Source organism: Ochlerotatus camptorhynchus, unplaced genomic scaffold, assembly GCF_037179485.1.
Source record: "Ochlerotatus camptorhynchus isolate MF236.1 unplaced genomic scaffold, CSIRO-AGI_Acam_v1.1 ptg000064l, whole genome shotgun sequence".
Taxonomy (NCBI): domain Eukaryota; kingdom Metazoa; phylum Arthropoda; class Insecta; order Diptera; family Culicidae; genus Ochlerotatus; species Ochlerotatus camptorhynchus.
The window spans coordinates 124,012-194,841 of NW_027040554.1; the positions used below are offsets into that span (position 1 = coordinate 124,012).

The 70,830-nt window shown below is 40.3% G+C and overlaps 6 protein-coding genes across 7 annotated transcripts in view; 3 read left to right on the forward strand and 3 right to left on the reverse strand.

Annotated features, from left to right (window-relative positions):
- The first annotated feature begins 12,796 nt into the window (after window positions 1-12,796).
- LOC135697007 (uncharacterized) lies at window positions 12,797-17,663 on the forward strand. Its single transcript, XM_065216551.1, has 7 exons — window positions 12,797-12,914; window positions 12,980-13,147; window positions 13,211-13,899; window positions 13,959-14,105; window positions 14,167-17,057; window positions 17,120-17,309; window positions 17,367-17,663. Exons 1-7 carry the CDS (start codon window positions 12,896-12,898, stop codon window positions 17,658-17,660), a joined length of 4,398 nt encoding a protein of 1,465 aa, XP_065072623.1. The 5' UTR covers window positions 12,797-12,895; the 3' UTR covers window positions 17,661-17,663.
- A 64-nt stretch (window positions 17,664-17,727) lies between these two features.
- Window positions 17,728-19,260, reverse strand: LOC135697009 (zinc carboxypeptidase-like). The gene is made up of 5 exons (XM_065216553.1): window positions 19,080-19,260; window positions 18,884-19,020; window positions 18,360-18,829; window positions 18,005-18,295; window positions 17,728-17,945 (listed from the first exon to the last, which is right to left on the reverse strand). The coding sequence occupies exons 1-5, from the start codon at window positions 19,227-19,229 to the stop codon at window positions 17,746-17,748; spliced, it is 1,248 nt and encodes a 415-aa protein (XP_065072625.1). The 5' UTR covers window positions 19,230-19,260; the 3' UTR covers window positions 17,728-17,745.
- A 17,612-nt stretch (window positions 19,261-36,872) lies between these two features.
- LOC135697004 (zinc carboxypeptidase-like) lies at window positions 36,873-38,512 on the reverse strand. Its single transcript, XM_065216546.1, has 6 exons — window positions 38,298-38,512; window positions 38,108-38,244; window positions 37,668-38,049; window positions 37,522-37,609; window positions 37,172-37,462; window positions 36,873-37,109 (listed from the first exon to the last, which is right to left on the reverse strand). The coding sequence occupies exons 1-6, from the start codon at window positions 38,454-38,456 to the stop codon at window positions 36,916-36,918; spliced, it is 1,251 nt and encodes a 416-aa protein (XP_065072618.1). The 5' UTR covers window positions 38,457-38,512; the 3' UTR covers window positions 36,873-36,915.
- A 188-nt stretch (window positions 38,513-38,700) lies between these two features.
- On the forward strand, window positions 38,701-40,743 carry LOC135697003 (zinc carboxypeptidase-like). Its single transcript, XM_065216545.1, has 5 exons — window positions 38,701-38,909; window positions 38,966-39,102; window positions 39,161-39,630; window positions 39,694-39,984; window positions 40,426-40,743. Exons 1-5 carry the CDS (start codon window positions 38,751-38,753, stop codon window positions 40,629-40,631), a joined length of 1,263 nt encoding a protein of 420 aa, XP_065072617.1. The 5' UTR covers window positions 38,701-38,750; the 3' UTR covers window positions 40,632-40,743.
- Window positions 40,744-53,434: 12,691 nt separating this feature from the next.
- LOC135697008 (zinc carboxypeptidase-like) lies at window positions 53,435-54,990 on the forward strand. Its single transcript, XM_065216552.1, has 5 exons — window positions 53,435-53,745; window positions 53,804-54,185; window positions 54,244-54,331; window positions 54,387-54,677; window positions 54,746-54,990. The coding sequence occupies exons 1-5, from the start codon at window positions 53,453-53,455 to the stop codon at window positions 54,937-54,939; spliced, it is 1,248 nt and encodes a 415-aa protein (XP_065072624.1). The 5' UTR covers window positions 53,435-53,452; the 3' UTR covers window positions 54,940-54,990.
- LOC135697005 (unconventional myosin-VIIa-like) overlaps window positions 54,931-70,830 on the reverse strand; it is a 47,903-nt gene continuing 32,003 nt past the window's right edge. The window contains exons 8-13 of one of the 2 annotated variants that reach the window (XM_065216547.1): window positions 61,082-61,285; window positions 59,211-60,998; window positions 59,038-59,153; window positions 56,413-56,575; window positions 55,252-56,349; window positions 54,931-55,186 (exon numbers count right to left, since the gene is read on the reverse strand). In XM_065216547.1, coding sequence (XP_065072619.1) covers window positions 54,998-55,186; window positions 55,252-56,349; window positions 56,413-56,575; window positions 59,038-59,153; window positions 59,211-60,998; window positions 61,082-61,285 — 3,558 coding nt within the window. In that variant the 3' untranslated portion in view covers window positions 54,931-54,997. The remainder of the gene's footprint in view (window positions 55,187-55,251; window positions 56,350-56,412; window positions 56,576-59,037; window positions 59,154-59,210; window positions 60,999-61,081; window positions 61,286-70,830) is intronic. The other variant, XM_065216549.1, reaches the window with a different exon arrangement.

Genomic DNA, 70,830 nt, shown 5'->3' on the forward strand with positions numbered 1-70,830 from the left:
TATTTTTAGTTTTTTTTTTTGTAAAAAACCGAAAAAAAAATTCCGTGTATATTTTTTTTATAAAGCCTTATTAGTTTCCTACAACTCCTTCTTAGTATTTTTTTTCTACAACCAACTGTTTTCGAACTACATTTTTTTTTTAAGTATGTTTGCAAAAACTCATAGGCCCTTTTCAAAAATTACCCTTGAGTCAAAAAGGTCTCCTCTTCTGCGGAAAATACTTGGTCTATCATACTGAAAATATGGGCAAAGTATCATCCAAATCGAAGATGGTCGAGCACGATTTCAGGTTTTTTCAGCTCATTCTGAATGGAATCCCTCAGCTTGAAATTTTGTTTAATACAACAATAATTTACTATGATGTTGGTTTAAACAGAAAAAATAGTTCACCATGATAACATTCTCCTAGTTCTTCAATTCCATTTTTTGTTGATTCAATATTTATACCGATTGTAAAACAACACCATTTAAACTATGGGGATATCAAAACTATAGTTTCAAAACATTCGATGAACTTTATGAAGCTTGCTTTGCATAATGCTCGCAGCCTCTGTAGTAATGTTGACAATTATCGACTCCTGTTCGAACAGTCAGCATTGAATGTTTTGGGTTTAGTTGAAACATGGCTCAAACCTTCTGTCACCTACAAATCCGTTGAATTGCAGGGTTATAGAATTTCCGACCGGAAATGTACAAAACGGAATCGTGGAGGAGCCGTTGCTTTCTACTTGAAGAAAAATATCCGGTTTTCAGTTCTTGCCAAGTCTGAAGCTAATAGTGAAATCGAATACTTATTTGTTAAGTTAACAAAGGCTAACTTAGTGTGTGGAATTGTTTAAAAACCATCCGATGTAAACATGAGCAAAATGAAAACGGTTTTTGAATTCAGCGCAGAAACACTGGCTACTGAGTCCAATGTTGTGTTAATGGGTGATTTTAACTTAAATATTTTAGATGTAAATTCTTCCAAATGTCGTGAAAATAGTGAATCCGTCAGCACACGCCATCTACCCGGAAGCATCCTGTCTCTTATTGATTTTATTGCAGGAAATTGTACATCCAATGTGCATAATACCTACCAGTCTTCTGTTGGCAGTATTAGCGACCACGATTTAATATGTATTGACTATAAATTCAAAAACACTCTATCTCTCTCTCTCTCTCTCTCTCTCTATCTCTCTCTCTCTTTATCTCTCACACACACAAACGCAAGCGATGATGATGAATTTTGATATAATTAAAGCGATTGAATTCCAAGATACAATACAACACCAGTAATACGTCTCACTCAAAATTTATTCTTGGTTTGCTTTCGACGTCCACATGAAGTGAAACAAAAACATGTTTTCTGATGTGAAAAAAGTTGTGCCACCAACGATGGCTGACCCCATTGTTTACGTACGGTGGAGACATCTACAATTTGCAAGTGGGTACGTGAAACTAAGGTTTTCTGTCTAGATGCTCGGGGGGTGAAAAACTCAGAAACTACACCCGAAACTTATTTCCATTGCGATTACAATAACATTAACTAAATACGATTCCTTTATACGGGATTTAAAAGAATTAAATATGGCTGCTATCTATTCTTATTGTGATGTAAATGACTAATTCAATTACCTGAATAGTGCACTATTGTCACACATAAACCGTTATGCGCCTTTAACCAGAAAACTGGTAAGAGACCCTTCAACTCCATGGCTTAACGAACATGTCCACAGGATCGTTCAGAAGCATATGTTGTTGGAAACGCGATAAAAATAATGCTAAAAAATGGCACAATTTTGTTAAGTTACGCAACATAACTAACCGTACGGTTAAAAACACTAAACGTGAATACTTTGCTTCCCAATTTATTGCATTTCTTCCTGCTAAAAAACTTTGGAATAATATTAAGCGACTCGGGTTAAAAGGTTCAAATATGAATGTTGGTGGTGGTGAGGTCACTGCTGATTCATGGAATTATTATTTTGTTTCACGTTTTGACCCATCATCGTTTATTGAAACTGAGCAAGTTGATGAACTTTCTGCTAATTTTTTATTCAGAGTTATTACTAGTAACGATATTTTGGAAGAGTTTGCGTCTGCTTCATGAGATTCTGTGGGTACTGATCTCATTCCTCTAAATATTTTGAAAGTGTTTTTACGTGTCACTCTACCTTACATCTCAGACTTATTTATTTTTTTCAGAATTTCCATGTTCATGGAAAGTGGCTAAGATTGTTCCTATTGGTAAGATTGACAATCCAGCTACAGAAAAGGATTAGCGACCTATTAGCATACTTTGTGCTCTTTTATAAATTTTTTGAATCAATTCTATCCAAACAACTAAACGAATATCTTAGTAATCATAATGTGCTATGTTCTTTACCATCTGGTTATCGTAAGAACTGCAGTACGTTTACAGCTCTTATAAAAATTGAAGACGACTTAAGAAATGCTCTTGAAAAAAAATGTTAACCGTGATGGCACTCTTAAATTTCAGCAAAGCTTTTGATTAAATTGTCACTCAGTGAATTTAATCGAATCATATTTGGCTGGCCGATCACAGTATGTTGAATTTAGTAACATGCAATCCAATTACGTGCATGTTCTGAGTGGAGTTCCTCAGGGATCCATCCTGGGACTTCTACTTTTTTCTATCTTCATCAATGATATGCCCAACGTTTTATTAAATTGTAAATTTTACTTATATGCAGATGACTGTCAGCCATACATCTCTGGCAAATTGAATAATATTTCTGAAACTATATCATTATTTAAAAGTGATCTAGAAAATAACTTAAAATGGTGTGAAGCTAATGGTCTTATTTTGAACAGGGCAAAAACACAAACTAGTTCTTACTTTCAGTATTTATTTCAGTATTTAATTTCAGTATTTACTTTCAGCGTTTGCTTTCAGTATTTTCTTTCAGTATTTACTTTGTGTATTAACTTTCAGTATTTTTTTCAGTATTTTCTCTCAGTATTTACTTTTAGTATTTACTTTCAGTTTTTACTTTCAGTATTTACTTTTAGTATTTGCTTTCAGCATTTACTTTCAGTATTTATTTTCAGTATTTACTTACAGTATTTACTGTCAGTATTTACTTTCAGTATTTTTTTTCAGTGTTTGCTTTCAGTATTTACTTTCAGTATTTACTTTCTGTATTTTTTTTCAGTATTTACTCTCAGTAATTACTTTCAGTATTTACTTTTAGTATTTGCTTTCAGTATTTACTTTCAGTATTTATTTTCAGTATTTACTTACAGTATTTATTGTAAGTATTTACTTTCAGTATTTACTTTCAGTATTTACTTTCAGTATTTACTTTCAGTTTTTATTTTCAGTATTTACTTTCAGTATTTACTTTCAGTATTTACTTTCAGTATTTACTTTCAGCATTTAATTCAAGTATTTACTTTATGTATTTACTTTCAGAATTTACTTTCAGTATTTATTTTCAATAATCAATTTTAGAATTTAATTTCAGTATTTGCTTTTAGTATTTCAGTATTCCCTTTCAGTATTGCAGTATATTATTAATTTTCAGTATTTGCTTTCATTATTTACTTTCAGTATTTACTTTCAGTATTTACTTTCAGTATTTAATTTCAGTATTTACTTTCAGTATTTACTTTCAGTATTTACTTTCAGTATTTACTTTCAGTATTTACTTTCAGTATTTACTTTCAGTATTTACTTTCAGTATTTACTTTCAGTATTTACTTTCAGTATTTACTTTCAGTATTTACTTTCAGTATTTACTTTCAGTATTTACTTTCAGTATTTACTTTCAGTATTTACTTTCAGTATTTACTTTCAGTATTTACTTTCAGTATTTACTTTCAGTAGTTACTTTCAGTATTTACTTTCAGTATTTACTTTCAGTATTTACTTTCAGTATTTACTTTCAGTATTTACTTTCAGTATTTACTTTCAGTATTCACTTTCAGTATTTACTTTCAGTATTTACTTTCAGTATTTACTTTCAGTATTTACTTTCAGTATTTACTTTCAGTATTTACTTTCAGTATTTACTTTCAGTATTTACTTTCAGTATTTACTTTCGGTATTTACTTTCAGTATTTACTTTCAACATTTACTTTCAACATTTAATTCCAGTATTTACTTTCAGTATTTACTTTCAGTATTTGCCTTCAGTATTTACTTTCAGCATATACTATCAGTATTTACCTTCAGTATTTACTTCCAGTATTTACTTTCAGTATTTACTTTAAGTATTAACCTTCAGTATTTATTTTCAGCATTTACTTTCAGTATTTGCTTTCAGTATTAATAGGGTGTCCCAGAATGTTTAAGCATGACTTTGAAACACCCCTGCTTGTTTCAGATGACGCTTAAACAGTTGATTATCACTCTGAATGATTGTTTACATTTCGATCAACAGTTTCGTGTATCGCAAGTGTCGGTTCTTTGTATTTGCATGACAATGCGAAGCATTTCTCTGGAAAAACGGAAACAGATCGTGCACAAATGGTGTACTATCCACAACATTTTTCTGAGTCAATTAGCGAAATTGGCAGGTGTAAGCATCGGAGCCGTTCGAAACGCTCATGCAACTTTCCAGGACGAACAAAAATCTGGACGTAAACCGAACCCTGTTGACCGGAATCTGGACCGGAAAATCGTGCAAGCTTTCACTTGCAAGAAAAGTGCTTCGGTTCGAGACGTGGCTAAAAAAGTGGAATCCTCGAAAAGTAACGTCCAGCGGGCCAAGGCAATAATGGGTCTAAAGACGTATAATAAGCCAAAGCGGAGTGAAAAACAAGCCGCATCCGTCTCCTCATCAAAAAACTCCCAGAGAGTACCTTGTCTTTCCTGGTAAAATTATTTAACAGATGTTTCCATTTGGCATACTTTCCTGATAAATGGAAAAATGCAAAAGTTGTTCCAATTTTGAAGCCGGATAAAAATCCAGCTGAAGCTTCTAGCTACCGTCCAATAAGTTTGCTTTCTTCAATAAGTAAACTTTTTGAAAAAATAATTTTGAATAGAATGATGCTTCACATCAATACGAACTCAATTTTTGCAGATGAGCAGTTTGGATTTCGCCATGGGCATTCAACTACTCATCAACTCTTGAGAGTTACCAATTTAATTCGTTCAAACAAATCTGAAGGCCACTCAACTGGAGTTGCTCTTCTAGACATAGAAAAAGCATTCGACAGTGTTTGGCATGAAGGTTTGATTGCTAAATTGAAAAAGTTTAATTTTCCACTTTACATTATGAAATTAGTTCAAAATTATTTAACTGACAGAACTCTGCAGGTAAATTATCAAAATTCCAAATCTAATCGACTACCTGTTAGAGCAGGAGTTCCTCAGGGTAGCATTCTTGGGCCTATATTGTATAACATTTTCACTTCGGACCTCCCTGATTTGCCTCAGGGTTGCCACAAATCTTTGTTCGCTGATGACACAGGCATTTCCGCTAAAGGAAGAAGTCTTCGTGTTATTTGCAGCAGACTTCAGAAAAGTTTAGATATTTTCTCTTCTTATTTACAAAAATGGAAGATTTCTCCCAACGCTTCCAAAACTCAACTTATAATATTTCCACATAAGCCCAGGGCTTCCTTTTTGAAACCTAGTAGTAGTCACATAGTCACTATGAACGGAGTTCCAATTTCCTGGTCAACCCAAGTGAAATATCTTGGATTAATACTTGACCATAAATTAACTTTTAAAGATCACATTGAGGGCATTCAAGCCAAATGTAACAAATATATAAAATGTTTGTATCCTCTTATAAACAGGAAATCCAAACTTTGCCTGACGAATAAACTTCTAATATTTAAACAAGTTTTTAGACCGGCCATGCTTTACGCTGTGCCAATATGGTCTAGTTGTTGCACTACCAGGAAAAAAGCACTTCAAAGGATTCAGAACAAAATTCTGAAGATGATTTTGAAGTTGCCTCCCTGGTACAGTACTACCGAAGTACATAGAATTTCGAATGTTGAGACTTTAGCACAAATGTCCAACAAAATAATTAATAATTTCCGGCAAAAATCGTTACAATCCTCAATTGCAACGATTCATTCCCTTTATACTTAGATAAGATTTAGTTTTAGTTATTTAGTTTTAAGCTATCAATTGTTATACTGACATGCAGGTTTAAAAAACCTGTTTAAAATACTGAATTGCCAAGACAGGAACAATGTAAAAACACTTAGATATATATCATAACAATTAAGGCTGGTAAGTTACTGTAGTAACTGGAGCACCTAGGTTAAAAATGAAATGTAATTTATTTTGAATTTGGAACAAATAAAGAGTTAAAAAAAAAAAAAAAAAAAAAAAAAAAAAAAAAAAAAAGCCGCATCCGTCAAACCGAGGGCTTGGAAGGGTCTCAGGACAAATGGCCAAATGACGAATAACTGAATGACAAATGGCCGAATGGACGTATTTCCGAATGGATGAATGGCTGAATGGATGAATTTAAATTTATCAGAACGATTGATCAAGATACATCAACCCGAACAATGCCATTCATCCATTCGTCCAGTCTCGTCAATTCGGCCATTTGTCCATTCGGCCAATCATCCTTTCGGCCATTCATCCAATCATCCTTTCGGCCATTTGTCAATCGGCCATTCATCATTCGGCCATTAGTCATAAAGGGTGATACGGTCAAAATTTGGTCAATATCAACTTGACGTATTTCTTTCAATTTTGCATTTAAAAAACCTGAACACCCCTCATTTTGAAGGTGTGTGTGTGTGTAGAATGTTGCTCCTATTTTGATTTTGGAATTCACTCTTCAGTTGTCAAAATGCCGTCCAAGCAAGAAGAGCAGCGTATCAAAATTTTGCTCGCGCATCGCGAAAATCCGAGCTACTCGCACGCAAAGTTGGCAAAATCGCTAAAAGTTGCCAAATCAACCGTTACAAATGTAATTAAAGTGTTTGGGGAACGTTTGTTGACAGCCAGGAAGTCTGGATCGGGGGGAAATCGAAAACCGGAAGCCGCTGAGACGACAAAGAGAGTTGCCGGTAGTTTCAAGCGAAACCCTAACCTCTCTCTCCGAGATGCCGCAAATAAGCTGGGTGTATCGTCTACAACCGTGCATCGAGCCAAAAAACGAGCCGGACTATCGACTTACAAGAAGGTAGTGACTCCAAATCGCGATGATAAACAAAATACGACGGCCAAAGCGCGATCCCGGAGGCTGTACACGACGATGCTGACGAAGTTTGACTGCGTGGTAATGGACGACGAAACCTACGTCAAAGCCGACTACAAGCAGCTTCCGGGACAGGAGTTTTATACGGCAAAAGGAAGGGGAAAGGTAGCAGATGTTTTCAAGCACATGAAACTGTCAAAGTTCGCAAAGAAATATCTGGTTTGGCAAGCCATCTGTACCTGTGGCTTGAAAAGCAGCATTTTCATAGCTTCGTCTGCTGCCTTTCCTGAAGAAACACGGTTGTTCCGTACTGTTTTGGCCGGATTTGGCATCTTGCCATTACGGTAAAAAGGCCATGGAGTGGTACGCCGCCAACAACGTGCAGGTGGTTCCCAAGGACAAGAACCCTCCCAACACGCCAGAGCTCCGCCCAATTGAGAAATACTGGGCTATTGTCAAGCGGAACCTAAAGAAGACCAAAAAAACTGCTAAGGGCGAGCAGCAGTTCAAGGCAAACTGGCTTTCTGCGGCGAAGAAGGTGGACAAGGTGGCTGTACAAAATCTGATGGTAGGGGTCAAGCGTAAGGCCCGGCAATTCGGATTTGGAAAAGCGGAAGCCTAACTGAATATTTTTCCTGAATTTTATACTAATTGAACTTGAAAAAGAAATTTAATTTGATTTTTTAAATAAATGATTTCACCGATTTACACGCGTTTTCCCTTGACCAAATTTTGACCGTATCACCCTTATACAAAAAACAACATCATTGTCTGTGCTTAAAACTTAAACATTACACTGCTATTCACGGTTACCTGTGCCCGAAAATATCGAGGTGAAACTACGGCGAAGCGTCTGACGTGGTACGTGAAAATCGAACACTGAGGCAACTCTGTTGAAAACTCGCTGCAGTCCGTTTATTGCTCCATTCATTCCGTAGTTCGTGCGACGAAAGGGAAGTCTCAGCATAAGACTGTTTCTTAGTGCACGTGGTCGTACATTCAAATCGATTTTTTCGAGGATAGTAGGACAATCGATTCTCCCTTGCAATGTATCGGCAACAAGTAAAGCCCTTGCAGCGTCTCTTCGGGTCGAAAGAGTTTCCAAACCAATCAGCTGACATCGGCTTTCATAGCTAGGCAAACGGAAAGGATCTCTCCAAGGCAATCGCCGAAGGGCGAAGCGTAAGAATCGGTGCTGGACTGATTCGACTCTTTCAACACCATTGTTGTAGCTTGGATTCCAAACTGCTGAGCAATATTCAAGGACAGATCGGACCAGTGAGGAGTACATTGACTTCAGGCAATAAATATCAGTAAAGTTTTTGGTTATTCTAAAGATAAAGCCTAGTGTTCTGGAAGCTTTATCAACGACATACGAAATATGCTGCTTATATGTGAGTTGCGAATCCAAAATGACTCCCAAATCCTTCACGTGGCTCACTCGTTCAATTGCTGAACCCAATAGGTTGTAGTTGAAGATGATTGGTTCTTTTATCCGAGAAAAGGAGATTACTGAGCATTTCGCCGGGTTAACTTCCATTCGGTTCAAGGTGCACCAGTCAGCAAAAGCATGAAGCTGGCGTTGAAGAAAGTGACAGTCGGCAATGGAACGAATCCGAAGGTAGATTTTTAGATCGTCAGCATACGATAGTCGAGGTCCGTCAAGCACATAATTCACATCGTTGCAGTAGAGCAGGAAGATCAAAGGTCCAAGGTGGCTACCCTGGGGTATCCCCGATGTAGCAGGATAAGTATCAGATCGGTAATCGCCTATGGCAACCATCAGTTGGCGACCGTTCACATATGTACGATCGAAACCATTGTAATAGGTTACCATTGATCCCAAGTCTGTCTAGTTTAGCAATAGCAATAGCATGGTTTAGCTTATCGAACGCTGCTGACAGATCGGTATAAATCATATCCGTTTGAGCTCGGTCAACCATGCTATCAGTTACATAAGATGTGAGGCATAGCAGATTGGTGGTGGTGGAACGACCTGACATGAAGCCATGCTGATGATCACTCAAAACATGCTTGCAGTGAGAAAGTAGCGGTTCCATTATGACTAGATCAAAAAGCTTCGATACGGTGCTCAGTGAGGTAATTCCACGATAGTTGTTGACATCTCGTTTGTTTCCTTTTTTGTGAACAGGAAACATGTGAGCAAACTTCCAGCAAGAAGGAACAAAATGTGTGAAAACGTTCTTGCGGTGACCTCAACATCGTGATGATCGAGGATGTTTTCCCAGTCCAAGCTGGAGAGCAAGTCTGAGATGCTGCGGTAATCTGCTTTTCGAAAATCGTAGGAAACAGCAACGGGCGTTTCGTCGAAATCGTGAAGTAACTTGCTCTCCACAGTCACAATAAAAGGAAGGTGATGTGGAGTTGGTTTCACTAGTGGAGCGGGTGCACAGGAGATGAATGGAGCGACATCCTGAGAACTGACGAAACAAGGGTCCAAGCTGCGGTTGTTCTCGGTGACTACATGATTGATTTGCGATAACGTAGACGTACTGTAGCTATCAAGAAGCATAGTGGCTCCACAATGGAACACTGATCGTTCTGGATCCGGATACAGAAAACCGCTATGGGATGGTTGCCACGAGATACCAGGTAAATTGTAGTCTCCCAAGACAATAACCTCGTCAATAGCAGTTGCGCTTTCCAAGACAGCTTGAATTGAACGACAATGGGCGTCGATGAAATCTATATCTCGAGCTCGGTTTGGAGGTATGTAGATCACACATACAAACAACGTGCGATCCGCTAGGTCCACAGCTGCCCAGACCTGTTCTACGTTGTTCCACAGATCATTTTCGATTGCTCTGGCTTTCAATTCAGAACCGACAGCCAAGAGGACACCACCTCCCGTTGATTTTCGGCTGTTGCGGGGGTTACGATCACAACGGAAAACCTCGTATTCAGATCCAAACACTTGATTGGAGATCGTGCGGGAGTCGAGCCAAGTCTCTGTGATAGCAATAATGTTAAAGCATCGGTCAGATACGGATATACGATAGTCTTCAACGTTCGAGTTCATCCCGCCTACGTTCTGATAGTAAATAGTGACGTCCTGGTTAGTACTAGCAACACGTTGAGGATCTGTGTACACGTCGCCTGAGAGGGAACATTTGGGCATCCTAATTTCACTTCTGATAACAGCATTAGGGCAGCTTCGATGATCAAAGGCAGCAGAAGGTGGGGCTGCATCGGAGAATCCAGTGGTGCAACCCGCACTTCGAGTGTTAGAGAGTACCGATACAGTGCTGAAATTCGGAATGGCGTCAGGCGGTGAATGTTCAGAGTTATCATTGTACTTGCCTGGCATAGCAGGCTGGAAGACCTCCGAACCCCTACTAACAACAGGACCAGGACGACTGTGAAGAACGCTGGCTGGTACTGGCAGGACCGTGTTAGAGGGACTAGGGGCTTCCAAAATGCTATTTTCAGTGCGTCCTGGTTCCAACGGTTGATGTATGAAAGGATGTGCAATTTCCTGTGTACGGGAAATTTTTTTACGCGATGAAATACTAGGTCGAATCGAGTAGGGTAGGATGGTGCAAAACGCACCGTTTAAGCAAAATCGTCAATGGCTGGCGAATGGAAGCTAAAATCAAGAAGAAAGTAATGGCGTTTGGTTCATTACCATGTTTTCTACAAAGATCAAGTGATTTAGAACTACAAAAGGATGATTTTCCATGACTTTCTAGGTATTTTTTAAATTGCTTCCAAAATGATATCGGGGCAAAACGCCTGATTCATGATGCAATATGCACCACAACATTGGGACAAGACGCACGACAACAATGGCCAAAACGAACCACAACATTGGGGTAAAATGCACCCCATGGTAAACAAACCATAACCCCTGCAAGTAGATAATGCAAAGGGATGCGGTATTTCAAATGTTTATTTCTTTATGTTACATCAGAAATTAGGTCTCAAAATCTCAATAGAATGTTAAACTGTGATTCATCAAGTAAGATATCTAAAAAATATACGAAACGTAATTTTTTTATTTTTTTTTTTTGTGATACATGATGATAAAAGCACAAAAAATATACTCAAGTATAGTAAAAAATACGAATAAATTCAAATAGATTTTATACGAGTTAAAAAAAATAACATACCTCCATTTTTTTCATATTATTGAGAATAACATACGCCCTTTCAAATGCTGCAAAAAAACTTTTTTTTTTGTTTGCCAAAACCAGAGATATTAACATTTGAAAAGTGCATATTTTGAATATAAAACGTCAATAACTCTTGATCGGCGAAAGATATTGACAATCTTTGTGCAGCAAAAAATTGCGCCTTCTTAAGATCTAAAAGTTATCTCAAGACATCTTTGCTGAGAAATTCGAAAAAAGAAAACTATAAAGCAAAATAACTGTTTTTTTAAGAGCCACCCTAACTCTATTTAAGAAAATAGCTCTAAATCGGCCAATTTAAGAGATACAAAAAAGTTATTTTCAACAAAGTTGCTTGAAATTAGCTCAGCTATAACTTTGTCGAAAAATGTATACCTTAGTTTATTCAAACAAAAAAGTTAGATTTTTATTTTAATGATAATAGGAACCACCCTAGAATTCATTGTCATAAAAATGAGGACCTAACTATAAGAAACAACTTTGTAGAAGAGACTTTCAGTCTAAAGTTTCGATTTCAGGCTCAAAACATATCATTCCACCTAAATCTGCATTCTGGACCACTGTGCATCGGTAGTGTAATAGAAGCATATACACTAAAAATCATTAGTAGATTACTTGTGCTATTATTCTTGTATTGTATAACTAAATAAAATAACGTCAACAACAGTAGAATATTTTTCAAATACAATGTTCGTTCTACCGAAATTTAATGGTATTTTGTTCTAATTTTTTACCTACGAAATAAAAGAGATGAACTAGTCTATGGCTAAAAATCTCTATAATAAAGAAAAAAAAAAAAAAAAAACCTACGAAATAATACGGACCATGGTAGTCTTGTTTTCAGTGTATGAAAAGATTCCGCAGCTCTTGTACCTTTTACTATTTACGAGCTGTCAAGGTAGATTTAAACACGTATGAATTGTACGTGGTACCATACTATTTTTACCAGTGTACCTTGTTTCGTTGTTAACTTTCCTGTCTTACATTGTACGTACCGTAATGAACTACCTGTTGCCTGCTATCAACAGTGTGTTTCATCATTTCAACTGTCATCATCCCATTGAATCCGAGTACAGCATTTCGTGGCATCAGTATTTAAAATGACGGTCAGCGATAAGCCAATCACGTCGAATTGAATAAGCTACTGTTATGCATTATAATGTACGCTCATGAACAAATGAATATTGATTTATTCGCACACTCAACGAACCTATTCGAAATTTTTTCCATGTATATTTAAACTATTATTTACTCTATTGTATTTACTGTATGGTATTTTATGGCATCTAACGATACTCTACAACATAAATTCTCGACGAAAATGCTGCATCGATCGGGAACCATTTCAGCCGGTTCAACCAACTTTCTCCACTCTTGATTGCAGTGTTTTGCTTGAATCACGAAATTTCAACCTTACATCCGTTGTAATCAAATAAGATGACCTATGGACAAACGTCGAATTCTGCAACAGAATTCGATTTCGGTACCTTTCCGCGATAAGGAGTCTCTTTAAAAGAAGCATCCCGACTGATCGATTTAAACAGTCGCTGGTGAACAGGTGATCAGTTCGCACCGAATTAATAAGGACATCGGATCTAGGCGTAGTGTAGTTTTAGTGTAATGAAGCTGTGGATAGCTCGTAAGTGGTCTTGGATACAGTGAGCCGGATGAAATATTTCAATATTACTTATTCTCTCAATTTAGTTCTGGCCCTTGTGGCCATAGTGCATTCCGTACCGGTGAAAAACTTCTTCTATGGAGCCGGTACCGAAGAGTATGTCTATCGCTATCTGCTCAATGTGAGGACCGGTGTGCTGGAAACTGAAAAAGGCTCCATGTACGAAGTCATGGCTGATGTTCATATTCGACCAGGTAAATTTCCTACAAACTGGGCCATACTCTGAACGTAGTGAGTTATGATTTTTGTATTAACAGATTCATCTGGAAATGGCACTTTTGTGTACCTTGTTGACCCGATGGTGTACGTTTACACTGGACCGCTGGTCATGAAGGGGTTAGTTCATGGCATGGAACCAGTCGAACAAATCTACGTGCCTATTGCAAAGCAAGCGGAACTAATCAAGCTACCGTTCTATGTTACGTACGATAAGTACGGAATGGTTCACGAGGTATTTACCGTTCCAGAAGATACCCAATGGAGTATAAATATCAAAAAGGGAATCGCGTCCGCCCTGCAACTTCCTGTTGACAAGATACCGGTAAAAAAATTCGTCAAGCCCGTTGTATTTTCTGTCGTTGAAGAAAGTGTCTACGGAACGGTGAATGTGACTTACGATGTTGAGATGGTTCATGATGAAATTGTGGTTACCAAGACTCCCGATTACACCACCTTCGAACACATGCCGTATGATGTCTACAGCAATGTAGAGGTCGAGAAAGTGTACAAACACTACGCTGTCTGGAATGCGACTTATCCGGAAGTCAAGTACGTGATAGTTAACGACAAAGATGGAGTCAAGGCGAAGGAAGTACATACTGACAGCATTAAAACCGTCCAGCCGTCCGTTTCCGATGGACAGATGCAATATGTCGCCACAAAACAGAGTTTTTTGTTAATTAAAACCGTTGTACCTTCAACGCCTTTGGAGTTTTCCAAATTCGTGGTAAGTCAAAATACGCATCCTTTGAACTTCTTCCGATAATAATTTACTCGTTTCCACAGACTTACAATCCACTCTATTACGTTCCGTCCAAGCAAACCTTCGAAACCTACTTCCCGTGCTTATCGATAGTACCTCACGTAATCGACATGACCGTAGTTGGCCCAAAGGCGCAAGCCATGCTTTTCGAAGCCGTCGAATATCTACACGTAAGACCTGCCTAAGATGCTGTGTCCTCATCATACATCCCAACAAATTCTTCTTTTTCAGGAAAACCCTATCACGAACGTCGAAACCGACACAAAGCACGGTTTGACAATCACCCGCATCGTTGAACTCTTCAAGCCATTTACCGTGGAAAACTTTGAACAATTCTACACCATGATCACCAAGACCACCACCCCGAAGGATGTTGTTGCCGTCGATGTATTCTACAAAATCTTGCCCCTCGTTGGCACCAAGAACTCGGTGATCTTCATCAAGAATCTTGTAAAAAGCCACAAAGTTAAGGACTTTGTCTCCACTACTATGCTCTTCTCGCTGGGATTGAACGTACGGGTCCCTACCGTTGAACTGCTGCAGGAGGTCGAAGAGTTCTATCACTTTGAAGATGAAGTGAAACCTGAGGTCGCTCATGCCGCCGTCCTCACATTCGGTTCCCTCGTCTACAAGACCTTCAAGCACGATACACATTCATCCATTTTACAACAATACGTCAAAGTATTCTATAAGAAGTTAAAGGAAGCTAAGACCTTCGAAGAACAGCTGGTGTGGCTCCATGGCCTGAAGAACATTGAAGTAGGAACGATTTTCGAACTGATTGCCCCCATTGTTAAGGGCGAACAAGTTCTGGATCTGCCATATGACCGTCACCTTAGACTTCATGCTATCTACGCACTGGAAAAGATTCTCCACTACGACTACGATTTGCTTTTCGAGGTAGTCTACCCCGTATTCGTTGATGAAACCCTATTCACCGAACTTCGAGTCGCTGCTCTGAAGGTTCTGCTGTCTACAGAAGAGGTCAAATACTTTGCCAAGATTGCAACCGTAATGCGAACGGAAAAGAATCCTCAAGTCTACTCATTCTTTGTTACCACTGTGGAGCACATGGCAGAATCTTGCGTCCACACTGATACTGACTTCCGGCAATACGTTAAGCAGATGGTCAAGATCTTCAAACATGTCGATCCGTCCGTTGAAACTAAAGCTTTCTACTACGATTACGTTGACAAGAAGCATTTCTTCGGTGCTTCGATCTATGGCAACCTGGTGGCTGATGATAAGCATAACAAGGTCAACCAGTTCTTCATCAACTTCAGCCCTTACGTGATGGATCGCCACGTTGATCTCTACTCCGTGTTTGTCAAATTTGAAGGAGTTCAGAACCCCCTAACCATGCTGTTGCCCAAACTGTACAACATCGAACCCAAAACGGTAAAGGAACCAATTATCAAGAACCACGAAAAGGAACCAGTGCATGTAGAGTTCACTTTGATGGCCAATGGAAAGGTTGTCTACACTAAATTCTTCGACGAAGAAACAATCAAACATTTCTACAGCTACACCTACCTGAGCATCCTTACGACGATGAAATACCAATTCACTACCGTACTGAACCTTGCCGACGTGGAAGTGTTCTCACCAACTATGGACGGAATTCAAACTAAATCAGATGTTGAATTGCCTCTGGTGTCGCAGTTCAAATACGATGTCGTGGTACCAACCACCAAGAGTGCTAACGAAATGACTTTCTCGGTTCACAGCTACTTCCGCATTTGGATGCACGGTTTCTACGGAATCTCAGTCTATAATCCATTTGCCTTGACTTGGCAGGGAACTCGTCGAGTGCATGCATTTGATTTCAGTGTGCCATTCAACTTCGACGTAGTCTTCAACTTCCAGCAGAACTCATTCAAGATCATCTGGACCAAGAGCACCAACGAAGTTCAAAATGTTGTCGGATTCAAGACTCACGTCAAGACCCAGGTCTACGCCAAGTCAGACACTGAAGTGGATTTCATGAAGGGTACCTGCCCAGAGTGCAAACACTTCCTGACAACGGTCGTTGCTCCGATTTACAAGAAGAAGGATGTTGTCCTGCATGAAATCCACTCTAAGTACACCGGACTTCACTTCTACCTGTCCGTTTATGACGTTGAGGTACTGCCTCACGTCAAGCACTTCAAATCCCTTTCGGATGTGTTCGTGAGTGATGTGTTCTACGAAATTCCCGAAATGTCATTCTTCAAGTTCATGATGACCTACTATACCTGGTTCTACACCCACTTCTTCCCACCGCAATACTCGACCTACGGAGTTGTTGGCTACATAAATCCATGCAAAGTGTATCCTTTCAATAAGTTGGAGTTGTCCTTTAAGGTCAACACCGAAGACGTTCCACATGAATTCTGGACTACTCCAAACTACCATCAGTATGTGAAAATGTCAGCTGTGTTCAAGGATGATCACGATGTCGAAGTTAACCACTGGGATATGAATGTTCACTTTACGCATGAGTATGGACTGTACTTCAAGAAGTTCAATGTGCAAGTTACTCGTAAGACTCCTGGAGAGAAAAATATGAACGTCTGCTTTGATTACGTTAAGGATGTTGAAACTGAACTAGTTAAGGGTAAGATGACCTACTACCATGGTTATTCGTACGATCACAAATGCATCAAGGACGACATGGTGGTCTCGGTTGACTGGACGGGAACCTACTCGGAATCGCAGAAGAACTTCACTAAAAGCCCAGTTTACTCGTACAAAGAATGCGTAAAACATTACGGAGTGTTAAAAACACCAACTGTTCAAATCGAGCCAATTCCAATGACCTATGAGTGCGCTGAAGCACATACCACTGTTCGGAAGTACGTGTACAACGTAGACTACCAGCATGTGCTGCCAGTTTACCTGGACGTATTCAAACCAGTCTGGTTCTGGGTGCAGCAGGTGTTCCCTGTGTATTACGATGTTGATGCCCATCACCATGTTCCAGATGGTGGCTTTGTTGTCGACGTAGAATACCCATTGTGGTGGGTTGAGCACCCCACGGTCGATGTAACCGTCACTACACCAGCGGAAAGCTTCGTATTTGAATATGTCCCGTACTACGAGTGGTTCTGGATGTTCCAACCGGACAGTGTCATTTTCACCAAGTATGGCTTAGCAAGACTTCACCGGAAATTTTCCATTGATCAACTCTATTTTTTTGATCTAGGTACTTTGACATCATGAAAACCACCGGATACACCACCGAATGCGTCATCAACCCTATGTTCAACTACACTGGCTATCACTACGATGTCAGCAAGATGCCGATCATCAACGAATGGACTCTGTATGCTGCCGATCATCCCACGACCTACAGTTGGGCTGTCTACGTACAGAAATCGGAGAAGAGCTCTGTTGTAAGTGTATAAGTTTGAAATGTCAATGGCAATTTTAAAACGTTTACTGATTTCCAGGCCCTGAAATTCGTTCTGAACGGTCACGTCGTTGTGGTCCAACCTGTGATTGACAAGAAGTTTGAGAAAACCGGAGTCATGAAGTACACTTTCACCGTTGACAGCGACATCATGGAGGTCATGAAACACGGAATTGTCCCCGGAGTGTATCCATTCAAGTACTTCCAGGTTGACAACACGGTCGTATTTGTGGTTCCGAACGTGTCGTTGTACGTTGTTTACGATGGACACCAGGTAATCGTTGAAACCATCAAGAGCGATAAGGTACAGTACTACGGTCAGTGCTATGTCTAATATGAGTTGATAACAGAATCTCGTTGTATAATAAATTAATAAAAAAAATCTAAATATCAAACTGAAGTAGATATTGGTTTTATTTTTAAACTTGGAAATAGTTCAGTTCTCGTGCTTTGGTCAAAAATGCTACCAATGAGTCCAGTACTTCCTCGGAGTTTGGAACGATCTGGTCAGCAGGAAGAATAAATCCATAGTTGCCTTTGTCCCGGAATTCGTACGATGCAGCAATCGGTACATCGTGCTCCCCCAGTGCCCAGTCTCGCGTTGAACCGGATGCAACATCTGCTCAAAAAAATGCATCACGAACTAAATCAGAAGAGGAAGGTCATCTCAATACATACACAGAACATCTGCCGTGTTGCCAACGACATACTCCGTGCCATAGCGCATCGACAACGCCTCAGCAGCGGATTCAGCCATCTGCATCCAGTCATTGAAACGGTCTACCTTGTTGGCATTCTGATAACCGAACGGTAGCAAGATAAGCTGACTGTAGGAGTGGAACGAAAGATAGAAATGGATTTGGTCCTTGTACTTGATGAAGTAATCCATGATGTTCTTCGTTTCTATCTCGGAAGCTGGTTCAGGTCCGGCGTATGTCTCCGTACAAGGGTTAATAGATGATCCACCATCTAACAAAACGTATGTGCGAGTTGAATCGATGAACGTAGAGATCTAAGTTGTCTCCAAACTTACCCATCCAATGATGCGGGAAGTTACGGTTCATATCAACTCCGTAACACAACACACTGTGCGGGTAGCGGGTCTTTCTCCACATTCGGTTCGTCTCCTTTGTGTAATTCAGTCCATCAGGATTGACCACGGGTAGAATGTACCAATCGTAGTTCCGAGCGATTTGTTGTACCGCTGAATCCGTCGATGTCAGCAGCTCATTCAAAATCCACGTTGCCGTTGCCGAAGTAATCCACTCACGAGCGTGAATGTTTGATTCTAGGAATATTCCAGGATTTCCCGTTTTATGGGACAGTTTCACAGCCCTCACCTCGCGGTCTTCGTACGAGTGTCCAACTAGTTCTACCGATAGAACATTGCCGTACTGTTCAACCAGACCATCGATCCATTCGTACATTTCGTCCAACGTGTGATAATCTTCCCAGCCAAAACCGGCACGCTTTCGCCGTGCTGGTCGCTCTGTATCGATTAATCTGTGGAGAAATTTTTCAATTCGATCTACTTGTTAGCTGTTTGATGGTACTCACTGTTGAACATTGCTTATTTTCAGTGAAGTTTCCATCAACATCCGTGAGCATAGGCCTTCGAAATCATCCACCTTGTGCGGTGGCACCATTACACTCACCTTCATACCCGTTTGCACCGGAGATTCCCAGAAGGTGTACTGAAATTGCATTCATATTAGATTTGTATTTCTGAACAAAATATTCATCTGCAATATACTCCATCAGGGAATTGCTCCAAATGTTGCAAAACTTCCAGTTGGTCTACGTTTCCAATGGACACATCGTAGACTCTATAGTTTTCGAAGCGAATGCGTTCACCTGATGCCAGGGCCAGAGTGACCGCCAGTATAAACCACAGTGCTTTCATGGCGAAATCCTTTCCAATACTGAGTTTGAAAAATTCCATACAATATAAATTTATTCCTCCAAATTGGCCATATGAACGATGATAAGTTAGCCGTAGACTATTTGAGGGGGAGAGATAGATAGTCTATCAGGGTTGTAATCTTACCAAAGACAGCACTGGACAGTGCATTATCAGTCACTGACTAACGTAAACAGTCTATCGCAGGGGTTTTCAATCATTTTGGAATAAGGCCCTATTGGGTTGAGTTCAGATATTAGATGAAATCAAAATGAACTCAATTATACTAAGTAAATAAATCGCAGATTAATCCGCTTTTTGGATTCAGAGATATAACTAAAATCTTATATTTCAGCATAACTTTCAAGTAGTAAATTTTAGTAATCTAACATCTCCAATATTGGTAGAAATCTATTCATATCACTTCAATCAACATCCGTGTATTCGAGTAAAGCTTCGCGAAGTTTTACTATTAGCTCCGCCATGCACGATCTACAAACCTCTGGTCTATCAAATACTCAAAATTGGAAATCTCCTAGATTACAGTGAATGTTGGTCAGCTCACCTGGATTAAGTAATCACTCCTCGGACAGTTTGAGACTTTTCAAGTGCCAAATGGATTCTGCCATCGTCACTGCTGTTTTGTTGGCTAACACGTCAAGTGAATGCTGATTATTTGATCAAAAGAATCAGTCAATCAAATGTACATATCATAGAATCATTCGATGCCTATTCAGCAAAGCTTGCAGACCTGGTCTTTGAATGTCGATATGATCAGCTAAATCTTTCAACCATCAGCTAAAGCTGGCGTCTAAAGCTAGACCTCATACAAATTTCTGCGCATTTTATAATTTTGTTTCTATTACAAAACCTGTAAATCTTCGTCCACGGCTAAACATTTAAGAATCGTAGATACCAAATTTGTTTTTTTCTGGAACCTACCCAAGTTACATTTTAAGTTTTATGAAATACTACAAAGCAACTATAAAGCAACATTCATAAAACCCTGGTCAAGGCTATTTTGTCATTAATGAATCCACCAAAACCTCCTTAAGACTATAATATGTCTAGTTGGCCCACCCAGGAGAAGGTTCTGAAGGGTGTATTCTCGAAGCTCTTCAAGATTGATTTGCTGCAAAAGGTTGTATGACGAACGCATTGAGAACCATTTGAAAGCTACAACAAAAGCTATTTGGCAACAAGAAAAACCCTTTCCGAGCCATTTCCCCTAGCCGCATGCTAAATCCACTAGGAAAGCATCAATCAAGATAGAAAAGGATTTATGAATCCGAGCTTATCAAAATAATTAAACTAGAAACTGATGGTATAAAAATCTTGTTGAATATTCAAATTTATTGCAATAGTTCTAATTAAGTGGCCTAGTTTTAAGTGCCTTATTAAATGTTATGTGAAATGTACGTGCAAACATTGAATAAAATAAGTCCGCCCTCGTAAAAACGTAGATTTGACTAATTATTTTACATTGAAAAAAGAAATCTTCAGATCGAGCTTGGCCGAGATTTTTTTAATGATTTTTTTTTAAATTTAAAGCTCATTGCTAAATTTACCAAAATATAGTTATATCCAAGGAAATATATTTTTGATTTACGGTTTAGCGACTTTGCAGTCAATTTAATTGTTTATGAGAAAGTTTGAACATACTGAGAGGTAAGCACATATCATCGGTAAGAGACGTGTGTTTTCGCAAATTTTCTCACACACACGTCTCTTACCGATGATATGTGCTTACCTCTCAGTATGTTCAAACTTTCTCATAAACAAGGAAATATAGATTAAAAATCGAAGATTTTAAAAAAAAACAAACAAACTAATTGTAACATGGCGGTGGCAAAAAAGGTGATTTTCATGGGTCATTTGGGAAAAAGTTGTTTTGCTTTCAAGAAATCCTTAACAAATTCATAAGGTTTTGAAATGGCTTTTATGAAGAAAACTTGCAGGCTGAACTGTATTTATCCAAAGACATTTTGCTTGATCCTAACCCATTCAAATTTATGGCAGCTTTTATGAAGGCAAAGTTGCCTGCAAAAAGTTAAACGTCAAACTTTGTTTATCTTTCGATAGTAATCGTTCCCGAAAAAGATCCCCTTCTTCCGTATGGTTACAGAAGTGCACCATCCAACGATGCAGGGATATACGCTTGAATGAAATTTTCAAGGAGTTGATTCTTTTGCCGAATAAAATCGCTGGATCGGAAACCCGCTAATCTCCGCTAACTAACAGTTTCAGTGGTTTGCTGTCGGTTGTTATTTTGATTGCCATCTATTCGAACGATCTGGAGAAGGCTGGTATGTTTTTAAACTTTCGACAATGTTTTATGAATTTGAGGGCCACGCTCGCTTTACTCTTCTCCGCCAGATGGTCAGTCGTTGATGGTGTGCTGGTTCTTCTGAAGAAGTAAATTTTGCTGAAATCGACTTGAATTTGCCATCCTATTTCGTCTATCCTTCGAGATTTCCTTGTCATAAATTTGACTTTTATTAATTATGAGGAACCATCCTTTAAGCTCAATTTGTAAACAGAGTAATTAGTGAGTTTATGATGCACTTTAAAAAGCCTAAAAAGCAGCAATAAATGCTTTTTGCTCTAATGCAAAACCCAATGGTTCAATGACTGCTTTTATAATGATAGAACACGTTTTTAATTTTTGACGTAGGACTACGTCTTTGATTTCTATATGGGGGTACACTTTGTGAAAACCGAAAATGGAACATGTAACAAATTTAGAAAGATTTTGAACGTTAATAACTCACCGGCCCCTGGTTCAATTTCAATAATTTTATCACCAGTCGATCAGAGATATGGCTACGCATCGATAACAATGCTTTCGAATGTTGATTTTCAACAAGTAACTATTGAAACACTGGTAAATGTCCAGCATTGTCCAAAAGCGTCGAATTAACTAACAAATCCACCAATTACCTAAATGCATATGCTGCTTCCCCAACACAGTCGTCATAGAGTAGTAAGTAGACGAAACAAGTCGAAGTGGCATTCGCCTCCGATCCTCGGGCGCGTGCGAATAGGGAGGATGGAATTGCGTAATATTTTGCACACTCACCGCCATATTCAGAACCAAACGCAAATTCTTCGAAATAACCACCATCCGTCGTCTGACTCGCCGTGGCGGTGTCTGACGTATCTCCGGTCTGATTTACGAGAGTGCTGAAGGTGTTCCTGAAAAATGGGATCCGTAATGCTGTCACCTACACTAAACACGCCAAGCGTAAGCTGCCATGGATGTCATCTACGTTTTTAAGACGCACAGAGATGCACTCTGTTTGGTTTCGGAGGTTAAATCATCACCAACTTTGGCAACAAAACGGCTCTTTTCAGGGCCACCAAGCTTATTACAGTAAAGAGTAGGAATAGAATTCATCTGCCTGTTTGTCCATATTCAGAACCAACGATCACACAAAATGCTCATGTAATCAAACTGGAAGCAGGGGTACAAATTATTTTGATCAACCTTGATCAACTTTGAATCGCCACGGCCGGATATTTTCGATGGAAGAAGCAACAATCAAGCTTCTAATTCGACGAAGACGGCAGGAAACATTTTTGAAGCCAAATTATTAACGAAAGAGTGAGAGTCGATGAAGAGAATCGATCAATGTAGATAGAACTTATTGAAAAGTGACGCAAGATTTGTTTTCCGTGCTGAGCACCAATGCTACCGACGCCAGGGAGGCAGCTCCCACACCTGGACCCTACCAATCAACCCATTAACTCAACCGGGGACCAACGGCTTTACTTCCCGAAGGAAGGCGTGATCAGAGATGTTTTGCCTTAGAACATGCCGGTGGCACCGACTGAGATTGGACCCAGGCCTGCTGGGGTGAGAGGTAATCACGCTAACCACCGGCGCCGATATCTTTCAATGTGATATCAGATTGACCCAAATTTGAGTTTAGGTATCACAGAAATAAAAAATAAAGTGCAGGAACTCAGCGATGAGTAAATTTGCCTCATGTTTTCCCAGGTTTTTTTCCGGATTTTCCAGGGAAAAATTCCCGAATTTCAGAAAAGTAAAGATTGGATTCACTCAGTCTATTGGTACTACTCCAAGACTGAATAAAATTTTCGTCAATTTCCCCATTTTCTGGCAGATTTTTTAGGTTTTCCAAAGGAAACCATGAGACAAATGTACTCATCGCTGAGTTCCTGCACTTTTGGCGATTTTGAGTGAACTAAACTCAAATTTGGGTCGTTCTCATGTGCCGTGTACGCAAAAGGAAAAGAGTCAGTGTCGCTACTTGATAGCAAACTACTCATAATGGGAGGAGTCTTTGTAGCTTTTATACCACTTGGTTGCACATCATTCTGCTTTAACATGAAAAGATATAAAAGAGCGCTGCTATATAGCATTAGCTGTGACTCTTTGCTCGACTGTTGAGCTGTTCAGTTCGTTTTCTTTTTCGCTCGAGTTCTCGCTTCGATTCGGTTTGTGCTGTCGCGTTGCGCCGTGGAAGCGTCGCCACCTTCGCGCGTTCTGGCAAGTTTACTGCAACTTGCCAACACGAAACAAATGGTGCGTAAACGTACCAATGATTTAGCAGTGGGCCCTTCAAAGAAGGTGGTAATCCAGCACAGCGCGTCGCAGGATGACGCCGGAAACCGGGTACTGCAAGCCAACCAGTTTGCGGTGCTCCCCGAAGAAAATGGCGATGGTGACGTCGTTCCCATCGCTGCAAGAGAGCGGATTCCCCCGCTTTTCACGCCGGAGAAGGATGTTGCCAAGCTGCGTGCCGAACTGGCAAAACACAAGCTGCTGCCTCGCTTCAAGCTTTGCAGCATCGGCACCAAAATCATGTGCTCCAGCCTGGAGGAGTACAATCAAACAGGATGTTTCCTAAAGGAAAACAACGTTGACTTCTTCACGCACGATCTGCCATCGAGCAAGCCACTGAAGCTGGTATTGCGTGGATTACCGTCGTTCGAGGCGGCTGTGGTTAAATCCGAGCTGGAGCGGCTTGGGCTCAAACCTGAGGCGGTGTTCCCAATAAACCGGCGTTCCAACCACAACACCAGCTTCCGTGACCAGTTGTTCCTGGTGCACTTCACGAAGGGATCCACCAGTCTAGCGGCTCTGAGATCCAAAATCCGGGACCTGTTTCAGGTCATCATCAGTTGGGAGCATTACAAATCCCAACATCGTGATGTTACGCAGTGTATGAACTGCCTCTCCTACGGCCATGGCACCAAAAACTGCCATATGAAGACTATCTGCGGCAAGTGTGCTGGAACTCACTCGACTGCGTCCTGTGAGCAAGATGATGACATCGAGCCAACGTGTGTCAACTGCGGTGGTAACCACCAAGCCTCCAATCGCGGATGTCCCAAGCGAGTGGAGTTCATCAATATCCGTCGGAAGGCTACGATCAATAATCAGCCCGGTCACCTCCGTAATCATCGTTCGCCTCCTGCACGCACGGAAGTCCAGTACCCAGCTCTCCAGCCCCGTCGACATGTTCCGAACTTAGAACCACTTCCGCTCAACAACCAACAAGTCAAGCATGTGAGTATTCCTAACAATCGAACAGTCCAGCATCGTCTCGCTGCTGCTGCTGCCCAGCCAATGCCAGGTCCCTCCACCGCCCCTGGTTTATCATACGCTGGTGTTGTCTCAGGTGAGCCTGTCGACGATTCTCCGTTCACCTCGGAGGAACTTGTGACGCTCGTGGCCGAGGTCATCATCATCTTGCGCACCTGCAAGACTCGATCTGAACAGCTTCATGCTGCCCTGTCCCTTGTCACTAAGTATGGACCGTGAAGCCATCAAGATCGTAAATTGGAACGCTTGCTCCTTGAAGAGCAAAAACATCGAGTTTGTTGAGTTTCTCAATGAACGAAACATCGACATTGCCATCATAACTGAAACCCACCTGAAGCCTGAAACAAACGTCTACCTTCCCGATTTCCGGCTCGTGAGGCTAGATCGAACCAACTCTGGAGGAGGAGGAGTGGCTATTGCAATAAGGAGAAACATCTGCTGTCGACTGATGCCCAGCTTTCAGCTGAAGATCATCGAAGCCGTAGGGGTGGAAGTTTCTACTCCTATCGGCCCCATCACCATCGTCGCGGCTTACTGCCCCAAACAAGTCAACATCAGGGACGGATCAGCAGCAGATCTGCGACGAGATATTATCAAGCTAACACGACGACGGGAAAACTTTATCATCGCTGGCGACCTGAACGCCAAACATCAAGCTTGGGGCAACAATCGGCGCAATCAAAACGGCACCATCCTGAACAACGACCTGCAGGAAGCGCAGTACAACATCTTGAGTCCGGAAACTCCCACCCGGTTGAGTCGGTCCGGTGTTCACGCTACCATCGATATATTCATCAGCAACATGGGCAACAACATCGCTCAACCTATCACCTATCAGGAACTCAGCTCCGACCACTACCCGGTGGTGACTGAGGTGGGATCCTCCGTAAATCGATTTGAAGCTTTCCGGCGCAACTATCATCGTGTTGACTGGGGTCAGTTCCAACATTGCGTCGACACCGCTGTAGACTACGATGTCCAACCGGAATCGTCCGAAGATGTTGACCGGTGTCTGCGCTCCATCGATCAAGCAATTTCCCGGGCCAGGGAGCTACATGTGCCAGTATCCAGACAGGTGAGTAACACTCTGAACCTTGACAGGCCTACTAAAGACCTCATTAGACTCCGCAACACGATCCGTAGGCAGTACCAGCGTACTGGGCTGCCTAATCTGAAGACCAATTGCAACCGTTTGAGCAAAATCATCCAAGCCAGGATGGTGGATCTCAGAAATATCGATTTTGCAAACAAGATTCGCTCTCTCCCAGATTGTGCTAAGCCATTCTGGAAAATGGCAAAGATTTTGAAAAATAAGCCGAGGCCCATTCCTCCCCTTTCCTCTCCTAACCAAAATTCGGACCCATCTTTACTAATAACCCCATTTGAAAAGGCCAATGCTCTTGGACAACACTTTGTAAATTCACATAACCTTGGCCACGCCATGGTGAGTCCCCACGAGCCTGCAGTATCACAGGCAATGGCTAGTGTCACTGCCACCCCCGTAGTTGTCCCTGACGAAAGTAGAATATCGGCTGATGAGGTGATAGCAGCGATTAAATCAACAAAGAACATGAAGGCCGCTGGTGTCGATGGAGTGGTCAACCTCGAGCTGAAAAACTTGAGTGTTGACTTCTTCAAGCACCTTGCAGTGGTCTTCAACAAGTGTTTAATGCTTGGCTACTTCCCTGCATGCTGGAAGTTAGCCAAAGTTATTCCAATTCACAAACCTGGCAAAGACCCTACCAGTGCCAAAAGCTATCGCCCCATCAGCCTCTTGTCCTCCATCTCGAAGCTATTCGAAAAATTGATACTCAGCCGTCTGCTGGTGTTTTCAAATGATAATAACATCTTTCTCAAAGAGCAATTCGGGTTTAGGAAAGGCCACTCTACCATCCACCAACTCGCACGGGTTACTAACATCATCAAGCGGAACAAGTCCGTTTCCAATACATCTGCCATGGCATTGTTGGACGTCGAGAAGGCGTTCGACAATGTCTGGCATGATGGTCTAGTGTACAAGCTGCATCGATACAACTTTCCGAACTACCTCGTGAAGATCATCAAAAACTACTTGTCGGGCAGATCATTCCAGGTCTACTTGAACAATGTCTCCTCTGATACGTTCAACGTTGATGCAGGGGTCCCTCAAGGTAGCCTGCTTGGGCCTATCCTACTCAACATTTTCACGTCAGACGTTCCTCCCCTGCCGGGTGGTGGTATCCTGTCAATGTTTGCAGATGACACCTCCATCATCTATAAGGGTCGAGTGATCCGTGCTCTGGCGAGTAAACTACAATCAGGCCTGGATGTTTTGTCCGACTATTTTAAGAGCTGGAAGATTTGTATCAATGCAGCTAAAACACAAACCATTCTGTTCCCACACTCGAATTCACCTCGGCTTGTTCCACCTGCTAACAACAAGGTCCATCTTGATAGCACTCCCATTGAATGGTCGAGTGAAGTAGTCTACCTTGGTCTCACCCTCGATAGCAAATTGCTATTCCGATCCCATGTGGACAAGACATCCACCAAGTGTAACATCTTGATAAACAGGATTTCCACCCTGTCCCTCAAAAACAAGCTTGCTGTCCACAAGCAAATCATTCTGCCGGCTATTGAGTATGGTATGCCAATCTGGGAGAGTTGTGCTAAGTGCCACCACTTAAAGCTTCAGAGGATCCAAAACAAGATCCTCAGAATGATCCTTAACAGTCCACCGCGAACTCGTAATTCTGAGATTCACCACCTGGCCGGTCTTCAAACACTCGAGGAGCGAAAGACTTCCACGCTGGAAAGGTTCAGAGTCGCCTGTCTGCGATCAAACCACCAGATCATTCGTGATTTGGCAACCTAGTATAAGTAGTTAGGTGCTCAAGTAGGTAGGTTATCAAATTTTTAAATTCAAACCAAAACAATCCCACAAAGGGTATCCTGTAAATTAGCGCTAAACGCAATCATCACATTAGAATAACCAATTAACTAGAACAAAGATGAAGAGCCAAAGGCTAACCAATTGAAATGTTAAATCAAATGTTGAAACATAAAACCCAGAAAATAAACGTAAATTTTACTACTATAGCATTAGCTCATTTTTGCTTAGGACGGCGTGGTGAACAGCAAAGTTCTTCGAGATAACCGCCATCGGTCGTCTGGCTCGCCGTGGTGATGTCAAACGTATCTCCGGTCTGATCTACGAGATGTGCTGAAAGTGTTCCTGGAAAATGAGGTCTGTGATGCTGTCACCTACACTAAACACGCCAAGCGTAAGTGGCCATGGATGTCCTCTTCAATAAAACGGCCCTTTTCAGGGCATCAAGCTTACATCAGTAAAGAGTTTGAATAGAATTATCTTAATCAACTTTCTCTTAGGAAAAAAAAATACTACAAATTTGGTACGCCTTCAATTAAATAAAGGGAAAGAGTTGAGATAATAGATAATTGATCTATTAAAAGAACTAAATGCTCTTCACATTTATTCCGTCCACTAGCGGTCCTACGTCAAGCTTCCGTTCGTGCCACTAGGCACAGACCCTTCTACTTTTTTTACAAGACATTAATAAACAATTGCTAATGACGTTTATGCTTGAATTACAAAACAGTTTTAAGGAGGGATTGAGAAATATTTTAAATTTATTCTTAAAACAAGACAGTTTTTGACTTTCTTGCCAGACTATAAAAGATTTTTAAAACAGCAGGAATGTTTTACACTTTGAAATGCTGTATTTAAACTAAATGGATTGTTCATTGCCGTTTTAAAACCATCATAAATTAGAGTGGATGCCAAATGGTTACTGAATTGTTACTTGGGTATTTAGCTGCACAGGTCGAAAATCGGATGTTATAAATTGGAAAACCAAAAATCATTTCATATAAGTTCTAGAAATCCTGTTTGCTTTCAGCTGTGGACTCAGCCACACTTGTTTTCTCGATGCCGATCGCTTTATCGACAGTTGTTTACTCGGTCACGGTATTCGTTTGGTGGCTTTGTTTTGACGTGATGATTTACCAGCAGAAATACCAGATGATGATCTAACGTTGGTGCTAGGAAAATACGGGAAAGTGAAGCGAGTCATACGGGAAAAATTCCTGTTGCCTTGGGCCTCGATAGGTTCACAGGAGTGTGAGGTGTTTATATGGACGTGGAAAAATAAATTCCCTCCCCGTTAAAATCTCTCAATCGGAAGGGAAACCTATCCTATTCGGGAAACAAGGACAAATGCTTTCTATGCAAGGCGGAAGGACACCGGATGAGTTCCTGTCCCAAGCTGAAGGCTCGGAAACAGCAGCATCAGCTTGGAAAACAGCCGTATGTGAACAAAATGGACGAAGAAATTCGTAACGAAAGAGACTGTAAAACGTACGCTGGTATAGTGGCTAATGCATCGTTGGACAGCAACATTGAGTGGATTTGGCGGCATGTCAAGCGATGGAGAAGAAAATGAGATTGGAAGAAAAGAAAAAGAAATTGGAGCAGAAAAATCAAGATCTCAACAAATATATTGATTCAAAGTGTTTTATTTATTATCTAGAGAAAGGTCTGAAAAGAGTAGGTAGATAAGCTAGGTAAGGAGTGTGCGTTTGATTAGTATTGTCGCATTAATGGCCCTTCGCTCAATTCCAACTTCTGTTCAATTTTCACACTGCCGTACTCTAGCGGAACTATCAATCTATCCTCTTCAGAAATTTCTTTAGCTAATAAATTATCGCACTAAAACGTCATGTTGGAATTAGTACCGCATTTCCTCCCAACTGTGAACAACTTTTGGTCAAATATTAAAAAAAAATCATTTGCATGAGTTTTGTTTAAAATTTTAATCAAAATTACATAAAATGTGTGAACGTTTATATTTTTCCTTAAATTAAAATAGGGGAATTTACGTATTCTCGTCAATCTAAGCAGTGTCCGCACTTCTATTAGCATTTTCCCAGCGTCACGCACATATATGACGTGTCTGTTAGTTTACATTCATCTGCTGCTTGCTTCTCTATCCATTCTAATCGACAGAATTCTTCAAAACTGTTTGAAAGGGTTTTTACAACGCTCCAAACTTCTCAGGTGAGTGTGACTATTGTCGGCAGCCTCGTTTTCTTCGGCAACCTTCCCATTAGAACTGCGTGTTAACCAGCTGTTCTATTATCGGCAACTTGAAATCAACCCCATTTTAGAGTACGTATGCTTCATTTGAATACAAATCTGGCATAACAGGACTGCTCAGACGTACACATACAATCAGATTGAAGCTGAAAGACTAAAGAATCGTTTGGATGCATTCAGGGAAGTGTGTTGATGGGAAAACATAGTGAAATTAGCGTTTAAATTTTGGTTGCCGAAAACAGTCAATGGGTGCCGAAGCCGACATTTACCCTATGTGTTCCTACATATTTGTATCCAACATTATGTGAAGTGTGATTACCTCTTACCCCAGCAGGCCTGGGTTCAATCCCAATCGGCGTCGCCGGGATGTTCTAAGGCGTAACATCTCTGATCACGCCTTCCTTCGTTGGTCCCCGGTTCATGAGTTGATGGGTCGATAGGTAGGGTCCAGGCGCTGGAGCTACTTCCCTGGCGACGGTAGCATTGGTGCTCAGCACGGAAAACAAGATCGATAAAAAAAAAATCGTTTTCAAGTTATGATTTGTTGAAAAATATGGACTCCGCCATTTTGAAATGATACACACGATTCAAAATGGCCGAATTTTTGCTCAAATGTGAATGATAGACCATAACATACAATTATGTAAAGTTTAATTTTTTATGTATTTTGCATGCAACCCAACAAACATTGAAAGCTGATTCAGAAAAAAAAATATGCTTCCTCAGCTAAAAATAGCTTATTCAGCTTTTAATCAGCTCAAATTGTTTGTTGGGATGTGCTCTTATATCAAGAAAACTCTAGGGAGCCGAAAGCCAAATAAAATGTATTTTCTGTTCGATTTATATATTATTATGCTTCTTCTTCTTCGCATTTCAAGCTTAATGCTTATCGCATTTTAGCTTATTGCGTTCTCTCAACTTAGTAGATGCACTTCCACAGTTATTAATTGAGAGCTTTCGATGCCTGTAGCATTTTTGCATTAGTATAATTGTGTGGCAAGTACAATCATACTCTATGCCCAGGGAAGTCGAGAAATTTTCCAACCCGAAAAATTCCTAGACCTGACCGGGAATTGAATCCAGCCAAAAGGTGCTGCAAATCTGTACTAAAAAGTAGCCAGCATAATGTAATCAGGGCGTCAGCATCTACCAGCGTGATAATTCAGGAACAATTAAAATTCGTGATAGTTGGCTGAGTTGGTTGAGCTAGTGAGCTAGCATAAGTGTAAACAGCCCATAAGCCACACACCTAAATTCTAATCAACACATATTATTTAAAATAATTACTTTCCAAGTAACATTTGAGACCTATAAAGTACTTTTTCAGCTTTTGACGTAGACTGCGTCTTACGGGAAGATACTAGGCGTAAATCGAAAATCTAAAATTGAGACTGTCACGAAAATGTGTAAGGTTTTGAACGCTTATAACTTTGTCATTTATAGATGAAATTAAAATCCAAATACACCAATAGATAGGAAGTTACTCTCGTAAGCTGTTACAATAAACGCTTTTTTTCAATTTTTCATAAAAAAACTGTTTTAAAAATGTACAAATAAAAAGTGATAATTTTATCACTATTTTCATGAAATAAACGTTCTCCCCAAGCCCAGTCGTGATAATCGAGTACATCGTGCTGCTTGAATCTGAAAAGTTATAAAACAGCGCTGCTAATGTGCCTCAACTTAGCCGGCGCCGGTGGTGTAGTGGTAAGCGTGACTGCTTTCTAACACCCCGATGAGTCTGGGTTCAATCCCAGCCGAGGTCGGTGGGATTTTTCTGAGGCATAAAAATCTCTGGTCACGTCTTCCTTCGGATGGGAAGTAAAGCCGTTGGTCCCGGCCCATGTGTGTTGTGAATGGGTGCGATATCCTACGCAGGTGTGGAAGCTGCCTTCCTTGCACATTCGATTGCCGTCAATGGATGGCAATCGATGTCCGTCGGTGATTGGCACTAGATTGCGGAACAGAGACCGACGTTAAATAAAGGAAAGAAGATGTGCCTCAACTCATTTTCGCTTCGGACGGCGGGTGAGCAGGTAGCAGCAGCAGAAGTAGCAGCAGTAGGAAGGCAGTTCCTGTCAAGCGCGCAGCGTTCGAGTTTTGCACCTCGAACTTTGCGCGTCGTTCCCGTCGAGATCACTGGCTGCTGGTAGCGGCGTCACCTCGATGGTGCAAGCGCTCCTTGTCTGAATGATAACTACAAATCTCGATTACTTTCTCGAAAGGGCATATCAGCTTTTGTAAGCAACGTATTTGATCGTCGGTTTGGCATAACTGATAGCTCGCCCCACATAGGGAATTTTTCCTCTATCTGATGGTAGTGTTAGCATGCGTGGGTAAAATACCAGTTACGCCAAATCGACGATCAAATGCGTTGTTTACAAAAGCTGATACGTTCTTTCGAAAAAAAAAAACTAGAAATACTACTTGGGCTGTGTACCAATTGCCGAGTTAAATTTAACTCGTGGTTAAACGTGACATTTCGAAAGTTATTTTCAATGTTTGAAAATGCCGGAAATTGACCAGTTTTCGAACAGAACTCAGCCACGGTTACCACAATTTAACTTCTAGTCGGTCCGAAATAACCACGCTCGTATAGCAGGGTTATTCGATAACTCATCTGTCACTTTTAACCACGAGTTAAATCCAACTCGCCCATTGGGACACAGTCTGCCTTGAAATTAAAATTAGGGACCATCTTTAAATTACGTAGAATTGGTTTGACAAATTAACACCCCCCCCCCTTCCTCCTCGTTGCGTGTTTTGCTATCCATGGCCGGTCACAACTTCTGAAACCCCTCTCCCCCCCTCAACTACTACGTTATTTATGAAAGTTCCCTAAGCATTGGGCAACAGTGAAAATCAGCAGCACACACACACAACGGGTTGGACATTTTTGTGAAATTTCGGTATTAATCGTGAATATCTGATTAAATACCGACAATGAACGATCGTCGGTCGTAGCTTGTTGTGATGTAAGGAGCACGGTGGCCTTAGAGCGACCGTTTTTGCTTACTGAGCAGAAGATCGTGGGTTAGAACCCAAGCCTCTTTACATTACCGAGTAGATAGGGTCGCGTCATTTGCTTAACAGCCTTTAAAAGATCGTTAACCCTTCCCACTAACAAAAACGTCCTTCTCGTGACAAGCGTGGAGATGCAGAGGTATACTCGGTCTCTAGTAGCAACGGTTGTTGAAATAACAATCCTTTCCCTTCCCGATGACCGCAAGGACGTGGCCGGCGCTGTTATTGACCTCAAAAATAAAGATCATCCGGATTTTTTACACTAAGAATGGATTGCTAGTCCCAAGCCCCATTTGATAAAGTTATGGGGGCTCGACCCAAGTAACAATTTCCAGTTGAAGAAACGCTTTCGTTTTGATTTTGTTCAGCTGCATGTTGAATAATAATTGCACAATGTGTTCATCACAACTTTTATAAAACCCTTGTTTACACTGGTTTGGAGAACCTATACAACTGCAACACAAAGGTGTTGTCTAACGTATTCAGTAAAACGTTTAACCAAAATCAATTTCTTGTTGAAGAAACGCTTCAGTTGTGATTTTATTCAACTGCATGCTGAATAATAACTGTACAATTTGTTTATTACAACTTCTGTAAAACTCTTGTTTACACTGGTTTGGAGAACCTGTTCAACTACAGCATTATATGTATACGCGGTATAGGAGTAGAAGCAACTTTTATACAACGTTTATAGATACATATTTAAAGTCAAGCTTTATTATTTTGGTGAAAGCTCTTATACAACGTTTGTAGACACTTCCTGACAGCTGCTTTGAAATTTAGTAGAGAGTAAACCTGAGAGGCGTTTGTTGCACTCTTTTATGACTCCTAAATAATCATTGTACAGCAAGCGGTGAAAAGCGTTTATAGCACTTTTCAATGACTCCTTAACAACCGGATAGAAGCAACTTTTATACAACGTTTATAGATACATATTTAAACTCAAGCTTTATTGTTTTGGTGAAAGCTTTTATACAACGTTTTTAGACACTTCCTGATAGCTGCTTTGAAATTTAGTAGAGAGGAAACCTGAGAGGCGTTTGTTGCACTCTTTTATGACTCCTAAATAATCATTGTACAGCAAGCGGTGAAAAGCTTTTATAGCACTTAACAACCGGATAGAAGCAACTTTTATACAACGTTTATAGATACATATTTAAACTCAAGCTTTATTGTTTTGGTGAAAGCTCTTATACAACGTTTGTAGACACTTCCTGATAGCTGCTTTGAAATTTAGTAGAGAGGAAACCTGAGAGGCGTTTGTTACACTCTTTTATGACTCCTAAATATTAATTGAACAGCAAGCGGTGAAAAACGTTTATAACACTTTTCAATGACTCCTTAACAACCGGATAGAAGCAACTTTTATACAACGTTTATAGATACATATTTAAACTCAAGCTCTATTGTTTTGGTGAAAGCTCTAATACAACGTTTGTGGACACCTCCTAACAGCTGCTTCGAAAAGTATTAGAGATTGAACCTGAGAGGCGTTTGTTACACTCTTTTATGACTCCTAAATAATCACTATACAGCAAGCGGTGAAAAGCGTTTATAGCACTTTTTAATGACTCCTTAATAACCGTTGTGTAAGTACTCACAATATTCACAGATTAAAATTAGTTTAACAATTGTCGTGGTACGCCAAAATAATTGCTTGTACAGTTTTTATTAATTTAATTTATTTGTGCACCTTGAAAAAATATGTAATTATGCCATAATTCACATTCTGTGATCATGGAGGAAGTAGTAACAAGCATCTGTTTAATCTTTGATTGATATTCTATCAATTAATCTTCTCTAATCATTAATTGAGAGAATTTATCTAGAAATGTTATCGTTGATTATTTGATATATGTCTTAAATTAATGTTTGCATTTATTAATATAACACTTATATATAATTTACCTCTACTCCACCGAGGGTTTCTCGAAGCAAGATTCGAACTCATGATCCCGGATTGCCAGCCGCTTCTGTTTCCATCTGCTCTATTCTTGAATACATATTTTGATCATATGAGAGAAGTATATGAAGCTCATCTTGAGTGACTTCTCTTGCAGTCGAATAATCATTGCCTTATATAAACGTGCCTATCACTTGTGCTATTTTTAGCAACAAAATTATGGTTGGTGGTTGGTCGAACGTAAACAATCATTTAAGAGTGCTCCAAGCAGCTTTTGAAGCGTTTAACCAAAAAGGCAATACAACTACATTCTTGTACAACTCTGGAAGCTATTATTCAACGTTTGATCAACTCAGGTGTTTTATAAGAGCTCCCAATGGTTTGTTTTGATCCGTTTATTCCACATCCTATATGGCTCCTGTCAAACAGTTCAACCAAACGTAAACAATCATTTAAGAGTGCTCCAAGCAGCTTTTGAAGCGTTTAACCAAAAAGGCAATACAACTACATTCTTGTACAACTCTGGAAGCTATTATTCAACGTTTGATCAACTCAGGTGTTTTATAAGAGCTCCCAATGGTTTGTTTTGATGCGTTTATTCCACATCCTATATGACTCTTGTCAAACAGTTTAACCGAACGTAAACAATCATTTAAGAGTGCTCCAAGCAGCTTTTGAAGCGTTTAACCAAAAAGGCAATACAACTACATTCTTGTACAACTCTGGAAGCTATTATTCAACGTTTGATCAACTCAGGTGTTTTATAAGAGCTCCCAATGGTTTGTTTTGATGCGTTTATTCCACATCCTATATGGCTCCTGTCAAACAGTTCAATCAAACGTAAACAATCATTTAAGAGTGCTCCAAGCAGCTTTTGAAGCGTTTAACCAAAAAGGCAATACAACTACATTCTTGTACAACTCTGGAAGCTATTATTCAACGTTTGATCAACTCAGGTGTTTTATAAGAGCTCCCAATGGTTTGTTTTGATGCGTTTATTCCACATCCTATATGGCTCTTGTCAAACAGTTTAACCGAACGTACACAATCATTTAAGAGTGCTCCAAGCAGCTTTTGAAGCGTTTAACTAAAAAGGCAATACAACTACATTCTTGTACAACTCTGGAAGCTATTATTCAACGTTTGATCAACTCAGGTGTTGTATAAGAGCTCCCAATGGTTTGTTTTGATGCGTTTATTCCACGTTCTGTATAGCTCTTGTGAATCAGTTTAACTAAGGTGCTATAAAAGTTATCGTACGTCTTATAAAGCATATAGTTAAACCGAACGTAAACAATCATTTAAGAGTGCTCCAACAGGTTTTAAAACTTTTAATCAAATGGCAATACAACTACATTCTTGTTCAACTCTCGAAGCTATTATTCAACGTTTGATCAACTCAGGTGTTTTATAAGAGCTCTCAATTGTTTGTTGGGGAGCCCTCCTGGTTCTGAGCTTTTGGAGGGAATTAACTGAGAACGAGCAAAAAAGTTTTAAACTTGAGATAATTTTCAAGCAGTTTTCCACTGGCTTGCAAAATAAAACCGAACGACTTCGCTGCACCCATGTAAGACCTACCTACCAAGATCCATGCCAAAGGCATCAGATGTGTACTAAAAGTCTAGTGTTCTTTTCATTTTCTCTTAGTAATTAATTTCACATTAGATGATAATCTTAATCAGTGTTCTCCAATTGTGCATTTTCAGTTTCTTTAAAAATCGATCCATCCTTGATAAATTGAAATGTTTCAAAAAACTTTTCATCTTCAAAAGCATTGCAACAATTAGAAACTTTGTCGAAAATTTGATAACCTGAACAAATATCATGCTATTTCCAAAATTTAGATTTTTTGATATAACCTCACAAATGTGTAACGCAGAGCTTTAAAATTATGTTTGGCATGATTTCTTTCTTATATTCCCATATAACAATTTCTGGACAACAGTATCAATTTATTCGGAGATGAACTAGCCTACGGCTAAAAATCTCCTAAATAAAGAAAAAACATCAATTTATCAATTTAGAGTTTTGCGGTTTGTGTTCCGTGCCCTCAACAAAATGCATTCAAAGCAAACCCAACCATTCCGAAAACAACTCAAAAGTATCCCAAAACTCCAGCCTCATCAATCATTCCAGCGAACGCAGCCAGAACCTCCTCCGCATTCGGTACAATCTGATCGGCTGGCAGGATGAAGCCGTACTGCACCTGATCACGCAGCTCGAAGGTATAGGCCAGGGGAATCTGCGCTGCACCGTAGGCCCAGTCAACCGAAATACCCGACGCCACGTCTGGAAAAAGATCCGCATGTTTAAGCACTCTACCGCAAACACCTATTCGGGAAGCGACTTACACAGAACATCGGCCGTCGTTCCCACCCGATACGGAGTTTTGTGTACTTTGTACATATCAACGGCAGCCCGTTGGCCAATTTGCATCAAATCCCTATAGTTCGGTGGATAGGGAGCTGCATTGTATCCGAACGGTACCAGAATGTACTGTCCCCGAGAGTGCACCGACAGGTAGAGATTGAGTTTGTCAGCAATCGACCGCACGAAGTTCGATATCGTTTTCACTTCGATCTCCGATTCCGGATGCTCTCCGGCGTACACGTCCGAGCAAGGATTGGTAGAGGTTCCTCCGTCTGAATAATTGCGGTTCGTTAAATGGTTTATAGCGGGTAATTATAGCCCGAGTACTTACTACTCCATTGAAAGTCAAAATTCCGATTGGGGTCGGCTCCCTGACAAAGCACCGTATACGGAAAACGAGTTTTTCTCCAAAGGCGGTTCTGCAATAAACTTAGTTTAAATTCCAAATAATCCAATAATTTGGTGTCCATTCCATACCGTAGTATGCGTGTAGGCAAACCCATCTGGATTCGCAACCGGTACAATGTACCAATCATAGTTCTCTGCCAACTCCCGAATTGCTGGATTGTCCGAAGTTAGCAGTTCGTTCAATATCCAGGTGACCGTAGCAGACGTGATCCATTCCCGAGCATGAATGTTAGCATCGATGAAAATTCCTGGATTACCTTCCTTATAGGACAACTTAATGACCTTAAGATCACGTTTTTCATACGAGTGACAGATGGTTTCAATGCTCAGAACGTCTTTGTACTGCAGAGCAATTTCGTCAAGCCAGGCGTAGATCTCCTCCAGCGTGTAGTAGTCTTCCCATCCAAAAGCAGCACGTCTAGCACGATTCGGCCGTTCGTTGTCTATGGCACTGCAATCGTTGATCACATGACTTATTATCTACCGAACTCATATAATACCGAACGTACCTTTGTAGATCTGAAGATATCAAAACAGGATTCAAGTTGAATAGTAGGACAAGCTGTTCAAACTTTCGCTGTTTTGCAGGCGGAACCACCACCTGGATCTTTGAGTTGATCACTAAAGGAACATCTAGAAATGTAAACTAATTACCAATATTAGCCATCTCCAGGTCACACTTTGAATCCCATCTAATACCTCATTCGGTGTAGTTTCCAAGTCCTGTAGAGCGCCCAACTGTTCTTCATTTTCTATTCCGATGGAATACACTCGATGATTGTCGAATCGCAGCTTATCTGACAGGCAGCACGCAGCACCTAATATTACAAGTACCAATATCTGGAGTGTCTTCATCATGACTGGAAGCCATCCGGGGTATATCTATACAATGAGTTGAATTTTTACGACTAGTCTTAGTTGCAGTATGACCGTAGATAACACGACTGAACGCAGCAGTGCTGCCTGTGATTCTACTTGGTGAATGATTTGTGGTTGGTCAACTGAAGTGACGATTTGCTGACACTGACCGTAAATTGGAATTCCCATAAATCAATCACCGAAAAGCCGGAGCTATTAGATTGCTGTCAAAATCTATAAAATCTATTGTTTGAGAGCTAATCAACTTATTCGGTATTAGGGTGTCTTACAATCATGAAGTGCGGGTCATTGGCGCTGCTATTGCTAGCCGTAGGCGTGTGTGGTACGTTCGGTGATAAAGTACGATTCGATAACTACCGGCTGTATGAAGTGTCTGTGAAGAATGAAGAACAACTCAAAGTGCTACAGTATCTGGAACAATTTCCGGATGGAGTATGGAATTTAAGGATGGTTGAATTTTAGAAATTACAATCATATATCTTTTCCAGTACTCATTCTGGGAGTCACCCGTCCAGACCAACATGAATCTCAGAATGGTTGTCCCACCGCACAAGTTTGGTGACTTTGAAGAAATGATGGAACGCTTCGATATGGAGAGTTCACTGAAGGTTAACAATGTTCAGGAGTAAGTTGTCTTTTCTTTCATTTTGCATACACACTAAGTGCCTGTTCACCTCATTCAGGTTGGTTGACAATGAACGTCCTGAGCGTAGAAAGCGTGAGGGTTTCGGGTGGGACGACTACCACACTTTGGATGAGATGTACGCTTGGTTCGATGAACTGGTTGCGCAATACGGAAATATTCTAGAAATTGAATCCTACGGCTTTTCCTACGAAAAGCGAGAGATGAAAGCTATTAAGCTATCCAAAAAAGCAGGCAATCCTGGTATCTTTTTGGAATCGAATATTCACGCTCGCGAGTGGATAACTTCGGCCACGGCTACGTGGATCCTGAACCAACTGTTGACTTCGACTGACCCCGCCGTTCAGGATCTGGCCGATAACTACGACTGGTACATTCTTCCAGTGATCAACCCGGATGGTTTTGCCTACACCAAGGATGTAAACCGCATGTGGCGCAAGAATCGATATCCGCACACCATTCTATGCTACGGAACAGACATGAACCGTAACTTCCCGGGCCATTGGATGGGTTTGTAGACTACATAATATCGTTATACAGTTTTAGTCCATTAACCTGTTCCTATTTTCTCAGAGGGAGGTGCTTCCAGCGTTCCCTGCACCGATACGTACGCCGGACCTGAGGCTGGCTCGGAAATTGAATCCCAAAACGTTATGAACTATTTCCTCAAGTACAAGGATAGGATCGAGCTCTACCTGTCATTCCACTCCTACGGTCAGTACATGCTCTTCCCATTCGGTCACAACGGTGCTGAGAAGTCTGATAACTATTTCGACTGGATGCAGATGGGTGAAGCAGCTGCCATTGCGCTTTATGAGAAATACAAAACCAAGTATCAGATTGGAACTACCGCTGATGTTCTATGTAAGTACCCATTAGCATCTTAAGGACTCTGGGAATCCTTAGCGAGAAACTTCCAAAGCACAAATGTCAGCTTCCACAAAATATACAAATATGAAATTGCTACTCCAAGGTTGCTACGCTACAACAAACAGAGAGTAGCAATTTCATAATTGTATGTTTTGTGGAAGCTGACATTTGTGCTCTTGAAATTTCACGCTAAGGCTACCTTATAGCGAATTCGTTTATTATTCAGTTCCAACCTGGATCGGGTATTTAGATTAGGTCTGCTTGTTTTCTGACAAACGTCAGTTTTCTCGTTTGTCTTTAAAACCTAGCTCTGGTTGAGGTTCACACTGACAAAAAGTTTGGTTTTGCACTCGCGATAATAAACGAATCCGCTATTAGAGTATCACCTTAAAGAAATCAAACGAATTACGGAACGAGAACCAATCTCATTCACAGACATCGCATCTGGATCGTCCCCTGATTGGGCACATGGCGTCGAAGGAGCTCCAATTGGCGTGACGTACGAATTCCGTGACCAGGGAAGCTATGGATTCATCCTTCCGGCTGACCAAATCATTCCCAACGCGGAGGAGGTGCTGGACTCGTTGGTTGCTTTCTTCACCGAGGGAAAATCACTGGGATATTTTCAAGCGCGACCATGAGTGAATGATGGGTGCTTGCTGCAGTAGCAAATGGTTGATAGATAAGATTGACGCCTATTAGCGCCTGCCAAATGATGGGTGCTTTTCATAGCAAATGTTTGTAATAGAAATTGTGTGATTGCATTTGTTATGATAAGGATTGATAAACGTTTATGGTGCCAATAATCGGCTGTTATCAAATTTGTTTGGGTAAATTTGATTACACCATTCGATGAGTAAGGTACAGTGCGGTTCAGAATATTGAACCTATGTATTTTGGTTATCGGTGGTAATAGAAATATTTCTGTCAGATAAAAAAAATCAGCAGTTTCTTGAATATAGCTATTGACCCTTTGTTCTTGAATCACTTCCACAGTTTTCGACTGCGAGCTTTCTTAGACCGCTGGCAGAGTGAAAGCTGGTTACCGAGCACACAAAAGATTTTATTATTAAGTATACATTTTACTGATCAGCTCGGTCGCCAGCTTCCACTCTGCCAAGGGCTTAAGCTTGTGTACATTTTCAAAATGGGGTCAGCTCAGTCGGTAAAGACGCAGCTATAAAGCAAGACCTTGCTGGAGGTGGCTGGGTTCGATTTCCGGTTCAAGTTGAAAAATTTCCTCGACGCTACTCTAGGCATAAAGAATGATTGTTCTTCCACACAACAATACTAATGCAACTACATGTACAGGCTTAGAAAGCTCCCATTAACAACTGTGAAAGTGCTCAAAGAACACAAAGTTGAGAGGCAGCGTATAGTCCCAGTGGACAATGTAATGAACTCAAAAAAAGAAGTAAGCCCGCTGCCTCCGACATTGCGTTGTTTTAGAACCGGGCCTAATGGACATGTACATTAGACTGATTCAAAATTTGAAATTTTCGCTCCACAGTGTTCAAATGGTTTCAAATCCTAATTAGCCTCCCAAAGTTTAAACTTATTTGATAAGAAACTGAGTTGGCACAAACGATTTGAAGTTTATATTTAAATTACTATGGGAAAACCAAACTTTTTGTTTACTGTCCTCTAGCCTTTTTCCATATTGTACTGTTAACAAGTTCTATTGCTATTCTTATGGGAATTTTTATCAGCTACAACTTTGCATAAATCGTTTTTCAGCCAAACGTCAAATAAAATAGTTATTAATTGTTTAAGAGATTGATAATCTTATGGCAAGTTTAAGCAACCGTATTGTGGGCAAAACTGTATTCTGCAGTGAGACATAGTAGCCATGATTTTTGTCCTCTACTGTACGCGCCATAAACACCAATGTTGCCTGCTGAACAGTTGATTGAGCATAATCATAAGACATCAGTGACTTGAATCCTTAATATTTTTTGTTCCTTACATTTGATCGAAAAGTGGTCTTGAACAAAGTTTTAGCTGAGAAAATTGAGGCATTAGGATTTATCCCAGGCTACTATTGTAGAAAATCGTAATTAATACACGGAGACGAAAAACTACCCAAAATTAAGTACTTTTCCCTCAATTTCGGGGTTCAGCCCAATAACCCAAATTTGTGTAAATCGCATATAGTAGTTTCCATTTCACACCAGCAAAAAAAATACCTACTCTTAAGTATATTCTACCCAAAATTAAGTTTGATTCACGTAAATTTGAGAATATGCAAATTACTCAAAAATAACTTATTGGGCTGAACTATATCGTTGGGTCGAATGTCTCGTTCTTTTTCTGACAACAATAAAGAGTGCAAGTGCATATTACGTAAAAAGAACTCAAATGTTGGGTAGAGTTTTTTCTCCGTGTAGATATTGGGCGGAACGCGTCGGAATGTTTAGAAGGGTAGGGCGCACGCTTGATCCAGTTTGCTTTCGGGAACGTGATTTAACTTGTTAAACCAGGGCTTAAACAATCGTCACGTCGGTCATAGCTTGTAATGATAGCCTGAACAAATGATAAGACAATCTATATATATAAAAATGAATTTCTGTCTGTCTGTCTGTCTGTCTGACTCTTATTGACTCGGAAACTACTGAACCGATTGGCGTGAAAATTTGTATACAGGGGTTTTTGGGGCCGTGGAAGGTTCTTATGATGGTTCGAGACCCCTCCTCCTTCTGTAAGGGGGGGCTCCCATACAAATGAAACAGAAATTTCTGCATAACTCGAGAACTAATTAAGCAAATGGAACCAAATTAGGCATGTGGGGGCGAGTGTGGGGGTATAAGGAGATAATCATAAGGGGTAGCCCCTTAGATAATAGGGGGGGGGGGGCTACGTATAATATAGCATGCTTTTTTTTAAACCGGCGCATAAACTCAAGCTAATATTGAATCCCGAGCAAGACCGGGCACTCTCAGCTAGTAAGTTATAAAATATAAACGGAGACGAAAAACTACCCAAAATTAAGTACTTTTCCCTCAATTTCGGGGTTCAGCTCAATAACCCAAATTTGAGTAAATCGCATATAGTAGTTTCCATTTCACACCAGCAAAATAAAATACCTACTCTTAAGTATATTCTACCCAAAATTATGTTTGATTCACGTAAATTTGAGAATATGCAATTTACTCAAAAATAACTTATTGGGCTGAACTATATCGTTGGGTCGAATGTCTCGTTCCTTTTCTAACAACAATAAAGAGTGCAAGTGAGAGGCTGAACTCAATATTACGTAAAAAAAACCCAAAATTTTGGGTAGAATTTTTTCTCCGTGTAGATATTGGGTGGAACGCGTCGGAATGTTTAGAAGGGTAGGGCGCACGCTTGATTCAGTTTGCTTTCGGGAACGTGATTTAACTTGTTAAACCAGGGCTTAAACAATCGTCACGTCGGTCATAGCTTGTTATGATAGCCTGAACAAATGATAAGACAATCTATATATATAAAAATGAATTTCTGTCTGTCTGTCTGTCTGTCTGTCTGTCTGTCTGTCTGTCTGACCCTTATAGACTCGGAAACTACTGAACCGATTGGCGTGAAAATTTGTATACAGGGGTTTTTGGGGCCGTGGAAGGTTCTTATGATGGTTCGAAACCCCTCCTCCTTCGGTAAGGGGGGGCTCCCATACAAATGAAACAGAAATTTCTGCATAACTCGAGAACTAATCAAGCAAATGGAACCAAATTAGGCATGTGAAGGCGAGTGTGGGGGTATATGGAGATAATCATAGGGGGTAGCCCCTTAGATAATAGGGGGGAGGGCTACGTACAATATAGCATGCTTTTTTTAAAATCGGCGCATAAACTCAAGCTAATATTGAATCCCGAGCAAGACCGGGCACACTCAGCTAGTCATATTTAAATGTCGTAATAATACCTCTGACCAAGGCAAAATGATTTATATGGTATTTATAAAACTTGACGATACCAATACTAATAAGAAAAGGAATTCCACATTTCCTTTTTCCAAGTCTTTTTCCTCTCCGTCCCTTCCCTTCTTCTCTTTTCAGAAAACGAGTAATGGTGCTATAACCATATGCCATATAGGGTTAGGACAAGAGTTAGTGCTCAGGTCCCAACCGCTAGAAGAAAATTGAGCATCACTTAACCTTTTTAGACTAGATGCTCCCAACGACAAATGATTTATAAATAACAATATAACGGAACGTACGGTACGAGATGTCCACGTTTCATCCATTTATTGGATTCTGAAGCATCGTGTTTAAATCTTGGATTTAAACAGGCCCGATGTTTCTAAATCATCTTGCCCCTCAAATGCTGCACAGTAGGCCTGGCCGTTTTGATGTATTTTGCGCATCTATGATGTGCAACATATACCAAAGAGAAAAAAAAAAGTGATGGAGGGGCTTTCATTAACTGGCTGTGTTGGTGTTAGATTAGATTAGATTAGATTAGAGAAAATTTTCAACAAGTTCAGTTATCATTTTTTAAATTAGAGTGAACTGGTGAGTTTTGAGATTGATATGAACCGAAATTATGGTTTCCCCATAGTAATTTCCATATAAAGTTCAAATGGTTTGTGCCAAGTCAGGTTTTTACTAAAGGAGTTCAAATTTTGGGAGGATAATCAGGATCCAATTTGGAACCGTTGATCACTGTGGAGCGATCAGTCTAATGTACATACTTGTGAGTATGTGTTGAATGCATTAAATATAAATGTAGAATGGTTGGCATATTATATGTAGGGGTGGACCTATTACTCGCGGTTCACTCGAGAAGTGGGTACCATTGTTTAGGGAAGTATCAGGGGAGGAGACAAAACTAGCTTTAAAACACCTAGGGAAATTTCAGGATTGCCTGATTCTCAAAATCAGAACGGAATTGAAACAGCTTAAAAACGCCAAATCAGCCTTCTTTTACTGGCGCTTATTTAGTCTATACACTGTACAAATAAAGCAATAAAAAATAGTCCATATCATATGACTTCTCTTGTTGATTTCTCGGAATTCAAGGCACGCCTACACAAACTAACGGGTAGGAGAAGTCTTCCTCTACTCGATGGTGATGTCGATTTGCCAGGGAAAGCCATAACTTCCGATAAATCATCGAGAGAAGTCATTGTTTACAAAAGCTGTTACGCCCTAATTCCAGCTCTATCTAGATATGTTCTAAGAAACTTCTTCTTAAAGCTGATAACTAGAATGTTTTTTAATGATTAACATATATTTTATAAGAATTTTTCAAATAATCACGGTTTTATTATGTTCTCAAAAATAGTTCACTTTTAACTCAATATCTCATCAACATGGCTCACTTAAGAACGTCCACAAGAGGAATGTTTATTTGAATTTAAAAAATTCGTGTGCAGTATAATACTACTAAAAGTTGTAAACTTCATATTAGCAGACTATTAATGCATTAATTGTACTAAAAAGTTTAAATAATTGACAAAATTCCTATAGCATGTTTGTATCATGGTTGGACCTACGCAGAATCGTGGTTGAACCTAGTTGTTTACTGTATTGGCCGGCAGGTGCGCTTCGGTTTGTTTACAATTTCCTTCGCGGGCAGCAGTTTTGAATCGATGTTTTCTCGTCGCATTAAACCGCGGCCAGAGTAGACGCGAAACACGACGCCACGCAATGCGACACATGCAAGAAATAATAATAAATAATAAGATTCTGTTGAATTGGTCGCGTCGTGACGTGTGTCGCGTCTACTCTGGCCGCGGCCTTAGCCGTTAGCGCAGAAATAAGAAACATAAAAAATAAGGGTTGTGTTCCAAGCACGATAGCATAATTGGGGTATTAATAATTACAAAAAAAAAATTGATTTAAATTTTTTATTACAAAATTAACAAACATGAGCAATTCCATTCAAAATGACGATTTTTTTTGGGGCTGCGATTTTGCTGAAATTTTGCACAGTTGTTCCTTTTTAGTAAAGATGCCACTTTATGTTATCAATTCTTCGTATTGGATCACGATTACGAAAATTCAAGTATTGTCGAAACGGTTTGTTCGATTGAAAATGTAATTGTGTAAAAAACTATACACTGTGATAATTTTTGTTTGTTTCGATGATAAAAATGAGATTAGTTACTCGGAAAATAAATCGGTTCCCGAAAACGGGAACGGACCATGAACTAAAAATCACGGCCAACTATCCAGAACAAGATTTTCTCAAATATACACCGTGAATTATGGTTCACGGCTGTGGTTCACGAATATGGGAACTCTTTTTTCTCGTGTACCAAAATTTAATTTCTCAAAAAGCTGTGGTATTGAAGTTTATAATGTTTACAACTAATTGGCAAAATTTAGTTATAGTAAAATCATAAACAAAAATGTTATGATTTTTTTTTTAACTTCACGTTTTTAATATTAAAACACTTTTTTTTTCAATAGTGTATATTTTTACAAGAACGCCTTCATTGTTTTGCACAACATTCCTGAAGACATTATTAAAATCAAACAAGCCGTTTTGTGCAGTGTATTTATGTTTATTTCATTAGCGCTTTTCTACACAGGCTCTATTGGAAAGTAGTCGGGATTCCGTCATTAAAAAGAAATGAAAATTATCTCTGATGAATGTTCAACTTAAACCTAAAGTAAAGAAATGTTCAACTAAACTGGCCACCATACAATAGGTCTTATAAATCTGCTCAACTTTTTCAAAAACAGCAACCTTCTATCTACTATAGTCAAGGTGTCGACCACTAGTGATTAGTGATTTTTTTCGAGTGAGATACGATAGGTCTTGTCAAATAGAACTGAAGACAGGAAACTTCTATCTAGTCGAAGTCACAAGTTAAAGCAATAAGAAGTGAAATACCCCGTAACGTGGGTAGATCACCTTTTCGTGGTACGTTACGGGATGTAAGATCTACCACCGATTCCTAGTCTTGACTACTTCAAACTAGGGGAACAGGATTTTACAGTAATCAAAGGAACACATCTTAGTCCTTGTTACTTTTTATGCCTTGTTGATAGTGATAAGTCCTCGGGTTGCGTGGACCGAGGATGATCTTGAAGCAAGGAAAAAATGAGTTAGTTAGTCTTCACCTATGTGATTCCTAATCTTCTATTCGTTGTTTCCTAGTTTGAAGTGGTTAAGACTAGGGTTCTGATGCATGGTCATTATCGGTGTCATGTCTTGTTTTTTTTGCTAAGGAATCCAATTTTGACTGACAAAGGGGCGCGCCTTTGGAGGGTGTTTCAACACTCCGAAGGGTATAAATAGCGGGACCTTTCAATTAGAATCGATTCCTTGCGATAAAGGCAAGAATGACAACTGTATCAAAACCGAATACTTCATCATTTCTCAATAGTGATGGAATAATACGACATGCACTAAACTAAGGACACGGGATATACTACAATAGATCAAATTACTGGTCGCAGTGGTTTTATGTCCCGAACAGAGGAAAAAAAAAAGAAGTGAAATAGTATACTAGCAATAATATGTTAAAAAGTATACTAGTGTGATCACTTTAAAAAAACTTTTTCAAAGACAGAAACCTTCAATGTAGTCAAGACGTCAAGTTATGCAAATAATTTATTAGTACCACCTGGAAGACGAATTCTGAACTCAACTGTTCACCTTCCAATGCCCCTTATACATCTGAACAGCTTTGATAAGGACCGCAACCCAATGACGTCATAGTAAATTTGGAACTAGTTACTAATTTAGAATTACCCGTTGCGCCTTTGAAGAAAATAAAGATATTATTTTTTTTCAATAACTAGGGCCCTAGTGGGTCACCCGTTCTAATCACCATGACATCACTGAACATATAACTTAAAATCGTGAAAGTGCGCTTACTCACTGAGTGAGTCAAAGTTTCCTCAAAAATCTGCTACACGGCCGATAAAAGTAGCTCAATACCTAAGTCAAATTCAACTCACAATTGTATTACATTGCGTAGCGCCATTGGGCACTGGGATACCCGTTGAACAAATTTAAAGTGAGCGTTGCATTGCAATTTTAGCTATTCAACGGGGTTCTACGGTAGTCAAGACGATTTTCCTAAAAAATCTAGGAACAATTTAATCATTCACTAAGTGATCCCTTTTTGTAATTTTGAGTTAAATCCGATTCAATTTTGAGTTAATCTCATTGGCCGTGTACAAGTGTACTCATAGACTTAAAAGACGTATATATCTGCCTTTTTCCAAGCAGATTTTTGAGAAAATTTTACTCACATTCTACTATTTTGTGAGAAATCCTGAGTTAGCCTTATCAGCCGTGTACGGCGTCTAACGATGTGACATCCGTCCCATCCCCAGAAGATTTGAAGCTAAACGTACAGGTAAGGTCTTTTATAACCTCACAACCGACCTCCTCTCTCTGTTCTCTCGATAGTCATAGCAAGCGAGCACGTGATTGGTTGATTGCGGCCTAAAAGTCTAATCAATTTTCAATAGTTTACTAATGATAAATTACTATAACTTTTATGCGAATCTTAAATCAATTCTGAATCAAAGCTTGTGAAAAGAATTTAAATCCATCAATAAATGGCCGTTTAAAACCTAACACTATTTCGTAACTCTTTTTTTTTATTCGCCCCCCAGTATAGTTCACAAAGACGTAGTCCAACGTCAAAAATATGATTTTCTGTTTACTTTTCTAGTCTCAACATTCTTAAACATAGAGCATAGAGGAAATAGATTAATTCTCATGTGATTTGAGGCATCGCATGATGAATTTTGATCCAAGTCTGATACTGGCCACTTCCCTGGTAATTCCCCGAAAACTGACTGGATGTGGCCAGTGTGATCCTGGCTATTCCTAATAACTGACATTGAACTGGTTGTTGAATTTTAATGTGGTATCACATGATGGTTTTTGGCCATAGTCTGAAACTTGGCCAGGTGTAGCCAATGTGGCCCAGGGCTCTCCAAATAATGACTACAATTGAATTAGTTTTTAATTCTAATGTGATTTGAGGTGTCACATTATTCGTTTGAGGTTGGAATTAGCCTCATTATGGGGGCGACCCCGGCGTAGTGGTTAACATCCATACCTCTCACGCCAATGTCACGAGTTCAAATCTCACCCCCGCACAAGTCACGAATGACCCAAGAGTGTTAAAGTGACTATAATAAAAAAAATAGCTTCATGCCACACATAAACCGGAGTATGTTCCGGTCATATTTCCGGAACCGGTTGACCGATTCCAAGAAATATTCAAAAATGCTCTATTTGACCATAATACCTTTCATTTGGCGGTTGATGCGTCCCATTCGGTTTAGTGCTGTGCAACAAGGCACTTAGCTCCCTTCGCGCTAGTTGTCTTAGAGCCAGAAGACGTGTTCAGAGAGCAAGACAGAGAGGATCGTAGAGGAGTGTTCCGAGCGCCACACTTAAACGATAGACAAAACAGGGAGCTGTGTCTAGACGCTGAAGCCAACCCCTGCGAAGATCAGAGGTCCAACGATGCCCGCTGAAATGTGCCCAGAGAAGCTGAAAGTTATCGTGGAAGGTTTTTTCTCGAAGCACGACCCAACGACCTGGCCACCTACACCGATAGTCGAAGTTTCCAACGAGGAACTCGTAGCAGTGGTGAAAGAATTGAAAGTGAAGAAAGCTCCCGGTCCGGATGGAATCCCTAACGTGGCGTTGAAAGCGGCGATCCAGGCGTCTCCGAACATGTTCAGGATAGTGCTGCAGAAATGCCTGGACGAGGGTCATTTCCCTGACAGGTGGAAGATACAGAAGCTAGTGTTGCTGCCGAAACCAGGAAAATCACTGGGGGATCCAGCATAGTATAAGCCTATATGCTTATGCTTGCTGGATACACTAGGAAAACTCTTGGAGAGGATCATCCTAAACAGGCTGTCGAAATGCACTAAGTTCGGATTCCGAAAAGGGAGATCAACGGTGGATTTAATTCATTCAACAGCGCCAGCTGGGAGGCCATCGTCCAAGCGCTGCATAGAACGAGGCTAAGGCTAAGCTATGGCTAAGTTTATTAACGTGTCTTTAAACTGTTCCCCTGCTAGAGGAGAATTTAGTTCATTCGAGACGGTGTTCAAACAGCAGCTGTTTCATCATCGTCCCCCATTGGGTCGTCCTCCCTCACACACCATGGTCTTAAGGACCTTAAAGACTGCCTCTTGTCGAATGAAGTGGACACTAGTCATTTTCTTTCCAATGCCACTTCAACTTACTTATGCTTATATCATATCGTATAAGTCAACCGCCCGCAGGAAGTTGAGTACAGTTTGTTCTGTACTCCTGTCGTTGAACAAGGCAGCCCTAAGTATGCACCTTTAGAATTGATAAAACGATCCATAAAATATTGAAAAACGTTTCATAAAAAACATCCAAATTATCCATAAAACATCGGAGAAAATCCTTAAAAAAGTGTGAATGATCCATAAAAAATATCAATATTATCAATATTTTATGTGAAATTTAGCAACACAATTGTAAAAATTTACCGCTAGATTTCTAAAGAATGAGCATTGAAACTGTACGAATTACCCATAAACATATTGCAATTGATCCATAAAACATTCAGCAATGAACCACAAACTAAAGAAAATGATCCATAACAAATCAAGTTTGAGCACTTAAAATTATAGGCATGATCCATAAATTAGACGTAGGGGAAATGGCTCTAATGTAGGCCTATGGATCTAAGATTGGGCCTATCGCTAAAAATCTGCTATTTATCAATTGTATCAATATGAACGCGTCATTGGGACAGTACTAATTGATATTTTTGGTTGCTATTGAAAATCTAGTCGATTGCTGAATTTATGTATGGGCCCAAATTAGGGACACTTAGGCCAACATTACATACACTTCCCCTATATTATTCATGTTTAGGACACTCCGCTGCATATCTACTTAGATTTACTGTCCTGCCCGTGTATTTTCAGTAGAGGTGCGAAGCGACGGGCAAGCGTCCAGAATTAGCTTCCAAAAGAAGATTCTATAATAATATTCTTAAGAAGCTTCCTATGGAAGCTTCATTTAAAAACTTCTTTAAGAAGCTTATTCTATTTTATGGAACGTTTTCCAATATTTTATGGATCATTTATTGATTTTTATATTCAAAAGTATGTTTGCCGCTGAACAATACCTCTCGGATTGAACCAACGACACCCATATCTTCCCTCAATTGTGCTCTTGCCGGGCACTCCACCAATAGATGATTTAAATCTAAAACCACACCGCATCCCTGGCAGTAGGCCACACTGCCGCTAAAACGAGGTTCATGAGTGAGCCGTGTATGACCAATCCTCAGCCTAATCAGAACTTTCTGATCTCGAGAATTAAGTGCATCTTTCCACTCTTGTGTAGTATTTATTATTTCCAGAACCGAGACCTGGTCTTCGAGACAGACATGGGACAGAGATCTATTAGGACCACAGCGAGAGTTCCACAAGGCTCTATCCTTGGTCCAACGCTTTGGAACAAGGTGTACAACAGCTTCGAGAAGGCTTCGAAGGCCATCAACGCGATAGCTAGAATCAGAACAACTCTGGTCCCATCAGTAGCAGAAGGTACTGAGGTATGGAGGTCCACCCTGTGTTGCAGCGCTGGAAACGAAGCAGAACCAAAGGAAACCGAGCCACACGTTCCAGCTCATGGCCATGCGAGTCGTGAGTGCGTACATAACCATCTCGTCGGAGCAGTATGCGTTATCAGCTGAATGATCCCTATCGGCATCACCCTGGCGCAGGACAGCGAGTGCTACAAGCGGAGAGAAGCCGGAAGAGTACGGAAAGTTGTGAGAGCGGAGTCGTTGGCTAAGTGGCAACAGGAGTGAAACACGGCGGAGAACGGTTGATGGACACATAGACTAATACCGATTCCTTTCGATTTGGGTGAACATGAAACATGGAGAAGTCAACTTCCAGCTAACACAGTTCCGGTCTGGCCACGACCAGTGTGGCAGTGTGGCAACGTCGGTGAAACGCCGGAGCATGTGGTCTTCGACTGTCCAAGGTTCGGGACAGTGCGAAGGAAGATGCCCTCTTCCAGCCAAGAATCCAGAAATTTATCTTTTTAAATCGTGGTTGAACAACTGTTTTCCAAAAACATCAGGACAGCTGTACGGATAACTTTGTGATACACTGTATGTCTAAAAAACAAACGTCATCGTATGCTTTCGTATCATGAAACGAGGCTATGTTGAAAATGCTACACGGTAAGAAAAAAGTACCCAACGGTCAGTTCACTTTTACCTACTTGTGACTAGTTTGTCTCCTTTTCTCCTTCTAATGTTGTCAAAAACGGAGGAGCAAAACCACCCAACAGGGGTAGTAAAGTGTGGGAACCTAACGTTGAGTATAATCATATTTACCTACTGTTGGGTACAACTAACTTACTTTTGGTTAAAAAGTCATTGGAAAATTCCATACGAACTGCACACAAGTAAATGAAAATTACTTTGAACCGCTTTACCTACTTTTAGGTTCCTGCACTATAGTGCCGAGATGAGTGAAAAGAACTTAATTTTGGGTACTTTTTTCTAACCGTGTATGCTTGAAAATTTGTATCATCTATTGTTACATACTAACTGTGACGGTCCGGAGCTGCTGTTTATCATCAAAGCTCAGTCGCCTTAATGGAGGATTGAGACTTTCTTATTGCTCATTGTAGATGATCGTCTCCTACTTCTTAATTAAAACTTTAGGTACAGTAAACAGTACTTTGCGAAAAACTCTCACTAATTGGTTGGAAAGACCGACTTCATCAAGTATTTGCGCCAGACAAAACAAGATTAGTACAACGTTGCCAGAGCAACTTTTATCAGTTGTAGATAACAATGCATTAGAAACGCGTGTGAGGGTGCAGACCCGTATTCAGTTAATGCTGATAGCATTTCTGAGCAAACTTGAGACAGTTTACGTGCGCTATTTTTGCATTTGTAAAATAATTTTCTCTTTAAACATGATTCCTATCTACATGCCTTTGCTTGTTTTGTTTTATTTTATCTTAGTAGCTTTAATACTATCTAGGTCATTCGTGACATCTCTGGGGATGAGATTTAAACTCATGAACCCCAAGCCCATCCCCTTTCTCTACATCAATCAATCAGCTCTCTTTGTCCACATTTTCAATAATTCACTAGCTAACCAATGAATAAATGCTATAAATTACTTGTTTGAAAATCAGTAGTCAACCAAGATACTCAAATTTGAAATAAGTTAGAAATTATAATTTTGTCCTCATCCATTTTTAAGGGCATTTACGCTTAGTTCGACTTTTTGAAGAATAAGCGATGTAAAATGCTCTGATGGGCAAGGAATCTTCATGTGAACTGATGGTCCAGTAAAAAAAACAGATTTTCTATTTTGCTAATCATAAGGAATTCCCAAAACAGTACACCCGTTATCTATGCATTGATTTACGACCTACACCGATTGCCAATCGAATCCAGTCATCAAATGACGTACATGTTCACAATGTTGATATAAAAACCTAATCCCCACGGGGTTAAACGTTTCAGTTTAATTTCTACAATGAACCGCTCGTGTATTCTATTGCTGATTGCCGCAGCAGTTTGCTCTGCGTTTGCAGAGCAGGCTCGCTTCGACAACTATCGTGTCTATCAGGTTATCATTGCCACGGAACAGCAGCTGCAGACATTGCAGTATCTGGAACAGCATCCCGATGGCTATATTTTCTGGGATCTGCCCGCTCAAACCAACATGGAACTGGAACTGGTGGTACCACCGCACAAGTATGCCGATTTTGAGGAGTTGGTCACCAAGCTGAACATGAAGACTCGATTGATGATCAAGAATTTCCAAGAGTAAGCTTTTCACGAGGGTTTGTTCGATACCTGTCCTTATATTCCAAAAATCTTCCAGAGTCATCGACAACGAACGACCGAACAAGAGCCAGCGCAATGGCTTCGGTTGGACTGACTACTACTCAACGGCCGATATCTACGCTTGGTTGAACGAGATGGTTCAGAGCTATCCGGGAATTCTGTCCAGAACCGTATATGGCAACTCTTTCGAAGGTCGCGACCTGATTGCTGTTAAACTGTCCCACAAGGCCAACAATCCTGGAATTTTCATCGAAGCCAATATCCATGCCCGCGAATGGGTGTCATCGGCTACGGCTACTTGGCTACTCAACGAACTGTTGACCTCCAGCAGTCCAGCTGTTGTCGATCTAGCTCAAAACTACGACTGGTACTTCATTGTGATGGCCAATCCCGATGGATATGAGTTCAGCCGAAATAACGTAAGTCTTGATAGCGTTTTTGCTCGATTGAAGAATATAATCGTTCCGTCTCAAACAGAACCGGATGTGGAGAAAAACTCGTCAACCAGCCACTATTCTGTGTGTTGGAGCTGATCCAAACAGGAACTTTGACTACAATTGGAGAAGTGAGTATTCTCATACTGGGTTACGAATCGGTCGATAACCCGATTTTTCTATCAGATGGAGGATCCTCAACGAATGCATGCTCGGACACGTTCTCGGGAGCAACCCCCTTCTCCGAACCGGAAACTCTAGCTATGGCCAACTACTACGCTACGATTGCCGACAAAATTGACGTTCAGTTTTCGTTCCACTCCTACGGTCAGTACCTGCTGACTCCGTACGGTTTTACTGGTGCTCCACAGCCGTCAAACAATGCCGATCTGCAGCAAATCGCCGCCAAAACTGCTGCAGCTATCCAGGCCACGTACGGAACACGATACACTTACGGAAACAGTGCTCAAGTTCTATGTAAGTTTACAAATGTACGTGAATGAATGAGAACGGTATATTCAGACCCAATCTTTTTTTCGTTTCAGACGTCACCTCTGGAAGCACCAACGACTATTTCATGGGAGTTCATGGCACCAAGCTGTCTTTCACGTTCGAATTCAGAGACACCGGATCCACTGGATTCGTACTGCCAGCCAACCAAATCATACCCAATGCCCAGGAGACACTCAATGGACTGATTGCATTCGTTGCCGAATCGAAGACTCTTGGATATTTTTGAGATTAATAGCACATGCTTTATTCATAATATAATGCTTTGAAAAGAGATAAACATGGTTCTAGTTCCTTTGTCCTTGGGTTTTGAAGTGACGAATGTAGGACGTCAGTAGGTCATCCATTTTGTAACCTTGTTTCGTTTCCAAAAGCAGCTTTGATGAACCCATCATGTTTCCGAACTTGATGTGGAAGTACGTGTTGCCCGAGCTCCAGAAGTTAAGCTCCATGTAGCTGTACTGAGTGAGGAGGTCCTGAAATCAATCATATTTTTTTTTATTAGAACTACGAATATCTCAATATGAAATTACAATCTTACTTTGGTGCGTGGATCGATCAAGTTGAAACCATGCTTGTTGATCGCCACCAACAACGTCTCCGGAAGATTCTGATCGGTTGCCTGCTTGACAACGAAGAACGTCGATCCAAACATGGGGAACTTGTGGACAATATTGACGTACTCTAGCTTCGCCCTTGACTGACTTATTCCATTCAACGAATTCACCTTCGCAATGATATCCTTCTTCCACTGATCCGGTTTCTGCATTCTCACAGCGTCTTCTGGGACTAGTGAATGCATCATCTCTGGGAAGGACTTATGGAGCAGCTGCATATCAGCCTCCTCGTAAGTTGCCCAGAATATGTACCCAGCAAGATCAACGGCTTCAAGCTTGGACACTTTGTAGTATCCCTGCAATAGCTTTGGAACTTCCTGGTGGAAGTAGAACATTTCGTCCGCGAGTGGGTCCTTTCCAGGAACTACGTTGATCCACAGTTTCTTCATGAAGAACAACTGGTATTCACATTGGATCCTGTTGTCATTCGATCGAGACGGAAGTGTTTCACGCATCCATTCCATCAGTTCATAAATGAAATCGAAGATGAAGTACTCCTCCGGTACTGAGAAAACCTTATCACCAATCTTGATGAACAAACTGAAACCTTCGTTCGACTTCAGCTCCAACCGTTTTGTGATCGTCTGCAGCAAGTCCTTGGTCTTGGTAGACGATTCAATCTGGAATGCCTCATCCGTATCGTCAGGGAAGTAGACCTTATGATATATTTCAACCGTGCGATAACGGATGGCTTCCGCTTCGACTACATACGGCGGATATTTCCTATGGCCAAGCTTCAATGTTTTCTGCACTCTCTGTAGACATTCGGCTGCAATCGGATGCTTTCTGGTCTTCAAAAATTCAAACAGCTCCTTCAGGACCTGCTGACTGGGAACCATCACTCCAGTTGCCAGCCACAGTAGATCCCAGCCACGTTCTTCGCTGATCTGGATCTGATTATCCGTGAGCTGACGCATAATCTGACAGTACAGCTCGTCCCTCAGCAGGTCGTCGTTTAGCGCCGGTCTAAATATCTTATCGGTATCAACCGGTTCGCGGCCCTTCGGTAGATCTCCCATGTACTGTGAAAAAATTGTGAAGTTTAGTAACATCGGATAGAGACATGATGAAATAGACAACTATACTTTCAGAATCCAGGTAAATAGTCCAACCGCCGTGTCAACTCTGGCTTTATCGTGCTGCAGCTTCTGCAGCAGTGGAGCCTTCATTGGCTCCCGAGTATGTCTCCAAAGTTCCTCGGATGACGATTTTCTCACGCTGCTCAAGGTGGCGGAAGAGGATGCCAAGCTGTTCGAAAAGATTCGAATTAGAACACGACTAATGCCGTCGCTTTGTTACCCAAAGTCGATACAATGATTTCGCGCTTTTGTCAGCCCCTCCGCGCATCAGACATTTTTCTTCTACTAATTTCACCTAGACTTGATTCCACGTCATCCACGTTCATCTTCAATATGATTCGTTGCGGCATATTAGAGGGTAATAAAACCACATGAGTTTGGAAGTCGACAGAAAATATCTCAAATGGGGAGGTGACAAAATCGGGAAAGCACTGTTGTTTTGATTTTTATCCAAACTGTCAATTGATGAAAATGAAGTAAATGAAAACAGATTTTTGAATAATCGAAGTGTGCCCTGCTTCTAAACGGACGCGAAAATTTGTCAGTTGTCATATTTTTCGTTTTTGTTTTTTTTCGATTTTTGCTTGAAAGCGCTTGATAAGATTTTTCTAGAAAGTGCGTGGGTATAAACATTGAAGGATTCCATAAGTTTTTTTTTTACGGAATTCCGGTCGTGTGAGCTGTGATTCGGGTTTTCCGTTATTTTCGGTTCCGTCGTGAGATTTGTATTTTCCAGTGCGCGGTTCAAGAGTAAGATTTGCGGGTCGCCATTGGTGCTTTTACGATTTTGATTACCTCTGATATTTAAGAGCAGCTGAATGCTGAAGATTCGGAAACCAGCAGCAGTTCCTTTGTATTATGTGTTATGTGTCCGAGCTGAAAAAGAAGGAGGACGAAGACGGCCAGTGGCACATCTATCGCTAGAGGCGATGCCGCTCTTCTGTTTCTGCTGCTTACAAAACGAAAACTCTGTGATTGGGACCATGTCATTTTTGAGAGATCGGTGAAATCAGAGACGTTGATAGAGACGCGCAAAGAAAATTTCTGTCAAAACAGCAGCACGGTTTTTGAGGGATCTTTTGGCAAGGTCATTGGCAACCATGGAGATAATAGAATAAGGTATTGCTGAAGCCATCATTTACCTTATCAAATATTTCGTGAAAATAATTAAGCACTTTTTTCATAATTGAGAACAATACTCCTTTCTGGTGAATTGAGCGAACAGTAATGTTTATTTACTTTGCTCGTTTGGTTCAGCGTTTGACGGTTCGTTTGGTTCTTCTTGCTTCCGTCTATGCGTGTCTCTATTCAACGTCTCTGGGTGAGATCATTCCATATTTTATATTATTTTGCGAACAATTTGAATTTGTATATGGCAACAAGTTGTGTGTTGGGTTCTTGACATTGCTGGTGTTAATGAAAATCGATCGATAAAGCAGACTTGAATTTTTCCTTATTTCCACTGTTGAACTCTGGTCAGCTGGCGTGAAGACACAAACTCACAAACACAGATATCCAGTTAAGGGGAATTTCACGGCTCCGAAAAATAATTCCGTTTTGATTTTTGTAAAGGTATTGGAGAGGAGACATCACAAATTTCTAGTCATCATGGCATAAAGCTGGACTCAAAAAAACACAAAACAGCGACATAGTTTCTTTTTAATTATGAGACGAAAAACATGTTTTTGCATGTGAATTTTCTCAGAAATTTGAGGAGGGAACTGATTTTCTTGGATTTTTTTATGGTTTTCTCCGGTATTTGCACAGTAGGCCTGGCCGTTTTGATATATTTTGCGCATCTCTGCAACATATACCAAATAGACAAGAAAAATGATGGAGGTATATTTCAAGACCAACAATTGAAACGGCCTCAACTCCATTTTGCAAACAAACCTTGTAAGCCAATTTTGTTGTGAACCGAAGTATGCCAAACAAACTTACAAAATGAACAGGTAGGGGAAATTCTCATCCGATTGTGATTTTGGTTTGCGAATGTAAGTTTTGGTTCGCGAGAAAATAGCCTTACATGGTTTGTTTACAAAATGGAGTTGAGGCCTTTTTAATTGTTGATATTGATTTATCATTTTCCAGGATGCTTTCATGAACTGGCTGTGTTGGTATTAGATTAGATTAGATTAGATTAGATTCGATTAGAAACTGGACAATTGTGCCTCCTCTCAACTAAGTATTCTTTGAAGCACTTCCAAAGTTGGACCGGCAATCAAACCTGCTGCCTCCAACATGGTATTGTCGTGTCTTAACTGAATATACTATCTGAGGTATATCTGGCATTTGAATACAACATTTAAAAGACGAGCAACCTTGTCAGAATTCAAGGGACACAACCACCGCAAAAAAAAAAACTGAACAAATACACAAATCTCCCAGCTGTGCTAGAAAATTCGATAATAGTTTTAACCTTTGATTGGTAGGTTTGCGGGATTGAGTCTGTATCTGTCTATGTTTTGAAATCATAAGAGTGATTAGTGGGCCTGTCTTCTTGATGTATTTTCGTCATCGACCAAGTGCAGGACAATTTCGATTACAATGTTAAAATCAAAAGTTTCTACATGAAATGCTGTCAGAACCGCATAAGAATCATACAACTATTTCTCAGATCATAAAACATACCTTATAGGAGACCTGAACTGATCAGCTCCAAATCGCTGCAAATTGTGCATCTTCCTTCTCTGAATGGTATTGTAATTTGGGGCTGCATGCTTTCTAGCTTTAAGAACTCCCTCTTTCTGTAATAATAAAACACATTTAGTATTGACAAATGACAACCATCTCCGGAATCTTACCCGATATAGATTCAACACCATCGCCGGGGGAGGCATGATTGTCGGTAGTACGTAAACGGCTTCCGTTGGAAAGTAGCCCGACTTTCCATTTGATTCTCCGTAACCCCAAGTAGCATCTTCCGCCAGGATCGATTCTCCAGTGAAACCTTGTCCCAACGTTACCAAATCACCCTTCAATAAGCTCAACATCGATTCCGTTTGTTCCTCACTCGAATGGGTTCGTATAGCTACGGCGTAGATGCTTCTGTTGCGCAACTCCTTCAGGATGTAGTTTACCAAATCTGTTAGCGGCTTTGCTTCGAAAGACTTGAACACGTAGTCCTCCTTCTGAATTGTACTGATGAATAACGTTCCCACTTCACTGGCATCACCCTCGTCACAATCCATTTGCATGATCTCCGGGTAAGACAACTCCACCAGCACTTGCTCCTGATCATCCACAAAGTACACTCCAGACCAGTTGACCGAAATGATCACATTACTCGACGGAAGCTTGGTACCATCGATTTGAACAGCCTCGTAGAACCGAGAGAACATCATACCCCAAGTCAACTTAGCAAACAGAACGATATCCTCCTTGGCCACTATTCTCTGCAAACCATCCTTCACGCAGCGACTTCTCTTGAATGCCGTTTCAATCAATTGCACCCAGCGAGAAGCAGTATCCGGTCTAACCAAGATCCTCGGTAAATAGTCCTTCAATCGTTCCTGAAGTGTCTTGGTGTTTAACTCCAATCCATAATCAGCATAGTACTGCAGTGCTGCCAGCATAGCAATATCTTTATCCGAAGTGCTAACCAACTCCCCAAGGTTCACCCCACGCACAACCTGGGCATAGATTAGGTTCGTAGCGATCGCATCCACTGACGGATCGTGCCACGGAGCAAACATTTCCTTCCGGAAGAATATCTTCCAGGATGCACTCCTCTCATTGCCTCCCTGTTCCTTGGCATACTGTTCACAGTTAGAAATGGCATCCATGATGAACTCCCGTCCACTTTGCAAGGGCAAAACCTTATCCTGTAGCATTACAAAAATGGAAAATCCAAAATCGTCCTTCAGCCCGATACTGTTTGCCAGCTTCTGGCACATCTCATCGGCCGTGCTAGAGGAATCGATGTCCACATTCTTGCTGGCCCCATCCATCATGGTTACGGAAACTGTGATCGGTTTCTTGCTTTTGTTCGCTTGCAGCTCCAACCATGACGGTGGTTGTCTCCTAGCGCCATTCTGTATCGTACGATCGAGCCGATGCTCACAGAAAGGAGCATACAGCTGCGGTCCATCCCGAATAAATGACCTTAGATATTTTTCAAATCGCTCCGAAGGTGGGAAACATCCTACACAAAGCGATAGCAAAATCCACCCCTTAGAATGGGAGGTAGAATTGGGATTGTTCGTCAGCTGCTTGCAAATCTGGCAGTAGATCTCGTCTCTCAATTGCTTGTTCAATATGCCATGCCCAATGATAAAATGCAACTTGTCCAAATTAGAGCTTCGGTTGTTCAAAAATTCCTGATAATCCGCAATCTCATCGGTATTCTCCACGATCGCTTTCAATTCCGCAGGAATTTTCGATTTCCGTTTCAACGTCCTATGGATCAACTTCCGTTCATGCTCGGACAAATTTTGCTGAAAAGCTTGGAAGTCTTTCGTTTTGGCAAAATTCCGCCCCAACGTAACGGTCAACTTTTGCATGACGGGCTTGTGCTTGACTTCATCGCTGTCGTCCTCATATCGCGCCTCCGCCATATCTCCCATGAAACGCAAAATCGTTATCCACAGTGCCTGTGATTTGATGGGTGAGGGGCAAAGTCACGATTCAGTAATCCGGAAAGAGAGTATAAATTTAATTAAGCCAATCTACAAACCTGTGCTGAAATGGTGTCGGCCGGGCTGGGTAAGTCTACCAGCGAGGATTTAAGCTTGCGTTTGCTGAACTGATAAGACGCATTGTTGACAAAGTACGTGGCCGCGTACTTGGCAAAGTTATAGTCGGATAAATCCTCGCGGTAGGGAAAATTTTCGCCATTTCTCAGGTAGATGGTATCGGGGGCGCTGTCGCTGTCGCTGTCCTGTTGTAAGATCCAAATGTTACATTAGGACAACTTATGGTACGTAATCAAAGATTTGATGATTGATGACTTCCAATTTACAAAATGACAAATGATCGAGCAGAACGCTTTGTCAGAAATGGAAAGCACTAATGATATAACTTTCTTCCTATTTTTTCACGACAAACAGTCTCTGCAACACATCTCGCTCGGGCCAACGAAATTGTTGACAAGCTGCTTCATGAAGTAAAGCCGAAGATGATGCACGTGTGTTAATGGGAATTGTTTTGTTATGTCTTTTCTAGATTCCGATCAAGTTGTGTCCTCAACCATATTATTGCAACAAAGCAGACAAGCAATATATCCTTCTACCCCTCAGATTCAACTATGATGCAAATAGAGTTTGTCTTAGTAGTCGTAGCAAGCGTTTTGTCTGTATCATCGGTTGCTTTATGTGTTTGAATTCGATGTAATGACATGTGTGTTGTTTATCGATTTGAGTGATGTATGCTTGAGCAGCCTTACCAGTGTGTTATTAGAAATGGAAGATCGTGAAAACTGTATGGTTAGTATGCATCAGACAATGGAAAATGGAATCGACCGGTGTAACATGAAAAACGAATTGTATATTATACATAAATACATAATGGAATGGAAATTGTGAAGTTTATAAAACGCAAAAGGCTATAGTGGTCTGAGCATGTAGCACGAATGTCGGATGAGCAACATGCGAAAATAAAGTTCAGTAGAGAACCCGGAAGAGATCGTCGACTCCACAGCAGATATCGCACACGCTGGCTTAATGCTGAAGGACATAAGATCACATTTTGTCCATAGCGACTGGAAGCGATTGGCTCAGGACTCATAATCCAGTGCACTCTCATGGCGGTAAGCTCCAATCGGTATTATCCTCGGATTAAATCCCGATCAAGAATGTCCGGCTGCTTTGATGTCGACATCAGAGTTATTCAACACGATGCTATGCAAACAATTCGCAGATCATCCAAACAGGGACGGTATTAAAAATTATTCCATTTTGGAGTTTACCGCCATCAATCTAGCAATCATGCCTTTGCTGATCGCTGATAGCTCAACTCAACATGCAACTAAAGTGTGACCCATTTAGAATTGGAACAAAAACAATTGTGCATATTTCGAATGTAGAACAACAAAGTATAAACCTGTTTCAACTAAAATGTTGAATTTTAAAAGTTCTTAAAAGGAAAAATACAAAAAAAGGTACTTTTCCAGACTCATCAACCGGCACATACTATTTGCAACCATTGTTTCGGCATGCTTATTCCACTTTGTTTTCAATTCATTAATGTTTTTAACGACACTGCCAATTCACCTACAGCTTCCTTTTCATAATAGCCCTAAACCACTCTTCCGGTCTGAGCTGGGAACAATTAGGTGGGTTGAGTTCTTTCGGAATAAACTGAATCTCGTTAGTTTCAATCAATCAATACGAAACTAACGATTTTAAATTGGCTCACCACTTTAGTAGCCTATTGGTCCCAAGCAAACGATTAACGTACCCTATTCTAGTTGAAATTCTATTACTACACTATGTTTGTTTTGATTCGATATGAAAGTTTGACAGATAACATCAGGGGTGTGTGGATTCATGCAGAACATGCAGGGGTGAGTGAAATAGCTTGGGACTGCTTGGGACCGTTGTTCTGGTACTGAGTGAGCCAAAAATAATAATGATTTTCTTCGGGACCCAGTGGTCTTAGAGTTACCTCTATGGTTCTACCATAGAGGTAACTCTAAGACTAAAAGGTCCCTAAGAAACGTGCTGAACTTTTTGGCTCAGCTCTGGTACTCTCTTCGGTCTCAAGCTAATCGATGCACCCCTCGAAACATAGGAAAATCCACGAACCCCTCATTTTATCTGTCAAACTTTCATAGCGAATCAAAACAAACATAATGCTGTACTAGAATTTCGACTAGAATGGGGTACGTTAAACGATTTTCTTGGGACCAATAGGCTAGTCAAGTAGTGAGCCAATTTAAAATCGTTAGTTTCCACCGGTTGGTTTTACCACGTTTTACTATAATGGCAGCTCGCATGATCTGGCAAAAACATGACAGGTTGCTTGTGGGATCGGATGAATGGTAATACTCATTTTTAGAGACATTCCGTCCTGTAAAGCTCTGAATTTAATGTCTTATCTGTGATGAAAACCTTTGTCTTCTTACCGCAGCTACAGATGCCCTACCAAATCATGTATTTGCGTGCAAATTTATCTGCAAATCACAATCTTGAATTGAGCAGGATCATCTCCCCGAGGCTACATTATTTAGCTTTTGATCCCTATTTAGTTGTCTGTAGACACGGTATGACTTGAAGCCTTCCCGGAGACGAATCCGTTGCACGGTACTGCGTGCGACACCGAACTTTTTGGGCAAATCACGGCCCGAGATGTTTGGATTAGACTTAATGGTCGTGATGAAATTATTCCACAGTTGACGGTTGACAGCATCCATCAAGTTGACGAAAGAAGTAAAAAGCAATTGTTGAATGCCGTCTTCGGTTGTGATCCATCACCGATCTGGTACTTCCCGACAATCACGACAATCATCTGTGCTCGTTTTGAACCAGTTGCTGCTTTGCTTGCTTATGTGATTGTGTTGGTGAGTGAGCCCAACAGCTTCCGTTTAATGTTGTCTGCTTTGTTTGTAACTCATACAGTCGCGCTTGCCGGGATGAACTTCGAATGCATAGGCATTGTTTTCATTTTCTGTCGTTTCGCTTTTTCTCATGGTTGTGATTTTCATCATCAGCAGCAAGCGTAACGTTTTGCTTGTGAGTAGCGACCATTAAGCTGGGTTTAGACAGGGCAAGTCAATTGATCAAGTCAGTTGAATTCAATTGACTTGAACGCGAATTGAACGTGTAAACCATGCCATTCAACTGACTTGATCAACTCACTTGAATTGAAAAAAGTTGAACCAGGCTCAACTTTTCAAGCCAATTGAATTCAACTGAGTTGATCATTTGAATTGCCTATTCTAAACCCAGCATTACTGGTGATTGTTGTTTGCCATGGCTCTACCTCTCACTGCGTGACAAAACGTTCTGTCAACGATAGTCAGTTGAAGCGTAGACGAGTGTCACGTGAGTGGCATGATATTTTGCATCACTGGTTGACAGTTCTCGCCCGCTTGCTTTGTGGCTTACAAACCGTCGAAATGGTTCCGCTGTACTTTTTCATTAAACGGTTTTTTTCTGGGAGAACTTAACTCTTTTACAAGCTTAGGTCCAGACCACGAAGGGTTTTCCAAATGACTGCACACAATTATTGTCCTTGTTTCTTCTTCCATTTTGAGTTTCTATGAAGCACGTTCGAACTGCGCTTCGATTTTTTATCCCCTTTTAGTAAGCTAGTGCATTGTAAATTTTTGCTTTCGTTCGTTTTTACTTGTGTCTCTGTAGTGTTGCATGTAAAGTTTATGTGTATAGGTGATATATATGGCTGAGTGTGCAATATGTAATTTGGGGATTTTGGTAAGTGATTTGCCGGTTATCTGTGTGGGTAAGTGTGCTCGTGTATTTCATTGCAAGTGCACTACACTCACGCGGACTCAGGCAAAGCTTATCACAGATAATGCAAATGTTCTATTCAAGTGTAGTAATTGTCTGTCAGATCAGAGTTGTGACGAGCAGAATGTATCGGTTTCGGATACCAAAATGCTGGGGGAAGCAATGAAGCAATTGTCTTCTGTTGCTGACTCTATCACTGGTATACGAAACAACGTTGCTGCTCAGATAGACAACGCGTTGAGAATTGGCATGGAAAAAATGCAACAAAATATGAACGATTCTTTAAGTTGCTTTGAAAAATTAATTAGTGAGAAATGGAATACGATGACTAGTTCATGTTTTGAAATTAGTACGGAAAAAAATTTAGCTGCAACGAATGGTGCATCTAGGACGGTTCATTCTGAATCGGACCGAAATCCCAGACGCAAAAAACGTAAATTTCAAAATAGTGACAACGATTCGACTGATGATGTTTTTCAAGAAAATGCGAGTTTTGCGGATGTTGTAAAAAGATCTAGTCATGCAAGTAAAAGTAAAAATATTAGTAACAGTAATAGTAACATCAACAGTAACAGTAACATTAACAGTAACAGTAACAAACAGAGTAATCGTAAGACTCGTCCGGTCATTGTGATCAAACCAAAAGAGTCCAAACAAGCTTGCGAAGATACTCGTAAGTTTTTGAAAACTCAGTTGGATCCAAAAACACACAAAATCAGTAATTTTAGGAATGGTAAAGATGGCTCTATTATTGTTGAGTGTGCAACAGGAGCTAATCTTAATGATGTAAAAACTGGTATTGAAAGCAATCTGGGTGAACAATATAGTGCTGTTGTTCCCACTTCGGTGCCAAGATTGAAAATAGTGGGCATGAGCGATCAGTTTTCCTCCGATGTCTTCATTGACTACTTAAAAAGTCAAAATGAAGACATCGCTATAAATGATGTTAAAGTAGTGAACATGTTTGAAAATCCACGCTTCACTTATAACAAGTTTAGTGTTGTAATTGAAGTCGATGTCGATACTTATAAATGTTTGTTATGTGCGAAAAAAGTAAATGTAGGGTTTGATCGGTGCTCGATAGTTCCCGCGATTAATGTGTTGAGATGCTTCAAATGTGGAGAATTTGGGCACAAGAGCATGGATTGCAAAAATTGTGATAGATGCTCTAGGTGCAGCCAACAACACAAAACGTCGGAGTGTACGTCAACTGTATTGAAATGTATTAATTGTTTGAAAACGAATAAAGAACGAAAAATGAACTTGGACGTCAACCATGCCGCATTTAGCTCGGAATGTTTGCTCTATAAAAGACTTTTTGATCAGAAGAAAAGCAGCTTGCGTTTCAATAAATAGCAGCCAAGTTCCAGGAATGTGAATCAATTCGATTTTTTATACTTGAATATTGCGGGGTTGTCAACAAACTACGTAGCATTACGTCAGATTGTTGAGGAAAAACGTCCTCTTTTAGTTTTCTTATCTGAAACTCATATTGTAGAAACTGAAGCTTTTGATCAGTATAGTATTCCGGGATATATTGTTGCTGCTTGTTTATCACATTCTAGACACACTGGCGGTGTTGCTATTTATGTCAAAGAATCAGTTCAATTCAACCTTCGTACCAACGAAGTTATTGATGGCAACTGGTTCTTGGGCATTACAGTTGTACGTGGCATGAAGATGGGTAATTATGGTGTTTTGTATCATTCTCCCAGTTCTAGTGACCAGCGTTTTGTTGAAGTTTTAGAGAACTGGTTTGAGACATTCCTTGATTCTAGTAAATTAAATATATTGGCTGGTGATTTTGATATTAATTGGCGTGATAACCATAATTCGAATCATTTGAAGCGTTTAGCTGAGTTTTTTAATTTAAAGCAAACGGTAAATGAGTATACGCGTATTTCCAGGCACAGTAGAACTTTAATTGACCACGTTTATTCCAATTTTGATTCCATTTGTTCAGTTACGGATACTGATTTGAAAATAACCGATCATGAGACTTTAGTGATTAATGTCTTAGACCATGTTAACGATAACGATAATTTTGTAAAATTGAAGTGCTGGAGGAAATATTCGAAGCAAGCTGTTTCGAATCTTGTTGAGAGAAGCCTGGATTTTCCATTCGCGGCCGGTAACTTAGATGAATCTACAGCTGTTCTTAATAACGCTTTGAAAACGTGTACCAATCAACTAGTTGAGCAAAAGTTTGTTTCTTTGAAAAACTCGAACAGCTGGTACAATTTGGATCTTTTGCGTCTTAAACGGAAAAGGGACAAATGGTACAAAAAGTTTTGTAGATCTAATAATGACAATCATTGGACTAGGTACACAATCGCGCGTAATAAGTATTCACAATCGATAAAGAAAACTCGTTGTGAATATGTTCAAAGGAAGATTGATCAGCATCAAAACAACAGCAAAGAGTTATGGAAAATTTTGAAATCTTTATTAAAACCTAGTAATTGCAAACCGCGGTCCATAACTTTTAATGGCACATTAGAACAGTCAGAACAAGTCATTGCAGCTAAGTTTAATGATTATTTCGTAGATAGCGTTTCATTGATTAATCAATCTATTGAATTGGTCGATGAACCTGACGAAATAAAACAGCCAGTTAATAGTAGTTGTAGATTTGAAGTGTTTCACCCAATCACATTAGATGAACTTAGAGTTATTTGTTTTTCATTAGGAAAATCGGCTGGAGTAGATAATGTTAATGCTAGAGTTATTCAAGATTGCTTTCATGTCATTGGCCACATCTTGCTGGACCTTATTAATGAATCATTACAAACTGGACATGTGCCACAAATTTGGAAGGAATCCTTAGTGGTCCCTATTCAAAAAGTTGCTGGAACGATTAAAGCCGAAGAGTTTCGTCCCATCAACATGTTGCACACATTAGAGAAAATTTTAGAACTTGTTGTTAAAGGTCAGCTGTTGGAGTATTTAAATAGTAATAGTTTGTTGATACCAGAACAATCGGGATATCGGGAAGGTCATTCTTGTGAAACCGCGTTGAATTTGGTATTAGCGAAGTGGAAAAATAACTTGGAGTGTAAAGATACGATTGTGCTGTTTTTTTGGATCTTAAACGCGCTTTTGAAACAATTTCTAGGCCCTTATTGTTAAGATCAATCAAGCGCTTTGGAATTACGAGTACTGCATATAAATGGTTTGAAAGCTATTTGTCTGACAGAACTCAACGGACTGTTTTTAATGATTCTGTTTCCAGTCCCGTGGGGAATAACCTTGGAGTGCCCCAGGGAAGTGTATTAGGGCCCCTGTTATTTATTATGTATATTAATGACTTGCGACGTGTTTTACGATTTTGCGACATTAATCTTTTTGCAGATGATACTGTGTTATTCATTGCAGCTAAGGATTTAGATGATGCCGTTTTACACTTGAATGAAGATTTGCGTTCTCTAAGTAGATGGTTGAAGTATAAGCAGTTAAAATTGAATACAAGTAAAACTAAATTTATGGTAATTTCGCGGAATCGAGTAAATGAGAACGTCTCTGTCGTAATTGATGATGAGACTCTTGATCGCGTTCGGGAGATTAAATATCTTGGCGTGATTATTGATGACACACTTAAGTTCAACTCTCACATTGACAATGTCATCAAGAAAATTGCCAAGAAGTATGGAATTCTATGTCGACTGAAAAACGATTTAACTATTGCCAGTAAAATACAGCTATACAAATCAATCATCTCTCCTCATCTTGACTTTTGCCCTTCCATTTTATTTCTGGCCAATGCAACACAAATATCGAGATTACAGCGCTTGCAGAATAAAATAATGCGTTTGATTTTGAGATGTAATAGATTCACTTCCTCAACTTTGATGTTAGACGCCTTACAATGGTTGTCGGTGAAGCAAAGAATTGTATATTTGACTATGGTGTTCATTTTTAAAGTAGTTAACGGTTTGCTGCCTCGATATTTGTGTGATCGAATTGAAAGAGGAAGTGACTTTCATAGATATAATACTAGAAACGCGGTTGAAATAAGAACACCACATTTCTTGTCTTGTGGTTCACAAAATTCATTATATTATAAAGGAATAAATGTTTTCAATTCGATGCCTAGACATATCAAACGTTTAGCAACACTTACAGAATTTAAAAGACACTGCATTTCACACGTTAAAACTGTCTTTTGAACAGTTATCCAGTGATTTTTTTATGAATTGACCAATTATGTATCTTGACGAAGTTATCTCTAACGGATTATTTTATATGGATAGCTGTCATAACGACTTTTTAATAATTATTGTAGCACTGCAAAAACTATTTCTGTTCGCCACGAGGGTGATGATGGATTTTTAATATTTGATTTTATAGTAGATTAATTAAAAAAAAAAGTAGTCTACAAAGGTTTGAGCCTCGCGCGCGTATTACGGATATAGAGGACTGAATTTAACATTTGATAAAAAAAATGCAATTTTGAAGCTTATTTGAAAGATACCTTGAGTTAGTAGTAAGTTTTCTGGCAAATGTTAGGGGTTCGTGAGCATTCCTGACATTGCTGAAAATTATGATAGCATCAGATTGCGGGGTTACTAGTGTAATAGGATGCTTTGTTGATTGTTCATTAACTCTTGATTGCTTGTAATACTTATGAATATTTTAGGTGGACAAAAAGGCGAACTAAGAGGTGGACGCCTGAGCTTTTCCACATTTATATCGCTGTGAAGCAACTGTAAACTTTAGAGGGAATCTATATCTGTAACTGAAACCAGTTCGATTTTGTTTGCCAACCTGGTTAAAATGTCATATTCAATTATCTTAAAGATAAATCGTCCAGCTCAAACCTTTGTAGGGGTAAGAGGTGGGACCATCATCATCATCATCATCATCTTTCGATGTTGTTATTGTTATAGGGAACACATACCTGGATCAACAATAGAAAAGGGCCCATCAGCATTTGTAAACAAACCGTTCCAAAGCCTTTACTTACAAAACGAAGGCATCCCACGCTAACCAACACCATCATCTGATAGGGAAAACTTCTACCTATTACGTTAAAAACTTCCAAATCCGACCACTAGGATCAGTAAGAATCAAAAATGTTTGTTCCAATTCTAAGTGGGCCACACCTTACTCTGGGTCGCACCGGTGTTGGCCCACAGTCACAGTCACCACATTTGTGCCATTCCTGCTGTCGCTAATCAGTCGTCCCGGCCCTGTGTGTGAGTCAGAAAACGTGGTCTTCCAAACTGATAGTGCAGGCAAGTACGATTCCTTTTTGATCAGTTCAACTCCTGATTTGTTGCTTGGTTTAAGGACTACACCATTTAGCCGTCATTATTCAACAATTTCAACTCTACATATTTCTACTTTGGGACGCATCGATACTGTCTACATGGAAACTCCTAATAAACTAATAAACCCCCATCCCCCAACAGTCGAGCTTTTACCGTCTTCGTTCAGCAGTCGTCATGGCTCTGTGTGTGTGGGGTCAGAGAAGGGGTCTTCCAACATGATATTTTTGGCAAGTACGGTTCTGTTTTGAGCAGTTCAACTTCTGATTCGTAGACAATTGTAGATAGCTTGAACAAATTGCTGTTTCAAATAATACTTCCTCACCATTGGCATCTATCTTCGCCCCAATTCCGACGCATGATCATATTCGGCTCACGCTACGGCTGCCCAGAATTTACCGGATCGTTCGTCATGATTACAATCTTCCTCAACTGCAATAGTGTTTTAGTAAGGACGTTAATGGATATATACCATCGAATGCTTCCAGTGACCAAGAACTCAATCTCACCGAATCCATCTCTGCGTGTGGTCTGGTTCAAGTGAATTCTTATGCAAACCCGAACGGTAGACTACTCGATCTAGCATTCACGAATTCTCCGGATGTCATTGATGAATTTGCAGCTACCACTACCACTCATTACCTATCGATGCTCATCACTCACCGTTCATTCTGCAAGTGGATTTGCACAGCTCCATCATCTTCTCACCAACTTAATCCTGATTCGGAAGCAATTGATCTGACAATTTC

What these genes read in the sequence shown, in the direction of transcription:
- LOC135697007 (XM_065216551.1), top strand. An exon ending in TGATGTTCATATTCGACCAG is followed by an intron (nt 13,148 to 13,210) that starts GTAAATTTCCTA and finishes TTGTATTAACAG; the next exon opens with ATTCATCTGGAAATGGCACT. An exon ending in TGGAGTTTTCCAAATTCGTG is followed by an intron (nt 13,900 to 13,958) that starts GTAAGTCAAAAT and finishes TCGTTTCCACAG; the next exon opens with ACTTACAATCCACTCTATTA.
- LOC135697009 (XM_065216553.1), bottom strand. Translation starts at nt 19,229, where the DNA reads ATGAAAGCACTGTGGTTTATACTGGCGGTCACTCTGGCCCTGGCATCA. An exon ending in TGGAGCAATTCCCTGATGGA is followed by an intron (nt 19,021 to 19,079) that starts GTATATTGCAGA and finishes ATGCAATTTCAG; the next exon opens with TACACCTTCTGGGAATCTCC. An exon ending in CTTCCCGCATCATTGGATGG is followed by an intron (nt 18,296 to 18,359) that starts GTAAGTTTGGAG and finishes ACGTTTTGTTAG; the next exon opens with ATGGTGGATCATCTATTAAC.
- LOC135697003 (XM_065216545.1), top strand. Translation starts at nt 38,751, where the DNA reads ATGAAGTGCGGGTCATTGGCGCTGCTATTGCTAGCCGTAGGCGTGTGT. An exon ending in CTTCCCGGGCCATTGGATGG is followed by an intron (nt 39,631 to 39,693) that starts GTTTGTAGACTA and finishes CTATTTTCTCAG; the next exon opens with AGGGAGGTGCTTCCAGCGTT. An exon ending in AACTACCGCTGATGTTCTAT is followed by an intron (nt 39,985 to 40,425) that starts GTAAGTACCCAT and finishes TCTCATTCACAG; the next exon opens with ACATCGCATCTGGATCGTCC.
- LOC135697004 (XM_065216546.1), bottom strand. Translation starts at nt 38,456, where the DNA reads ATGATGAAGACACTCCAGATATTGGTACTTGTAATATTAGGTGCTGCG. An exon ending in TTGCCTACACGCATACTACG is followed by an intron (nt 37,610 to 37,667) that starts GTATGGAATGGA and finishes AGTTTATTGCAG; the next exon opens with AACCGCCTTTGGAGAAAAAC. An exon ending in TTTTGACTTTCAATGGAGTA is followed by an intron (nt 37,463 to 37,521) that starts GTAAGTACTCGG and finishes GCAATTATTCAG; the next exon opens with ACGGAGGAACCTCTACCAAT.
- LOC135697008 (XM_065216552.1), top strand. Translation starts at nt 53,453, where the DNA reads ATGAACCGCTCGTGTATTCTATTGCTGATTGCCGCAGCAGTTTGCTCT. An exon ending in ATGATCAAGAATTTCCAAGA is followed by an intron (nt 53,746 to 53,803) that starts GTAAGCTTTTCA and finishes AAAATCTTCCAG; the next exon opens with AGTCATCGACAACGAACGAC. An exon ending in AAACAGTGCTCAAGTTCTAT is followed by an intron (nt 54,678 to 54,745) that starts GTAAGTTTACAA and finishes TTTTCGTTTCAG; the next exon opens with ACGTCACCTCTGGAAGCACC.